Here is a 72,089-nt window from a genome sequence, read left to right on the forward strand (position 1 = left end):
TAATTGTGTTATCCGGAAATCGTAATACATGTGTGAATACATAGACCACAACACGTCCCTAGTGAGCCTCTATTTGACTAGCTCGTTGATCAAAGGATAGTCATGGTTTCCTGACTATGGACATTAGATGTCATTGATAACGGGATCACATCATTAGGAGAATGATGTGATGGACAAGACCCAATCCTAAGCTTAGCTCAAAGATCATGTAGTTCGTTTGTTGTAGCTTTTCTGAATGTCAAGTATCATTTCCTTAGACCATGAGATTGTGCAACTCCCGGATACCGTAGGAGTACCTTGGGTGTGCCAAACGTCACAACGTAACTGGGTGACTATAAAGGTACATTACAGGTATCTCCGAAAGTGTCTGTTGGGTTGGCACGAATCGAGACTGGGATTTGTCACTCCGTATGACGGAGAGGTATCTCTGGGCCCACTCGGTAATGCATCATCATAATGAGCTCAATGTGATCAAGTGGCTGATCACGGGATCATGCATTACGGTACGAGTAAAGTGACTTGCCGGTAACGAGACCGAACAAGGTATTGGGATACCGACGATCGAGTCTCGGGCAAGTAACGTACCGATTGACAAAGGGAATTGTATACGGATTGATTGAATCCTTGACATCGTGGTTCATCCGATGAGATCATCGTGGAGCATGTGGGAGCCAACATGGGTATCCAGATCCCGCTGTTGGTTATTGACTGGAGAGGCTTCTCGGTCATGTCTGCATGTCTCCCGAACCCGTAGGGTCTACACACTTAAGGTTCGGTGACGCTAGGGTTGTAGAGATATTAGCACACGGTAACCCGAAAGTTGTTCGGAGTCCCGGATGTCATGAGGAGTTCCGGAATGGTCCGGAGGTAAAGATTCATATATAGGAAGTCTAGTTTCGGCCATCGGGAAGGTTTCTAGGGTCATCGGTATTGTACCGGGACCACCAGAAGGGTCCCGGGGGTCCACCGGGTGGGGCCACCTATCCCAGACGGCCCCATGGGCTGAAGTGGGAGGGGAACCAGCCCCTAGTGGGAGGGGAACCAGCCCCTAGTGGGCTGGTGCGCCCCCCCTTGGGCCTCCCCCTACGCCTAGGGTTGGAAACCCTAGGGATGGGGGGCGCCACCCTTGCCTTGGGGGGCAAGCCACCCCCTTTGGCCGCCGCCCCCCCTAGGAGATTGGATCTCCTAGGGCCGGCGCCCCCCCTAGGCACCCTATATATATTGGGGGGAGGGAGGGCTGCACACCCAAGCCCCTGGCCTCTCCCTCTCCCTCCCGTGACACTCCTCCGTCTCCCAGCGGTTGGCGAAGCCCTGCCGAGATCACCGTTGCTTCCACCACCACGCCGTCGTGCTGCTGGATCTTCATCAACCTCTCCTTCCCCCTTGCTGGATCAAGTTGGAGGAAACGTCTTCCCAACCGTACGTGTGTTGAATGCGGAGGTGTTGTCCGTTCGGCACTTGGTCATCGCTGATTTGAATCACGTCGAGTACGACTCCATCAACCCCGTTCTCTTGAACGCTTCCGCTCGTGATCTACAAGGGTATGTAGATGCACTCCTCTTTCCCTCGTTGATAGATGACTCCATAGATTGATCTTGGTGATGCATAGAAAATTTTAACATTCTGCTACGTTCCCCAACACATCATACTTGTTTGCACTTCGTGCCATGCTTATGTGGTGGTTATTTACTATGTTGTGTGCTTTTTCCGGTGTTGCTGCTTCGGGTTGGTTCCGATAACGTCGTGTTTGTGAGGATCCGTTCGACTACGTCCTTTTGTCATCTTCATGGACTCTTTCTTACTCCTTGCGGGATCTCAGGCAAGATGATCATACCCTCGAAATCACTTCTATCTTTGCTTGCTAGTTGCTCGCTCTTTGCTATGCCTATGATGCGATACCTACCACTTGCTTATCATGCCTCCCATATTGTTGAACCAAGCCTCTAACCCACCTTGTCCTAGCAAACCGTTGTTTGGCTATGTTACCGCTTTGCTCAGCCCCTCTTATAGCGTTGTTAGTTGCAGGTGAAGATTGAAGTTTGTTCCTTGTTGGAACATGGAGATGTTGTTCCTTGTTGGGACATGTTTACTTGTTGGTATATCACAATATATCTTATTTAATTAATGCATCTATATACTTGGTAAAGGGTGGAAGGCTCGGCCTTATGCCTGGTGTTTTGTTCCACTCTTGCCGCCCTAGTTTCCGTCATATCGGTGTTATGTTCCCGGATTTTGCGTTCCTTACGCGGTTGGGCTATAATGGGAACCCCTTGATAGTTCGCCTTGAGTAAAACTCCTCCAGCAATGCCCAACATTGGTTTTACCATTCGCCTCCTAGCCTTTTCCTTCCCTTGGGTTCTGCAGACTCAAGGGTCATCTTTATTTTAACCCCCCCGGGCCAGTGCTCCTCTGAGTGTTGGTCCGAACTGAGCTGCCTGCGGGGCCACCTCGGGGCAACTTGAGGTTTGGTTTTACTCGTAGCTAGTCTCATCTGAGTGTGCCTTGAGAACGAGATATGTGCAGCTCCTATCGGGATTTGTCGGCACATTCGGGCAGTGTTGCTGGTTTAGTTTTACCTTGTCGAAATGTCTTGTAACCGGGATTCCGAGTCTGATCGGGTCTTCCCGCTAGAAGGAATATCCTTCGTTGACCGTGAGAGCTTGTGGTGGGCTAAGTTGGGACACCCCTGCAGGGATTTGAACTTTTGAAAGCCGTGCCCGTGGTTATGGGCAGATGGGAATTTGTTAATGTCCGGTTGTAGAAAACCTGAAGTTGACCTTAATTAAAATGCATCAACCGCGTGTGTAACCGTGATGGTCTCTTTCCGGCGGAGTCCGGGAAGTGAACACGGTGTTGGAGTTATGTTTGACGTAGGTTGTTCTAGGATCACTTCTTGATCATACTTTTATCGACCGTGCTTTTCCTTCTCTTCTCGCTCTCATTTGCGTATGTTAGCCACCATATATGCTAGTCGCTTGCTGCATCTCTACCTCATACCTTTACCTTACACATAAGCTTAAATAGTCTTGATCGCGAGGGTGCGAGATTGCTGAGTCCCCGTGGCTCACAGATACTTCCAAACCAGTTTGCAGGTGCCGTTGAACCGTGCAGATGACGCAACCAAGCTCAAGGAGGAGCTCGATGAAGATCTTGTCCTTTGTGTTGTTCCGTTCTAGTTGATCAGTAGTGGAGCCCAGTTGGGGTCGATCGGGGATCTGTGTAGCATTTGGGGTAGTCTTCTTTTATTTTGGCTCCGTAGTCGGGCCCTGATTGTATTTGGTTGATGTAATGCTTTATTCATGTAATTGTGTGAAGTGGCGATTGTAAGCCAACTATGTATCTCTTTCCCTTATGTATTACATGGGTTGTGTGAAGATTACCTCACTTGCGACATTGCTTTCAATGCGGTTATGCCTCTAAGTCGTGCTTCGACACGTAGGAGATATAGCCGCATCGAGGGCATTACAATCAGCCATTTGCAAAGATATTTCAGTAGGTGTCAACTTATTCAAATCAAGTCTACGATATAGAGAGAGGCATAACACTAACACCGGCTCCAAGATCACATAAAGCAGTTTTAACATAGTCTCTTTTAATGGAGCATGGTATAGTTGGTACTCCGGGATCTCCTAGTTTCTTAGGTATTCCACCCTTAAATGTATAATTAGCGAGCATGGTGGAAATTCCAGCTTCCGGTATCTTTCTTTTATTAGAAACAATATCTTTCATGTACTTAGCATAAGGATTCATTTTAAGCATATCAGTCAAACGCATACGCAAGAAGATAGGTCTAATCATTTCAGCAAAGCGCTCAAAATCCTCATCATCCTTTTTCTTGGATGGTTTAGGAGGAAAAGGCATGGGTTTCTAAACCCATGGTTCTCTTTCTTTATCGTGCTTCCTAGCAACAAAGTCTCTCTTATCATAACGTTGATTCTTTGATTGTGGGTTATCAAGATCAACAACAGGTTCAATCTCTACTTCATTGTCATTACTAGGTTGAGCATCAACATGAACATCATTATTAACATTATCACTAGGTTCATGATCATTACCAGATTGTGTTTCAGCATCAGAAATAGAAATATCATTGGGATTCTCAGGTGTATCATCAACAGGTTCACTAGAAGCATGCAAAGTCCTATCATTTTTCTTTTTCTTCCTCTTAGAAGGACTAGGTGCATCGATATTATTTCTCTGAGAATCTTGCTCAATTCTCTTAGGATGGCCTCAGGATACAAAGGTTCCTGAGTCATTTTACCACCTCTAGTCATAACTCTAACATCATTATCAATGATTTTTGTATTCGTGCTCAATTAGCGAGCATGGGATTTTTGTATTCGTGCCCCTAGTTGGGTCACGCTCGACGGATTTGCCCCTATTTTTTCAACAATTGCGGTTTTTCCCAGCTCACTTCACTCGCCTTGTGTTTTTGCCCTTCCGGGGCGGTTCCAACCAGTGAGTAGTCGCCACGTGGCGGACCGTGATTGGTCGGAACCACCCCGGAAGGGCAAAAACACAAGGCGAGTGAAGTGAGCTGGGCAAAACCGCAATTGTTGAAAAAATAGGGGCAAATTAGTCAAGCATGACCCAACTAGGGGCACGAATACAATTGTTCCTTAATTCATTGAGCAAATCATTCTGAGCTTTAAGTACTTGTTCTACTTGAGTGGTAACCATAGAAGCATGTTTACTAATAAGTTTTAGTTCACCTTTAACATTATCCATATAATCACTCAAGTGTTTAATCATATAAGCATTATGTTTCAATTGTCTACTAACATAAGCATTAAAATCTTCTTGCTTAACCATGAAGTTATCAAACTCATCTAAGCATTGGCTAGCAAACTTAGTAGGGGGGATTTCAGCTTTATCATATCTATAGAGAGAATTTACCTTTACTACCTGTGTCGGGTTATCAAGACCATGTATTTCTTCAACAGACGGCAAATTAAGACCATGTATTTCTTCAATAGGAGCTAAATTCTTAACATCTTCAGCTTTAATACCCTTTTCTTTCATAGATTTCTTTGCCTCTTGCATATCTTCAGGACTAAGAAATAGAATACCCCTTTTCTTCGGAATTGGCTCAGGAGTTGGTTCAGGAATTGGATCAGGAAGTGTCAATTATTTTCATTAGTCAACATATTATTCAATAGAATTTCAGCTTCATCAATAGTTCTTTCCCTAAAAACACAACCAGCACAACTATCCAGGTGGTCTCTGGAAGCATTAGTTAGTCCATTATAAAAGATATCAAGTATCTCATTTTCTTGAGAGGATGATCAGGCAAAGCATTAAGTAATTGGAGAAGCCTCCCCCAAGCTTGTGGGAGACTCTCTTCTTCAATTTACACAAAATTATATATTTCCCTTAAAGCAGCTTGTTTCTTATGAGCGGGGAAATATTTAGCAGAGAAGTAATAAATAATATCCTTGGGACTACGCACACAACCAGGATCAAGAGAATTAAACCATATCTTAGCATCACCCTTTAATGAGAATGGAAATAATCTAAGGATATAATAATAGCGAGTTTTCTCATCATTAGTGAATAGGGTGGCTATATCATTTAATTTAGTAAGATGTGCCAGAACAGTTTCAGATTCATAGCCATAGAAAGGATCAGATTCAACCAAAGTAATTATATCAGGATCAATAGAGAAATCATAATCCTTATCAGTAATAAAGATAAGTGAAGTAGCATAAGCAGGATCATATTTCATTCTAGCATTCAGAGATTTTTCTTTCAGCTTAGCTAATAGTTTCTTAAGATCACTTCTATCATTGCAGGAAAGAAAGTCACTAGCAGTTTCTTCATCCATAACATAACCCTCAGGCACAACAGGCAATTCAGATCTAGGGGGAGAATCTTCATCATCACTTTCATCAATATTATCGGTTTCAATAATTTCATTCTCTCTAGCCCTAGCAAATTGTTCATCAAGAAATTCACCAAGTGGCACAGTAGTATCAAGCATAGAAGTAGTTTCATCATAAGTATCATGCATAGTAGAAGTGGCATCATCAATAACATGCGACATATCAGAATTAATAGCAGAAGCAGGTTTAGGTGTCGCAAGCTTACTCAAAACAGAAGGTGAAACAAGTGCAGAGCTAGATGGCAGTTCCTTACCCCCCCCTCCCTCGTAGTTGAGGGAAAAATCTTGGTTCTTTGATCTTTCAAGTTCTTCATAGTGACCAGCAGATATAAATCCCAAGTGACTCAAAGAATAGAGCTATGCTCCCCGACAACGGCGCCATAAAATAGTCTTGATAACCCACAAGTATAGGGGATCGTAACAATTTTCGAGGGTAGAGTATTTAACCCAAATTTATTGATTCGACACAAGGGGAGCCAAAGAATATTCTCAAGTATTAGCAGCTGAGTTGTCAATTAAACCACACCTGGAAACTTAATATCTGCAGCAAGGTATTTAGTACCAAAGTAATATGATAATAATGGTAACGGTAAAGTAAATAAACGAAGAACAATATGTGAAAAGCTCATAGGCATTGGATCGGTGATGGAGAATTATGCTGGATGCGATCGATCATGTAACAATCATAACCTAGGGTGATACAGAACTAGCTCCAGTTCATCAATGTAATGTAGGCATGTATTCCGAACATAGTCATATGTGCTTATGGAAAAGAACTTGCATGACATCTTTTGTCCTACCCTCCCGTGGCAGCGGGGTCCTATCGGAAACTAAGGGATATTAAGGCCTCCTTTTAATAGAGAACCGGACCAAAGCATTAACACATGTGAATACATGAACTCCTCAAACTACGGTCATCACCGGGAGTGGTCCCGACTATTGTCACTTCGGGGTTGCCGGATCATAACACATAGTAGGTGACTATAGACTTGCAAGATAGGATCAAGAACTCTCATATATTGATGAAAACATAATAGTTTCAGATCTGAAATCATGGCACTCGGGCCCTAGTGACAAGCATTAAGCATAGCAAAGTCATAGCAACATCAATCTGAGAACATAGTGGATACTAGGGATCAAACACTAACAAAACTAACTCAATTACATGATAAATCTCATCCAACCCATCACCGTCTAGCAATCCTACGATGGAATTACTCACGCACGGTGGTGAGCATCATGAAATTGGTGATGGAGGAAGGTTGATGATGACGATGGCGATGGATTCCCCTCTCCGGAGCCCCGAACGGACTCCAGATCTGCCCTCCCGAGAGAGTTTAGGGCTTGGCGGCGGCTCCCTATCGTAAAACACGATGAATCCTTCTCCCTGGATTTTTTCTCCTGGAAGTCAATATATGGAGTCAGGGTTGAGGTCGGTGGAGCGTCAGGGGGGCCCACGAGGCAGGGGCGCGCCCAGGGGGGCAGGCGCGCCCCCACCCTCGTGGACAGGTGGAGGCCCCCTGACGTGGATCTTCCTTCCAGTATTTTTATATATTCCAAAATAATTCTCCGTTGATTTTTAGGTCATTCCGAGAACTTTTATTTCTGCACAAAAATAACACCATGGCAATTCTACTAAAAACAACGTCAGTCTGGGTTAGTTCCATTCAAATCATGCAAGTTAGAGTCCAAAACAAGGGCAAAAGTGTTTGGAAAAGTAGATACGACGGAGACGTATCAAACCTCGCTGAACTAAATACAACTTTCATTGCTCTGCTGCCAAAAAAGAATGGAGCCACGGAGATGAGCCACTTTAGGCCGACCAGCCTGATACACTCCATTGCAAAGTTGATCGCAAAAGTCCTATCCATGAGGCTGGCTACTCGGCTTCAAGACCTGATCTCCCCCGCGCATACTGCGTTTCAGAAAGGAAAATGTTTACACGAAAGCTACCAATACGTACAGGGTTGTGTGAGGGTGCTGCACCGGCAAAGAAAGCGGGATCTGCTATTCAAATTGGATATAGCAAAAGTTTTCGATTCAATCTCTTGGGAATATTTGCTGGAACTGATGGAGAGACTGGGTTTCCCTGCAAGATGGCGAGATTGGATCGCAGTGATGCTCTCGTCAGCCTCCTCATTGGTGTTGCTAAATGGGGAGCCGGGCGACCACTTCTAGCACCTGCAAGGATTAAGACAGGGAGACCCCCTCTCCCCCCTACTCTTTATCCTTGCAATCGACCCGCTTCATCATCTGCTTGCTGCTGCTTTAGACCTTGGGATTTTGGCGCCTTTGCCAGGCTAAGGCCCAAGCTTGCGGGTGAGTCTGTATACAGATGACGCGGTCATCTTTGCAAACCCATCAACGCAGGAAGTGGGCAAGCTGATGGAACTGTTGGATAGATTCGGAGAAGCCACTGGGCCAAAACTAAATCAAAGAAAATCCTCCGTTGCCGCAATTCACTGTGAAGGACTGCATTTTCCGGATGTGCTACAGGGCTTTGGTGATCAATTTGTCAACTTTCCAATAATCTACCTGGGTCTACCAATCACGCCAACTAGGCTCAAAATGGTGCACTTCCAATTCCTCATCGATCGGGTGAAGGCGAGGTTGGTCGGGTGGAAAGGCAAACTGCTTAATCTGGCAGGGAGAAGGGTTCTCGTCAGAAGCATCCTCTCTTCTCTCCCAACATTTGCGATGACAACTCTAAACGTTCCAAAGAAAATCCTGAAAGAAGTGGACAAATCACGACGGCGCTTCCTCTGGGCTCAAGACGAAGAACTCTCTAGAGGCAAATGTGAAGTAGCTTGGGAGAAGGTATGCACCCCACTAGCTCAAGGAGGCCTTGGACTCCTGGATCTGAACAAATTCAGCCGGGCTCTGAGAATAAGATGGCAATGTCTAGCTTGGGTACAGCCGGACAAACCTTGGGTTGGCATGCATCCACCTCCTGACGACCAAGACTGGGCGCTATTCGGCAAAGCGACAAGGATCCATATAGGCAACGGAAACAAGACGAGCTTCTAGAAGGATAACTGGATCGGCGAAGCGCCGCTAGGCGTGACCTTCCCTGCTCTATTCAGTCACGCTCATCGCAAAAACAGGTCAGTTGGGGCCACCATCACCCACGATCAATGGATTATGGACCTGCAACATGGAGACACATCTGCAATAGCACCACAATACCTACGGATGTGGCGGCTGATTGATGAGGCACACATAGCCCTAGTCCCTGGCCAAGAAGATGCGATCACTTGGAAGCTCACGCCCGACACCAGATACACTTCTAAATCGGCTTACCAGATGCAATGCCTGCAAGATCCCAACACAAACTTCAAATGTTTCATCTGAAAGGTCTGGGCTCCCAACAAGCTCAAGATGTTCATGTGGCTTCTCGTCATGAACCGCCTATGGTGCAACGATAGATTGCAAAGAAGAGGATGGCCCAACGGCTACTCCTGTCCCTTGTGCATCAGCAATTTGGAGACATCTACACATCTGATCTGGAGCTGCAGCTTCTCCCAAGAAGACTGGAGGAAATGTGCCAGCTTGTTTGGATGCTCTTCGCTCGCGCCAAGGGTGAGACCTCAGCTAAGCTTAGCCCAGAACTGCCAACTCATCATCAGCAAGACTGCAGCTACCAATAGGCGCGGAGTCAGATCAATGATCATCATGATCGCCTAGGAATTATGGAAGGAAAGGAATCACTGCGTCTTCCAGGCAAAAACACCTCCCGCCGAAGATGTCATCTCAGCAATCAGGAATAACATCGAGCAGTGGAGATTAGCCGGAGGTAAATGCATGGACCCCCCTTTCGGGGACACAATTAGTGAAAATTATCCGTAAGAAAGGGAGAGCTAGTTGTACTTTTCTTTTTTCATCCATTTGATCACTTGATCTACATGTTTCCACTGCTTTTTGCTAAATCAATGAAGCCGGTGATCAGCCGGGTCTTTCAAAAAAAATCTGTGAGGATGGATTATACCATTCAAGGAAATTATCAACTCTATACTCCATGAAACATTTTCTTTATCATGTGCACTTAAATTTTACCACAATTTTAACAGTATTATTCACAAATATACCTGCATGTCCTATCTCTTAACGTGGAGATTTGTATTTTCTATTTTCTGAAATATCTATTAAGGACCCTCTTGCATATTACCTTCCAAAAGTATTTATCTAAAATGGTACAACTTTTTATACATGGAAAATACTACTCCCTCTGTAAACTTTTATAAGATAATTTAGATCACTAAACTTTTATAAGATCTCTTAGATCCATAAAGTAGTGATCTAAATTATATTATAAAATTTTACAGAGGGGGTACATTATATAGTTTATGTATTAAGCTAGGAATTTTGTTTGATAATATTTAGGTATTAAACGATTTTCTGGCTTTTTAGTCAAGATAACACAAATTTGAACTACATGCATATGTCAAAAAAAACTACATGTATCTTTTTTCTATAATTTTAAAAAATACATTTATATAATATTGTACATATTTTTCGCTTCTATCTATAAAATGTACTCCCTCCGTTTGAAAATACTTGTCGGAGAAATAGGCCATTTCTTTGATAAGTATTTCTGGACCGGGGGAGTATAAAACAATTCAAATTTATGGCGGCCTTATTTGAACAATATTTGGAACCTTGAATTACACTTATTTATTAACAATAAATTATGTCCTCCTGTCAACATGCATGACAATAACATAAATATATAGATGGAAATGTTATTAATATTCGTATATGTTATCCATATTTTTGCTAGTTTGCATGAATTAGCTATTATTATTGTACAAGCCTAAGGTGTTGCTTTTTTAAATGAGAGGGTTGCTTGGGCTGGTCTCAGCTTGATTATTGGGCCACATGGCCCATTACATGGTACTTAATAATTAACGATCTTCAATCTGTGGCACATTTACTGCTAAAAAAATTTGTGGCACATTTCATTTCTCAAAAAAAAGGTGGAACATTTCATGATAGAAAACATTACTCATTTGGGCATGTTGGGCTCACTTTTGATCGGTGCCGAAATTTTCAAAACTGACACAGAATTAGGCCGATCTATTGCCGCCATAAATCTACAGATGTCTTGTGGTAGTTGGGGCCCTTCTAGCCAATCAGCGACATGTTTCCTTTTCTGACATTAAAATATAGTGATATAGTGATCTAAACGCTCTTATATTTCTCTAGGGAGGGATATTTTTTTTCATTAACCAAAGCGCAGAGCAGATAACTAGCCACCAAGTCATGCACGAACATAGGTGCGCTGTGTAGCCATATAGCTTGGGGACCAATGACCATCTTCGAGCTATGTTACGCTAGGGCATCGCTACCTTATTACACTGCCTCGACAAGTACTTCATTAACCAACCCGCAACAAAAAATACTTCATTAACCAATGACATGTTGATCCTCAAAGATGCAAATTTTGCATGTCATCAGGGAGTAAGAACTTTGTTTACAACCCTTTTCCCCCGCAAAAAAAGGAAGTAAGAACTTTGTCTACATATGTATATCTCATTTTTAAAATTAATAAAAATATATGCAGCAGAGTCCGATTGCTACCCTAAAAAAACTTTGTTTACATATCGTCTACAGAAATAACATTTTGTGTGCATAAAATAATTTCCAACATTACCAACTGCTTGAGAATGAATAGAATTTTTGATCTATTCATCAACTGTCAAGATAGTACAAAAGAACATCAAAAATAAAAAAATACATTCAAGTCAATAGAACATCTAGCGGCGACTACAAACACTAAAGCGGGCCGAACAAACTTTGTTCTAGAAAAGAGACGGGAAGTCGTCATGTTAAGACTCCATAGGACCAGCGCACCAAAACATCAACTACCGCTGATATAAAGAAGTTTAGATAGAAAGGATCCAATCTGTAGACACACAGACACACACGAACGAAGACCAGATCCACATGGATCCACCGAAGATAGACGCCACCCAAATCCTACGAGATCCACCGGAGACGAACCCCCTCATGCCCTCCAACGGTGCTAGAAACACCACCTAAACAGGGCCTAGGCGGAGAGGAGCTTATTTCTGATGGGTTACGTAGTAATTTCAAAAAAAATCCTACGCACACGCAAGATCATGCTGATGCATAGCAACGAGAGGGAAGAGTGTGATCTACGTACCCTTGTAGATCGACAACGGAAGCGTTAGCACAACGTGGTTGATGTAGTCATACGTCTTCACGGCCCGACCGATCAAGGCACCGAAACTACGGCACCTCCGAGTTCTAGCACACGTTCAGCTCGATGACGATCCCCGGACTCCGATCCAGCAAAGTGTCGGGGAAGAGTTCCGTCAGCACGACGGCGTGGTGACGATCTTGATGTACTACCGTCGCAGGGCTTCGCCTAAGCACCGCTACAATATTATCGGACTATGGTGGAAGGGGGCACCGCACACGGCTAAGAATATGATCACGTGGATCAACTTGTGTGTGTCTAGGGGTGCCCCCTGCCTCCGTATATAAAGGATCAAAGGGGGGGTGCGGCCGGCCAGGAGAGGGCGTGCCAGGAGGAGTCCTACTCCCTCCGGGAGTAGGATTCCCCCCCTTTCCTAGTTGAAATAGGATTCGGGAGGGGGGAAAGAGGAGGGAGAGAAGGAAGGGGGGGCGCCGGCCCCCTCTCCTTGTCCTATTCGGACTAGGGAGGAGGGGCGCGCGGCCCAGCCCTGGCCACCTCTCCTCTTTTCCACTAAAGCCCACTAAGGCCCATATACCTCCCGGGGGGTTCCGGTAACCTCCCGGTACTCCGGTAAAATCTCGATTTCACCCGAAACACTTCCGATATCCAAATATAGGCTTCCAATATATCAATCTTTATGTCTCGACCATTTCAAGACTCCTCGTCATGTCCGTGATCACATCTGGGACTCCGAACAAACTTCGGTACATCAAAACTCATAAACTCATAATATAACTATCATCGAAACCTTAAGCGTGCGGACCCTACGGGTTCGAGAACAATGTAGACATGACCGAGACACGTCTCCGGTCAATAACCAATAGCGGAACCTGGATGCTCATATTGGCTCCTACATATTCTACGAAGATCTTTTATCGGTCAGACCGCATAACAACATACGTTGTTCCCTTTGTCATCGGTATGTTACTTGCCCGAGATTCGATCGTCGGTATCTCAATACCTAGTTCAATCTCGTTACCGGCAAGTCTCTTTACTCGTTCCGTAATACATCATCTCACAACTAACTCATTAGTTGCAATGCTTGCAAGGCTTATGTGATGTGCATTACCGAGAGGGCCCAGAGATACCTCTCCGACAATCGGAGTGACAAATCCTAATCTCGAAATACGCCAACCCAACATCTACCTTTGGAGACACCTGTAGAGCACCTTTATAATCACCCAGTTACGTTGTGACGTTTGGTAGCACACAAAGTGTTCCTCCGGCAAATGGGAGTTGCATAATCTCATAGTCATAGGAACATGTATAAGTCATGAAGAAAACAATAGCAACATACTAAACGATCGGGTGCTAAGCTAATGGAATGGGTCATGTCAATCAGATCATTCACCTAATGATGTGATCCCGTTAATCAAATAACAACTCTTTGTCCATGGTTAGGAAATATAACCATCTTTGATTAACGAGCTAGTCTAGTAGAGGCATACTAGTGACACTCTGTTTGTCTATGTATTCACACATGTATTATGTTTCCGGTTAATACAATTCTAGCATGAATAATAAACATTTATCATGATATAAGGAAATAAATAATAACTTTATTATTGCATCTAGGGCATATTTCCTTCAGTCTTCCACTTGCACTAGAGTCAATAATCTAGATTACACAGTAATGATTCTAACACCCATGGAGCCTTGGTGCTGATCATGTTTTACCCGTGGAAGTGGCTTAGTCAATGGGTCAGCTACATTCAGATCCGTATGTATCTTGCAAATCTCTATGTCTCCCACCTGGACTAGATCCCGGATGGAATTGAAGCTTCTCTTGATGTGCTTGGTTCTCTTGTGAAATCTGGATTCCTTTGCCAAGGCAATTGCACCAGTATTGTCACAAAAGATTTTCATTGGACCCGATGCACTAGGTATGACACCTAGATCGGATATGAACTCCTTCATCCAGACTCCTTCATTTGCTGCTTCCGAAGCAGCTATGTATTCTGCTTCACACGTAGATCCCGCCACGACGCTTTGTTTAGAACTGCACCAACTGACAGCTCCACCGTTTAATGTAAACACGTATCCGGATTGCGATTTAGAATCGTCCGGATCAGTGTCAAAGCTTGCATCGACATAACCATTTACGATTAGTTCTTTGTCACCTCCATAAACGAGAAACATATCCTTAGTCCTTTTCAGGTATTTTCAGGATGTTCTTGACCGCTGTCCAGTGATCCACTCCTGGATTACTTTGGTACCTCCCTGCTAGACTTATAGCAAGGCACACATCAGGTCTGGTACACAGCATTGCATACATGATAGAGCCTATGGCTGAAGCATAGGGAACATCTTTCATTTTCTCTCTATCTTCTGTAGTGGTCGGGCATTGAGTCTGACTCAACTTCACACCTTGTAACACAGGCAAGAACCCTTTCTTTGCTTGATCCATTTTGAACTTCTTCAAAACTTTGTCAAGGTATGTGCTTTGTGAAAGTCCAATTAAGCATCTTGATCTATCTCTATAGATTTTAATGCCTGATATGTAAGCAGCTTCACCGAGGTCTTTCATTGAAAAACTCTTATTCAAGTATCCCTTTATGCTATCCAGAAATTCTATATCATTTCCAATTAGTAATATGTCATCCACATATAATATCAGAAATGCTACAGAGCTCCCACTCACTTTCTTGTAAATACAGGCTTCTCCAAAAGTCTGTATAAAACCAAATGCTTTGATCACACTATCAAAGTGTTTATTCCAACTCCGAGAGGCTTGCACCAGTCCATATATGGATCGCTGGAGCTTGCACACTTTGTTAGCTCCCTTTGGATCGACAAAACCTTCTGGTTGCATCATATACAACTCTTCTTCCAGAAATCCATTCAGGAATGCAGTTTTGACGTCCATCTGCCAAATTTCATAATCATAAAATGCGGCAATTGCTAACATGATTTGGACAGACTTAAGCATCGCTACGGGTGAGAAGGTCTCATCGTAGTCAATCCCTTGAACTTGCCGAAAACCTTTTGCGACAAGTCGAGCTTTGTAGACAGTAATATTACCGTCAGCGTCAGTCTTCTTCTTGAAGATCTATTTATTCTCAATCGCTTGCCGATCATCGGGCAAGTCAACCAAAGTCCATACTTTGTTCTCATACATGGATCCCATCTCAGATTTCATGGCTTCAAGCCATTTTGCAGAATCTGGGCTCACCATCGCTTCTTCATAGTTCGTAGGTTCATCATGATCTAGTAGCATGACTTCCAGAACAGGGTTACCGTACCACTCTGGTGCGGATCTCACTCTGGTTGATCTACGAGGTTCAGTAGTATCTTGTTTTGAAGTTTCATGATCATTATCATTAGCTTCCTCACTAATTGGTGTAGGTGTCACAGAAATAGGTTTCTGTGATGTACTACTTTCCAATAAGGGAGTAGGTACAGTTACCTCGTCAAGTTCTACTTTCCTCCCACTCACTTCTTTTGAGAGATACTCCTTCTCCAGAAAGTTTCCGAATTTAGCAACAAAAGTCTTGCCTTCGGATCTGTGATAGAAGGTGTATCCAATAGTTTCCTTTGGATATCCTATGAAGACACATTTCTCCGATTTGGGTTCGAGCTTATCAGGTTGAAGCTTTTTCACATAAGCATCGCAGCCCCAAACTTTCAGAAACGACAACTTTGGTTTCTTGCCAAACCACAGTTCATAAGGCATCGTCTCAACGGATTTTGATGGTGTGTCCGAACGTCGTAATCGCTGTGGTGTTCCGGGTGGCGTGAGTTGCGAAACTATTCCACATTGTTTCAAATGTACACCAAACTCGTAACTCAAATATTCTCCTCCACGATCAGATCGTAGGAATTTTATTTTCTTGTTACGATGATTTTCAACTTCACTCTGAAATTCTTTGAACTTTTCAAACGTTTCAGACTTGTGTTTCATTAAGTAGATATACCCATATCTGCTTAAGTCATCTGTGAAGGTGAGAAAATAACGATATCCGCCACGAGCCTCAACATTCATCGGTCCACATACATCTGTATGTATGATTTCCAACAAATCTGTTGCTCTCTCCATAGTACCGGAGAACGGTGTTTTTGTCATCTTACCCATAAGGCACGGTTCGCAAGTACCAAGTGATTCATAATCAAGTGGTTCCAAAAGCCCATCAGTATGGAGTTTCTTCATGCGCTTTATACCGATATGACCTAAATGGCAGTGCCACAAATAAGTTGCACTATCATTATCAACTCTGCATCTTTTGGTTTCAACACTATGAATATGTGCATCACTACTATCGAGATTTAATAAGAATAGACCACTCTTTAAAGGTGCATGACCATAAAAGATATTACTCATGTAAATAGAACAACCATTATTCTCTGATTTAAATGAATAACCGTCTCGCATCAAACAAGATCCAGATATAATGTTCATGCTTAACGCTGGCACCAAATAACAATTATTTAGGTCTAATATTAATCCCGAAGGTAGATGTAGAGGTAGCGTGCCGACTGCGATCACATCGACTTTGGAACCATTTCCCACGCGCATCGTCACCTCGTCCTTAGCCAATCTTCGCTTAATCTGTAGTCCCTATTTCGAGTTGCAAATATTAGCAACAGAACCAGTATCAAATACCCAGGTGCTACTGCGAGCATTAGTAAGGTACACATCAATAACATGTATATCACATATACCTTTGTTCACCTTGCCATCCTTCTTATCCGCCAAATACTTGAGGCAGTTCCGCTTCCAGTGACCAGTCTGCTTGCAGTAGAAGCACTCAGTTTCAGGCTTAGGTCCGGGTTTGGGTTTCTTCTCTTGAGTAGCAACTTGCTTGCTGTTCTTTTTGAAGTTCCCCTTCTTCTTCCCTTTGCCCTTTTTCTTGAAACTAGTGGTCTTGTTGACCATCAACACTTGATGCTCCTTCTTGATTTCTACCTCCGCAGCTTTCAGCATTGCGAAGAGCTCGGGAATAGTCTTATTCATCCCTTGCATATTATAGTTCATCACGAAGCTCTTGTAGCTTGGTGGCAGTGATTGGAGAATTCTATCAATGACGCAATCATCTGGAAGATTAACTCCCAATTGAATCAAGTGATTATTATACCCAGACATTTTGAGTATATGCTCACTGACAGAACTGTTCTCCTCCATCTTACAGCTATAGAACTTATTGGAGACTTCATATCTCTCAATCCGGGCATTTGCTTGAAATATTAACTTCAACTCCTGGAACATCTCATATGCTCCATGACGTTCAAAACGTCATTGAAGTCCCGATTCTAAGCCGTAAAGCATGGCACACTGAACTATCGAGTAGTCATCAGCTTTGCTCTGCCAGACGTTCATAACATCTGGTGTTGCTCCAGTAGCAGGCCTGGCACCCAGCGGTGCTTCCAGGACGTAATTCTTCTGTGCAGCAATGAGGATAATCCTCAAGTTACGGACCCAGTCCGTGTAATTGCTACCATCATCTTTCAACTTTGCTTTCTCAAGGAACCCATTAAAATTCAATGGAACAACAGCATGGGCCATCTATCTACAATCAAACATGAATAAGCAAGATACTATCAGGTACTAAGTTCATGATAAATTTAGGTTCAATTAATCATATTACTTAAAGAACTCCCACTTAGATAGACATACCTCTAATCCTCTAAGTGATTACGTGATCCAAATCAACTAAACCATGTCCGATCATCACGTGAGATGGAGTAGTTTCATTGGTGAACATCGCTATGTTGATCATATCTACTATATGATGCATGCTCGACCTTTCGGTCTCCGTGTTCCGAGGCCATATCTGTATATGCTTGGCTCGTCAAGTATAACCTGAGTATTCCGCGTGTGCAACTGTTTTGCACCCGTTGTATTTGAACATAGAGCCTATCACACCCGATCATCACGTGGTGTCTCAGCACGAAGAACTTTCTCAATGGTGCATATTCAGGGAGAACACTTCTTGATAATTAGTGAGAGATCATCTTATAATGCTACCGTCAATCAAAGCAAGATAAGATGCATAAAAGATAAACATCACATGCAATCAATATAAGTGATATGATATGGCCATCATCATCTTGTGCTTGTGATCTCCATCTTCGAAGCACCGTCGTGATCACCATCGTCACCAGCGCGACACCTTGATCTCCATCGTAGCATCGTTGTCGTCTCGCCAATCTTATGCTTCTACGACTATCGCTACCGCTTAGTGATAAAGTAAAGCATTACAGCGCGATTGCATTGCATACAATAAAGCGACAACCATATGGCTCCTGCCAGTTGCCGATAACTCGGTTACAAAACATGATCATCTCATACAATAAAATTTAGCATCATGTCTTGACCATATCACATCACAACATGCCCTGCAAAAACAAGTTAGACGTCCTCTACTTTGTTGTTGCCAGTTTTACGTGGCTGCTACGGGCTTAAGCAAGAACCAATCTTACCTACGCATCAAAACCACAATGATAGTTTGTCAAGTTGGTGCTGTTTTAACCTTCGCAAGGACCGGGCGTAGCCACACTCGGTTCAACTAAAGTTGGAGAAACTGTCACCCGCAGCCACCTTTGTGCAAAGCACGTCGGGAGAACCGGTCTCGCGTAAGCGTACGCGTAATGTCGGTCCGGGCCGCTTCGTCCAACAATACCGCCGAACCAAAAGTATGACATGCTGGTAAGCAGTATGACTTATATCGCCCACAACTCACTTGTGTTCTACTCGTGCAGATAACATCAACACATAAAACCTAGGCTCGGATGCCACTGTTGGGAAACGTAGTAATTTCAAAAATTTCCTACGCACACGCAAGATCATGGTGATGCATAGCAACGAGAGGGGAGAGTGTGATCTACGTACCCTTGTAGACCGACAGCGGAAGCGTTAGCACAACGCGGTTGATGTAGTCATACGTCTTCACGGCCCGACCGATCAAGCACCGAAACTACGGCACCTCCGAGTTCTAGCACACGTTCAGCTCGATGATGATCCCCGGACTCCGATCCAGCAAAGTGTCGGGGAAGAGTTCCGTCAGCACGACGGCGTGGTGATGATCTTGATGTACTACCGTCGCAGGGCTTCGCCTAAGCACCGCTACAATATTATCGAGGACTATGGTGGAAGGGGGCACCGCACACGGCTAAGAATATGATCACGTGGATCAACTTGTGTGTCTAGGGGTGCCCCCTGCCTCCATATATAAAGGATCAAAGGGGGGGTGCGGCCGGCCAGGAGAGGGCGTGCCAGGAGGAGTCCTACTCCCTCTGGGAGTAGGATTCCCCCCCTTTCCTAGTTGGAATAGGATTCGGGAGGGGGGAAAGAGGAGAGAGAGAGGGAAGGGGGGGGGCGCCGGCCCCCTCTCCTTGTCCTATTCGGACTAGGGGGAGGGAGGGGCGCGCGGCCCAGCCCTGGCCACCTCTCCTCTCTTCCACTAAAGCCCACTAAGGCCCATATACCTCCCGGGGGTTCCGGTAACCTCCCGGTACTCCGGTAAAATCCCGATTTCACCCGGAACACTTCCGATATCCAAATATAGGCTTCCAATATATCAATCTTTATGTCTCGACCATTTCGAGACTCCTCGTCATGTCCGTGATCACATTCGGGACTCCGAACAAACTTCGGTACATCAAAAGTCATAAACTCATAATATAACTGTCATCGAAACCTTAAGCGTGCAGACCCTACGGGTTCGAGAACAATGTAGACATGACCGAGACACGTCTCCAGTCAATAACCAATAGCGGAACCTGGATGCTCATATTGGCTCCTACATATTCTATGAAGATCTTTTATCGGTCAGACCGCATAACAACATACGTTGTTCCCTTTGTCATCGGTATGTTACTTGCCCGAGATTCGATCATCGGTATCTCAATACCTAGTTCAATCTCGTTACCGGCAAGTCTCTTTAATCGTTCCGTAATACATCATCTCACAACTAACTCATTAGTTGCAATGCTTGCAAGGCTTATGTGATGTGCATTACCGAGAGGGCCCAGAGATACCTCTCCGACAATCGGAGTGACAATTCCTAATCTCGAAATACACCAACCCAACATCTACCTTTGGAGACACCTGTAGAGCACCTTTATAATCACCCAATTACGTTGTGACGTTTGGTAGCACACAAAGTGTTCCTCCGGAAAACGGGAGTTGCATAATCTCATAGTCATAGGAACATGTATAAGTCATGAAGAAAGCAATAGCAACATACTAAACGATCGGGTGCTAAGCTAATGGAATGGGTCATGTCAATCAGATCATTCACCTAATGATGTGATCCCGTTAATCAAATAACAACTCTTTGTCCATGGTTAGGAAACATAACCATCTTTGATTAACGAGCTAGTCTAGTAGAGGCGTACTAGTGACACTCTGTTTGTCTATGTATTCACACATGTATTATGTTTCCGGTTAATACAATTCTAGCATGAACAATAAACATTTATCATGATATAAGGAAATAAATAATAACTTTATTATTGCCTCTAGGGCATATTTCCTTCAATTTCATCTACAGAGTCGCTGCAGCCTCACATATCTAAGCAGGACACAAACCATAACAAAATTCAAAAAAACATCAAAAAAGGAGCCGTCGGCAAGGGTCGGAATTTGCCACGTCTTTATGGTCATAAGACCAAAGAGATGTGGTAGACTGCCGACGGGACGCAGAAGAAACCCGCTGGCTGGGTAGAGCGGCCGCCGCTAGGTACTAGTCGCGTGCGTACAATAAACCGATCGATGATGAGAATGAATAGTTGGAGGTACATATTCAATCCGTCAAATTACCAAGCTACTAGCTAATTAGCAGTAATAATAGTTTTTTCGAGTGGGAAAGCCTCTCGGTGATTTATTGCTTTATCAATAGGGTTACATCGTGTAAAACATAAGGCAATAAAAAGGATGGTGGATCACCCTCCCAACTAAACTCTAACTGATTATCATAAGCGTGTTTTGCAAGTTGATGGGCCACCTGATTAGCTTCCCTAGGACAAAACTCAAAAGAGATACCATCAATCGTCTGGGCTTTCACAAAGCATTCCACCAAGGTTGCAGTATATGGACTGAACATATCGACCTCACCCTTGCATGCATTTATCAATTCCAGTGAGTCAGATTCAATGATAATATTTGTGCACCCCAACCTCTCGAGAAGCTCCAACCCCTTCAACATTTCGAAAGCTTCTGTTGAGGTAGCATCAAGAGTAGAGTTAAATAGACAAGCTGTACCAGCAACCGCTTCACCAATGCTATTTCGCAGGACAATCCCTATTGCACCTGTACCATTATCATGAAATGCACATCCGTATTTAGTTTGTAGCATCCGGGTCTAGGTTTTGTCCAAGATATTTCATGTGGTGCACTGGTGTGAGATGAAACTTCATAATTCGCAGTCAAAGCTTCGATTGCAAAAGCAGTTCTAGGGGGGCCTGCCACCGATTCCCCCTTAACCATCTCACGTCTTTGCCACCATGTGTACCAGCATGCAATGAGAATCGATTCCTGAAGTCCGACCCCCCCCCAGATGGGAGATCTCCAGGTAGGATGATACAAAATATACTCCAGAATTACCGAATCCAATCTATCCACAACCAGAGCATTATCAATTAATTCCTCGAGGCCAAGAGCATGCCAAACTTCCCGAGCACGATTACATGTGAATAGAAGGTGGCGAATATCTTCCGGGCCTCCTTTGCAAATCGGACAAATAGGCGCTACAGGAATGTGGCATGCAGCAAGAATAGCCTTTCCTGGGACAGTGCCATGTAGGGCTTTCCAAACAAAAAATCTAGATTTTACTAGGGACTGAAAGCTTCCATAAAATATCCCATACATGATTCGGGTTTGATCCTCCTGTTCCATTTTCTCCTCTTGTTCTGGTGCCAAACTGGTGCTCTCGTTCTGTGTAATAAGCAGACCGTACCGAGAAAGAGAAAGGACTTTGTTTTATGCCAAACCACAAAGTCCTCCTGCAAGTGTTCACTCAAAGGAATCATGAGAATATTCCGAGCATCAATAGGCATGAAGATCTCTCGAATAAGTGGTTCATCCCAGCAATGAGTATCTTGATCAATTAACTCATCGACATTCCAAAGAAGACACTGACCCCTTCTGGTAATTACTTTCATGGATGGACATTTTGGAATCTAATGGTCCCCCCAAATATTGATATTACTCCCAGACCCAACTCTCCAAATATGTCCCCTCCTGAAAGTTTGTAAACCTGCAATTATGCTTTGCCAAGTATAAGAGGAACCCTTCTTAGGGCCAGCATTTAAGAGCTTTCCGCCCAGATAGTATTTTGCTCTTAACACTTTAGCACACAACGAGTATGGTTTGTTCAAAAGCCGCCATGACTGTTTTGCGAGCTTGGCCATGTTAGAAGAATACAAATCACGGAATCCCATACCACCTAGCTTCTTCGGGATGCACATTTTCCACCAAGAAAACCAATGCATCTTTTTGTGATCATCTGAATCACCCCACCAGATGGCAGACATGGCATCATTGATTTCTTTACATAGTTTTTTGGGATCTTGAAAACAACCATGGCAAATATCGGGGTTGACTGAATTACTGATTTCAGAAGAATTTCCTTTGCCCCCATAGACAACAACTTCTCCTTCCATCCTTTAAGTCTCTCAATGATTCTTTCTAGCACATACACAAAACTCCCACTCTTATCTAGCCCAACCATAGAAGGTAAACCAAGGTACCTCTCAGAAATAGCTTCAGTGTAAATATTCAGTTCAGTGCAAATCTGTGCTTTCACATCGACATCTACATTAGGGCTGAAAAAACACTGCACTTCGCTTCACTAATTAGTTGGCCCGAATTTGCACAGTAATCTCTAGTACTTGTCTCAATGAGGTTGCATTAGTCATGCCAGCTTTCATGAGTATAAGGGAATCAGCAACAAAAAGTAAATGAGACACTGATGGTGCATTTCTGCACACCCGAATACCTTCAATGCCACGAACCTCCTCCTTTTGAGCCAAAGCACTAGATAAACCCTCTGCACATAGAAGAAACAAATAAGGTGAAACAGGATCCCCTGCCGAAGTCCCTTGCTTGGCACAAACATATATGTCTCTTGGTCATTAAACCTGGCCCTATATTTTACTGATTTTACACAAGCCATCAAAAGCTCAATGAACTCTTCATGAAAACTAAGTCTACTCATTGTTTTCTCCAGAAAGACCCATTCCACACGGTCATAGGCCTTGTGCATATCTACCTTCACTGCACAATACCCCACTTTTCCTTTCTTCTTATTCTTCATTGTATACATGTTACATGGACTCATAGGCAATAAGAATATTATCCGTGATTGATCTCCCAGGAACAAAAGTGCTTTGAACAGGTGCAATAATTTCATACTCTTCGGTCGAAAGGCAATCATCTTTGAGATGATTTTATACAAAACATTGCATAAATTGATGGGCTTATATTGGGATATATTTTCCAGATTATCCGCCTTAGGTATGAGCACTATAGTTGTATCATTCCATCCAGCTGGAATATTCTTTTCATTTGTTGCCTTTAAAACTTCAGACGTAAGAATATCACCTACAATATGCCAACATTTCTTGGAAAAAATAGCATGCGCCTTAGTGTCCCCAATGGAGAACAGAGCCTTTTTAACAGAGCAGTAATAATAGTTATTGGAGTACTATTCCATAAAAATGGTAATTGGAGTACTAGTTAACCGATCAGCATGTGAAGCAGCATGTCGTTGCACGCGTCCATGGCGCCGGGCAGGCACCAGTGTAGGCAGTCACGGGACACCCAGAACTTCTCCGGCTCCCACAGCCGGTACTTGCTCGGGTGGGCGTCCGGCCGCAGCGCCATGGCCTCCGTCGCGTCCATCAGCAGCATCCTCACCCCTTTGCCTCTCGCCGCAGCCTCTGCCGCCGCGAACTCCTCCACCTGTATCCGGCGCATCTCCTTCTGCTCCTCGTCCATCTCCCACTGACCACGCCGGAGAGGCCGCGTCCGGACGCAGTCGCCGTCCTCGCTCCGCGTCCCGTTCTCGTAGTGCGACGGTGAGATCGTCCGCACGATGACCGTCCTGGAGCGGCCGCCCGGCGCGCCCACGGCCGCGCGGAGCGCGCTCCGGAACGCCAGCCGCATGGAGTACCGGAGCGTGAGGTCGGTGACGTTGGGCGCGAGGCAGCCGCTGCACCCGACGAGGCGGCCGCGCTCGTAGAACACGGACGGCCGGTAGAACCAGCTGCCGGCGGAGACGACGACGTAGTCGAACATGCCGGCGTGGGCCGCCCATCCAGCGTCCGGCTCGTCCAGGTGGAGGCTCCACAGGCCCGCCCCGCTACGCGCCGGGCCGTCCCGGTCCGTCTCGACGGCGCGGACGAGGAACGGCGACCAGAAGTCGGCGACGGCGAAGCCGTGGCGCTCGTAGCGGTAGACGTAGCCCGCTTTGGTCCACGGCACGGGCCGCTCGGCCCGCGCCAGGAGGCACACGAGCGAGTGCATCTGGTTCCTGGCGAGCGAGTCGCCGACGAACGCCACGGATTTGCCCCTCATGGCGCCGAGGAAGCGCGCCGCGTCGAAGCGGGGCAGCTCGCACCCGTCCGGCCGCCACCGCCACCGCACGAACCCGAGGTCCGGCTTGCCGTACCGCATGCAGTCGTAGTGGCCGTGGATCACGGGGCACGTCTCGTTGGTGTATCGCGGCGCGCCCGGGTCGGGCACCCACTCGCCCTTGAATATGTCGCAGGACCCGTTGACGCCTCGTCCATGGCCGGTCATGCTCGGGAGCAACGGCGGCATCAGCGGCACGCGGCCGGGCAGGCTCATCGCCGCGAGGACCACAAGGCACGTCGTGAGGACGGCGGCGGGGAGCACACAGTGCCAGTGGCGGCTGTGATGGGCAATCGCCGGGAGCTTGACTCCATGAAACTCCATCGGTGTTAACACACGAACTACGAATCATGAGCGTTATGTTTATGATGTGTAGTATGAATCAGTATATTTATACGGATTCTTCTTTTGTGCTGCTTCATGAACATTCATCAGTGTCAGGTGGAAGTGGCACGTCGATGCGATACCATTGACAACGAAGACGGTGGTGACTAGTTAGCGCTGCACGGTACGTAATTGGCATGCAGCTTACACTTGTGATGGTGGATTCCACGTGACCTCGAGTGCTAAACAGGTGCGCCTGTACGAGGCCATGAGCACTGGCCGAACTGTAAACTGAGCTAGCGGTAGAGCTCCATTCTTTTTGACTGGCGTGTCGAGATGTAGGAACGGAAGTCGCCCACCATTCCAGACATTCGAGAATGAGCATTTTATTTCCAGATCTGTCACGCATATTCGTCTCCTACCTATCTTTAGGAGACGCCTCTGGTCCTCCAAACCTTGTATTTAATATATACTTGCCCTGAAGATCCCTCTCTCTTTCTTCTAACAGTATCAGGCTAACCGATCCAACCATAGCCGTCGCCCGCTGCTTTGGCTCCACGCAGCCCTCAGGATGGTCGACTTCCATGACTGTTGCCGGGGGTTGCGCCGCCCGTACCTAGGGTTCGTCCGCCGGTCATGTTGACCGGCTGTTCTAGAGAGTCTTTTTTTTCCGAGCCCTTGCTTCGGATTTTTTCGCTCTTTCGCCGGTCGTTTTCATCGCGTTTTCTTTTTGCTTTTTCAATCTATGCTTGATCGGTTTGCGTCGCCCACCGCCGCCGTCGACCCCCGCGCCTCTACTCCGACATTAGCATCGACTACACCGGCCGCTTCATCATCAACCGCACGGCAATGCTGGACGCGCCGCCCAAGGGACACCTTCATGCCTCACTGCCGGCCGCCCGCCCGCACGTTCTTCATCGCCTGTCCGTCTTCGCGCCATCACCCGGGACATCACCGACAACGTCGCCATCGACTTTGATATGTGCGTCGTCCCAGCCATGGCACATACAGCGGCGCCGTCGGTCTGATCAGCCGATCACGCACCTGTCTTCGCCAAGCCCGTCCCCGAGCACGCGCCTACTGTCGATCGAGCCACAGGTTGATGTCGCGTCGTCCCTTCCGACTACCGCGTCGCCGCTTGTGGTCGTCCCGTCGGCTGCCCCGACCCGCGCATCGCCCCGCCGACGCCCCTTTGGGCTGTCGCGTCGCAGCCCGCGGTCCACGCCGCCGCCCCGAGATCCTCTCGCTGGCTACCTCTATAGCCCGCCGCCGCCTCTGCGTTATCCCTTAGGGCTATCGCGCCGCGGCACATGGTCCACGCCGCCTCCCCTCGGGCCATCACCCCGGCTAGTGGTTCTCCATGCATGGCTGCCCCGATCTGTGGGCCGCCGCTACACCACCAATTCGGGCTGTAGCGCTGCGGCATGCAGTCACCGCTGCCGCCCGAGTCCGTCCCCGCGGTTGCACCGACCTGCGAGCCGCCGCTACACCACCTCTTCGGGCTATAGCGCTGCGCAACGCGGTCCCCGCCGACGCCTCGAGGTCTTCCCACCGTCGCCCCGACCTGCCAGCTGCCGCTGCGTCGCCCCTTCGGGCCGTAGTGTCACGGCCCGCGGTCCACACCGTCGTCCGCGCGCGTCGACTTCCCATGGTATGCGCCGCGCCGCCTCCCTTGGCGCGGGAACGCCACCGTCCGCGCCATTCTTCGTCACACTGTTGGGTTCCTCACCTACTTCGAGCACCGCCACCGTCGCCTTCAGGCCGCTGTCGCTGCTCTTCTTTGGCCGCCGCCGCTGCTACCCCTGTAGCCGCCCCCCGTCCACCCTCTTCGTCTTCGTCCAAGCACCAGCCCATCGCCAGTCGTCGTCGTCATCTACTCCGACAACCGCATGGGACATCGGCACCGCGTCGATTGGCGCCGCAACTTTTGTCGAGTCCTTCTTTCCTGGCCCCTCCGACTTCTCCGACATGGCGTACATCTCATGCAGGTCCCTCATCTACACATGCCCGGTGCTGGCAACACCGATGCGTGCCTTCGTCCACGACGTGTCCCCGGGCCTGGCAAGCTTGGTGCAACGCTTCATCAACTTCGACTTCGTCCGTCTACGCATGCCTGATGCCGGCAACACCAATGCGTGCATTCGTCGACGATGTGTTCCCGGGCTTGGCAAACCCGGCGCGACGCGTCGTCAACACCATTCTCCTTCCTGGCGCACCACTTCTTCGATACCACCGCGCCCATGAATAACTCGGCGTCTCCTTGCGCCCGCGGCTCCACTGTGACTCCCTCGACACCGGCTACCCCGACTCGATATCGACCATGGCGTTCTTCGCACGGATACCTTAACCATGGCTACACCACCCTACGCTCTCGGCTACATCGACATCGGTACAAAGGGTTATCATTCGCTTGAGCAACTCGTCGGCTTCCTCTACAGTCAACGCGTCCCGGACGCGACACCGTCCACGACGACGTTCCCGCTAGGATTGCGGGGGGATGTCAGTCCGTCGGCTGCTATTCTCTCCAGTCAGACCGTCTGCGTCGCTCCTGTTGTTCGCAACGCTACCTCTATGACTGTGGGGGGATGTTAGAGATATATTCGGGTTACATATGTTTGGTAGTCTAGGATTTGTAATTCATCTCCTACCTTATCTCTGGGAGAGGCGTCTTACGCTCCAAGCCTTGTACTCAATATATACTCGCCCTCGAGGCTCAATAATACATCCATCTGTTGGGGAACATAGTAATTTCAAAAAAATTCCTACGCACATGCAAGATCATGGTGATGCATAGCAACGAGAGGGGAGAGTGTTGTCCATGTACCCTCGTAGACCGAAAGCGGAAGCGTTATCACAACACGGTTGATGTAGTCGTACGTCTTCACGATCCGACCGATCAAGTACCGAACGCACGGCACCTCCGAGTTCAACACACGTTCAGCCCGATGACGTCCCTCGAACTCCGATCCAGCCGAGTGTTGAGGGAGAGTTTCGTCAGCACGACGGCGTGGTGACGATGTTGATGTTCTACCGACGTAGGGCTTCACCTAAGCACCACTACAATATTATCGAGGTGGACTATGGTGGAGGGGGGCACCGCACACGGCTAAGAGATCAAACAGATCAATTGTTGTCTCTTTGGGGTGCCCCCTGCCCCCGTATATAAAGGAGTGGAGGCGGGGGAGGGCCGGCCCTCTCTATGGCACGCCCTAGGGGAGTCCTACTCCCACCGGGAGTAGGATTCCCCCTTTCCTAGTAGAACTAGGAGCCCTTCCAAGTAGTAGGAGTAGGAGGGAAGGAAAGGGAAGGGAAAAGGAGAAGGAAGGAAGGGGGCGCCCCCCCTCCCTAGTCCAATTCGGACCAGCCCATGGGGAGGGGTGCGACCACCCTTTGAGGCCTTTCTCTCCTTTCCCGTATGGCCCATTAAGGCCCAATACAAATTCCCGTAACTCCCCGGTACTCCCGTAAATACCCGAATCACTCGGAACCTTTCCGATGTCCGAATATAGTTGTCCAATTTATCGATCTTTATGTCTCGACCATTTTGAGACTCCTCGTCATGTCCCTGATCTCATCCGGGACTCCGAACTCCTTCGGTACATCAAAACACATAAACTCATAATATAATCGTCATCGAAACTTTAAGCGTGCGGACCCTATGGGTTCGAGAACTATGTAGACATGACCGAGACATGTCTCCGGTCAATAACCAATAGCGGAACCTGGATGCTCATATTGGCTCCCACATATTCTACGAAGATCTTTATCGGTCAGACCGCATAACAACATACGTTGTTCCCTTTGTCATTGGTATGTTACTTGCCCGAGATTCGATCGTTGGTATCTTAATACCTAGTTTAATACCTAGTTCAATCTCGTTACCGGCAAGTCTCTTTACTTGTTCCGTAATACATCATCCCGCAACTAACTCATTAGTTGCAATGCTTGCAAGGCTTATAGTGATGTGCATTACCCAGTGGGCCCAGAGATACCTCTCCGACAATCAGAGTGACAAATCCTAATCTCGAAATACGCCAACCCAACAAGTACCATTGGAGACACCTGTAGAGCACCTTTATAATCACCCAGTTACGTTGTGACGTTTGGTGGTACACAAAGTGTTCCTCTGGTAAACGGGAGTTGCATAATCTCATAGTCATAGGAACATGTATAAGTCATGAAGAAAGCAATAGCAACAAACTAAACGATCAAGTGATAGCTAACGGAATGGGTCAAGTCAATCACATCATTCTCCTAATGATGTGATCCCGTTAATCAAATGAAAACTCATGTCTATGGTTAGGAAACATAACCATCTTTGATCAACGATCTAGTAAAGTAGAGGCATACTATTGACACTCTGTTTGTCTATGTATTCACACATGTATTATGTTTCCGGTTAATACAATTCTAGCATGAATAATAAACATTTATCATGAAATAAGGAAATAAATAATAACTTTATTATTGCCTCTAGGGCATATTTCCTTCAGTCTCCCACTTGCATTAGAGTCAATAATCTAGATCACATCGCCATGTGATTTAACATCAATAGTTCACATCACAATGTGATTAACACCCATAGTTCACATTGTCATGTGACTAACACCCAAAGGGTTTACTAGAGTCAATAATCTAGTTCACATCGCTATGTGATTAACACCCAAAGAGTACTAAGGTGTGATCATGTTTTGCTTGTGAGAGAAGTTTAGTCAACGGGTCTGCAACATTCAGATCCGTATGTATCTTGCAAATTTCTATGTCAACAATGCTCTGCACGGAGCTACTCTAGCTAATTGCTCCCACTTTCAATATGTATCCAGATTGAGACTTAGAGTCATCTGGATCAGTGTCAAAACTTGCATCGACGTAACCCTTTACGACGAACCTTTTGTCACCTCCATAATCGAGAAACATATCCTTATTCCACTAAGGATAATTTTGACCAATGTCCAGTGATCTACTCCTAGATCACTATTGTACTCCCTTGCCAAACAGGCAGGGTATACAATAGTCTGGTATACAGCATGGCATATTTATAGAACCTATGGCTGAGGCATAGGGAATGACTTTCATTCTCTCTCTATCTTCTGCCGTGGTCGGGTTTTGAGTCTTACTCAACTTCACACCTTTGTAACACAGGCAAGAACTCCTTCTTTGACTGTTCCATTTTGAACTACTTCAAAATCTTATCAAGGTATGTACTCATTGAAAAACTTATCAGCGTCTTGATCTATCTCTATAGATCTTGATGCTCAATATGTAAGCAGCTTCACCGAGGTCTTTCTTTTGAAAAACTCCTTTCAAACACTTCCTCTATGCTTTGCATAATAATTCTACATTATCTCCGATCAACATATGTCATTCACATATACTTATCAGAAATGTTGTAGTGCCCCCACTCACTTTCTTGTAAATACAGGCTTCACCGCAAGTCTGTATAAAACTATATGCTTTGATCAACTTATCGAAGCGTATATTCCAACTCCGAGATGCTTGCACCAGTCCATAGATGGATCGCTGGAGCTTGCATATTGTTACCACCTTTAGGATTGACAAAACTTTCTGGTTGCATCATATACCAACTCTTCTTTAATAAATCCATTAAGGAATGTAGTTTTGTTTATCCATTTGCCAGATTTCATAAAATGCGGCAATTGCTAACATGATTCGACAGACTTAAGCATAGATACGAGTGAGAAACTCTCATCGTAGTCAACACCTTGAACTTGTCGAAAACCTTTTTATGACAATTCCAGCTTTGTAGATAGTAACACTACTATCAGCGTCCGTCTTCCTCTTGAAGATCCATTTAATCTCAATGGCTCGCCGATCATTGGGCAAGTCAATCAAAGTCCATACTTTGTTCTCATACATGGATCTCATCTCAGATTTCATGGCCTCAAGCCATTTCGTGGAATCTGGGCTCATCATCGCTTCCTCATAGTTCGTAGGCTCGTCATGGTCAAGTAACATGACCTCCAGAACAGGATTATCGTACCACTCTGGTGTGGATCTCACTCTGGTTTACCTACGAGGTTCGGTAGTAACTTGATCTAAAGTTACATGATCATCATCATTAGCTTCCTCACTAATTGGTGTAGTAGTAACAGGAACAGATTTCTGTGATGAACTACTTTCCAATAAGGGAGAAGGTACAATTACCTATCAAGTTCTACTTTCCTCCCACTCACTTCTTTTGAGAAAACTCCTTCTCTAGAAAGATCCATTCTCAGCAACGAATGTCTTGCCTTTGGATCTGTGATAGAAGGTGTACCCAACTGTCTCCTTTGGGTATCCTATGAAGACACATTTCTCCGATTTTGGTTTGAGCTTATCATGATGAAACTTTTCCTTATAAGCATCGCAACCCCAAACTTTAAGAAACGAAAACTTTGGTTTCTTGCCAAACCACAGTTCATTTTGTGTCGTCTCAACGGACTTAGATGGTGCCCCTTTTAACGTGAATGCAGCTGTCTCTAATGCATGACCCCAAAACGATAGTGGTAAATCAGTAAGAAACATCATAGATTGCACTATATCCAATAAAGTATGGTTATGACGTTCGGACACACCATTACACTATGGTGTTCCAGGTGGCACGAATTTGTGAAACTATTCCACATTGTTTTAATTGAAGACCAAACTCGTAACTCAAATATTTGTCTCCGAGATCAGATCGTAGAAACCTTATTTTCTTGTCACGATGATTTTCCACTTCACTCTGAAATTCTTTAAACTTTTCAAATGTTTCAGACTTATGTTTCATCAAGTAGATATACCCATATCTGATCAAATCATCGTGAAGGTCAAAAAAATAACGATCCCTGCCGCGAGCTTCAACACTCATCAGATCGCATACATCAGTATGTATTATTTCCATTAAGTCAGTTGCTCGCTCCATTGTTCCGGAGAACGGAGTCTTTAGTCATCTTGCCCATAAGGCATGGTTCGCAAGCATCAAGTGATTCATAATCAAGTGATTCCAAAATCCCATCAGTCATGGAGTTTCTTCATGCGCTTTACACCAATATGACCTAAATGGAAGTGCCACAAATAAGTTGCACTATCATTATTAACTTTGCATCTTTTGGCTTCAATATTATGAATATGTGTATTACTACGATCGAGATCCAACAAACCATTTTCGTTGGTGTGTATGACCATAGAAGGTTTTATTCATGTAAACAGAACAACAATCATTCTCTAATTTAAATGAATAACTTATTGCAATAAACATGATCAAATCATATTCATGCTCAACGCAAACACCAAATAACACTTATTTAGGTTCAACATTAATCCCGAAAGTATAGGGAGTGTGCGATGATGATCATATCAATCTTGGAACCACTTCCAACACACATCGTCACTTCACCCTTAACTAGTCTCTGTTCATTCTGCAACTCCCGTTTCGAGTTACTACTCTTAGCAACTGAACTAGTATCGAATACCGAGGGGTTGCTACGAACACTAGTAAAATACACATCAATAATTTGTATATCAAATATACCTTTGTTCACTTTTCCATCCTTCTTATCCGCCAAATACTTGGGGCAGTTCCGCTTCCAGTGACCAGTCCCTTTGCAGTAGAAGCACTTAGTCTCAGGCTTAGGACCAGACTTGGGCTTCTTCACTTGAGCAGCAACTTGCTTGCCGTTCTTCTTGAAGTTCCCTTTCTTTCCCTTTGCCCTTTTCTTGAAACTAGTGGTCTTGTCTACCATCAACACTTGATATTTTTCTTGATTTCTACCTTCGTCGATTTCAGCATTACGAAGAGCTTGGGAATCGTTTCCGTTATCCCTTGCATATCATAGTTCATCACGAAGTTCTACTAACTTGGTGATGGTGACTAGAGAATTCTGTCAATCACTATTTTATCTGGAAGATTAACTCCCACTTGATTCAAGCGATTGTAGTACCCAGACAATCTGAGCACATGCTCACTGCTTGAGCTATTCTCCTCCATCTTTTAGCTATAGAACTTGTTGGAGACTTCATATCTCTCAACTCGGGTATTTGCTTGAAATATTAACTTCAACTCCTGGAACATCTCATATGGTCCATGACGTTCAAAACGTCTTTGAAGTCCCGATTCTAAGCCGTTAAGCATGGTGCACTAAACTATCAAGTAGTCATCATATTGAGCTAGCCAAACGTTCATGACGTCTGCATCTGCTCCTACAATAGGCACCTAGCGGTGCATTAAGGACATAATTCTTCTGTGCAGCAATGAGGATAATCCTCAAATCAAGGATCTGATCCGCATCATTGCTACTAACATCTTTCAACTTAATTTTCTCTAGGAACATATCAAAAATAAAACAGGGGAGCTAAACACGAGCTATTGATCTACAACATAGATATGCTAATACTACCAGGACTAAGTTCATGATAAATTTAAGTTCAATTAATCATATTACTTAAGAACTCCCACTTAGATAGACATCCCTCTAATCCTCTAAGTGATCACGTGATCCAAATCAACTAAACCATGTCCGATCATCACGTGAGATGGAGTAGTTTCAATAGTGAACATCACTATGTTGATCATATCTACTATATTATTCACGCTCAACCTTTCAGTCTCAGTGTTCCCAGGCCATATCTGTTATATGCTAGGCTCGTCAAGTTTAACCTAAGTATTCCGCATGCGCAACTGTTTTGCACCCGTTGTATTTGAACATAGAGCCTATCACACCCGATCATCACGTGGTGTCTCAGCACGAAGAACTTTCGCGACGGTGCATACTCAGGGAGAACACTTATACTTTGATAATTTAGTGAGGGATCATCTTATAATGCTACCGTCAATCAAAGCAAAATAAGATGTATAAAAGATAAACATCACATGCAATCAAAATATGTGACATGATATGGCCATCATCATCTTGTGCCTTTGATCTCCATCTCCAAAGTATCGTCATGATCTCCATCGTCACCGGCATGACACCATGATCTCCATCATCTTGATATATATCAATGTGTCGTCACATGGTCGTCTCGCCAACTATTGCTCTTGCAACTATTGCTATCGCATAGCGATAAAGTAAAGCAATTATTTGGCGCTTGCATCTTATGCAATAAAGAGACAACCATAAGGCTTCTGCCAGTTGCTGATAACTTCAATAAAACATGATCATCTTATACAAAAACTTATAACTCATCACGTCTTGACCATATCACATCACAACATGCCCTGCAAAAACAAGTTAGACGTCCTCTACTTTGTTGTTGCAAGTTTTACGTGGCTGCTACGGGCTGAGCAAGAACCGTTCTTACCTACGCATCAAAACCACAACGATAGTTTGTCAAGTTGGTGTTGTTTTAACCTTCACAAGGACCGGGCGTAGCCACACTCGGTTCAACTAAAGTTGGAGAAACTGACACCCGCCAGCCACCTGTGTGCATAGCACGTCGGTAGAACCATTCTCGCGTAAGCGTACGCGTAATGTCGGTCCGGGCCGCTTCATCCAACAATACCGCCGAACCAAAGTATGACATGCTGGTAAGCAGTATGACTTATATCGCCCACAACTCACTTGTGTTCTACTCGTGCAGATGACATCTATGCATAAAACCTGGCTCGGATGCCACTGTTGGGGAACGTAGTAATTTCAAAAAAATTCCTACGCACACGCAAGATCATGGTGATGCATAGCAACGAGAGGGGAGAGTGTTGTCCACATACCCTCGTAGACCAAAAGCGGAAGTGTTATCACAACGCGGTTGATGTAGTCGTACGTCTTCACGATCCGACCGATCGAGTACCGAACGCACGACACCTCCGAGTTCAGCACACGTTCAGCCCGATGACATCCCTCGAACTCCGATCCAGCTGAGTGTTGAGGGAGAGTTTCATCAGCACGACGACGTGGTGACGATGTTGATATTCTACCGATGCAGGGCTTCGCCTAAGCACCGCTATAATATTATCGAGCGGGACTATGGTGGAGGGGGCATCGCACACGGCTAAGAGATCAAACAGATCAATTGTTGTCTCTTTGGGGTGCGCCCTGCCCCCGTATATAAAGGAGTGGAGGAGGGGGAGGGTCGGCCCTCTCTATGGCGCGCCCTAGGGGAGTCCTACTCCCACCGGGAGTAGGATTCCCCCTTTCCTAGTAGAACTAGGAGCCCTTCCAAGTAGTAGGAGTAGGAGGGAAGGAAAGGGAAGGGAAAAGGAGAAGGAAGGAAGGGGGCGCCCCCCTCCCTAGTCCAATTCGGACCAGCCCATGGGGAGGGGTGCGGCCTCCCTTTGAGGCCTTTCTCTCCTTTCCCGTATGGCCCATTAAGGCCCAATACAAATTCCCGTAACTCCCCGGTACTCCCGAAAATACCCGAATCACTCGGAACCTTTCCGATGTCCGAATATAGTCGTCCAATATATCAATCTTTATGTCTCGACCATTTTGAGACTCCTCGTCATGTCCTCGATCTCATCCGGGACTCCGAACTCCTTCGGTACATCAAAACACATAAACTCATAATATAACCGTCATCGAAACTTTAAGCGTGCGGACCCTACGGGTTCGAGAACTATGTAGACATGACCGAGACACGTCTCCGGTCAATAACCAATAGCGGAACCTGGATGCTCATATTGGCTCCCACATATTCTACGAAGATCTTTATCGGTCGGACCGCATAACAACATACGTTGTTCCCTTTGTCATCGGTATGTTACTTGCCCGAGATTCGATCGTCGGTATCTTAATACCTAGTTCAATCTCGTTACCGGCAAGTCTCTTTACTCGTTCCGTAATACATCATTCCGCAACTAACTCATTAGTTGCAATGTTTGCAAGGCTTTAAGTGATGTGCATTACCGAGAGGGCCCAGAGATACCTCTCCGACAATCGGAGTGACAAATCCTAATCTCGAAATACGCCAACCCAACAAGTACCTTCGGAGACACCTGTAGAGCACCTTTATAATCACCCAGTTACGTTGTGACATTTGGTAGCACACAAAGTGTTCCTCCGGTAAACGGGAGTTGCATAATCTCACAGTCATAGGAACATGTATAAGTCATGAAGAAAGCAATAGCAACATATTAAACGATCAAGTGCTAAGCTAACGAAATGGGTCAAGTCAATAACATCATTCTCTTAATGATGTGATCCCGTTAATCAAATGGCAACTCGTGTCTATGGCTAGGAAACATAACCATCTTTGATCTACAAGCTAGTCAAGTAGAGGCATACTAGTGACACTCTGTTTGTCTATGTATTCACACATGTATCATGTTTTCAGTTAATACAATTCTAGCATGAATAATAAACATTTACCATGAAATAAGGAAATAAATAATAACTTTATTATTGCCTCTTGGGCATATTTCCTTCACATCATATTCCGCAACAATCCCTCTCTCTTCCTTCTAACATTTTCCAACGCTGTCTCAATCTAGGCTAATTGCGTAGGCTACTTCATGCTAGACTCCTTTTTTCTTGGATGAAATATGTATTACTTGACTCAAAATTTAGATTTCCAAAGATTCATACAATCAACCATAGCTAGCTCCACTACTTCTAAAGGTACAAACCAATCCAAAGTCATATTTCTACCTTCTCTACGGGCAAACTTAGCTAGACTATCACTATATTTATTTTGAGTAGGGTTGATATGAATAATACATGATTCACGAATACCCATAAGATGTTTAATTTCCTTAATGATTGAAGAGTAGACCGACTTGTCCATATCCTTAGCTTGAATCAACTTGACTGCAACAATAGAGTGCATCTGCAACTTCATGTTGAACTCCATTAGTGTAACTCGCCAACTCCCTTTGTCACTACTAAGAGTATCTATAATCGATCTCTTATAATTTAGAGAAGAAAACGGCCGAGTATCCTTTAGAAAAGTATATTTGCTCCTCTAAAAAACTGTCATTTCTAATCGAACCTCTAAATTTAACTCCTTAAATAAAATAAACATAAATTCGGTGCAAATTAGATTCAAACTTGATTCCTTCACTGTTCATGTGAGCTCAGGTGAACAGTAAAATAAAAGAAATCTTTAAAAAATAGCAAAGCATTGACAAATGTTTTAACTACTTGTAAAGTTTCAACATCGGACGCCATTCATGGAAAACGTAGCAAAAGATCGATGCTCCAAAAGTGTTATTTCTAAAAGCATTTTAGAACATTGTTTTTTTGCCATGTCTTCTATGAATTTCATTTCGTGATGAAACTTTGCAACCAATGAAAACATTTATCAAGGTTTGCTATAAAAATCATTATTCTTTATTAATTCTTTTGTTCTGTTTTACAGTTTACTTGAGCTCACCTTCATTGTTAAGGAAATAGGTAACTGGCAACTGCTCGGACGACTTTAATCGGTGAATCGGCCTATTAACTGGATTAATCGGTCGACCATTACTCGGTAGTTTAACTAGGAATTTCCAACATATATCAAGTTTTTTATGTATTATACCATACTCTCATGCTCTTAGCTATGTAATATACTAAAATATGCTACTATTTGGCCGTACCCTAGTTATTGAGGAGCGAGAGGGGGTGGTAGGGGTTACAGGGGAAAATTTTGGGCTCTGTTTGCCCACAAATTAATGGGTCAACAACAATTAATCGACCTAACAACTGATTAATCGGTCTAGTAGGCCAATTAATCGGCCTGACAAGTTAACACAACGAATATGTGTTATTCGATTCGGTCACCCTACGAGTCACCTTAGCATGAACGCACAAAAGCACTTTCAATAAAAATGAAGCAATCATAAGGCTCGATGGCATCGAACAGGAGAAACAAGCCTAGCCTATGAAATAAAAAGGAAAAAAGTCACCTTCTTTTTCTAGAATCTGTAAAAGGGCAACCGAGAAAGGCTGCTCTAGGCGCTCCCTACATGGGCCACTAGGCTGCATTGCCTACACGACACACGACATGAACAGCTGGAATGCTCAGAGCATCTCCAGCCGTTCGGCCCCCAGGAGCTGGAAATAGCGCTGCCCAGGGGGTGAACCGACAATAATTTGGGCATGGGGGCGATCGGGTTCCTAGCCGCCGCCCCAGGTCGCCCCCAGGCTATGTTTTCTAAAGGTTTTTAAAAACATAGTCGGGAAAAATTCGGGTAAACACGACACAAATTCGGCGATATGTAGGTGTTCCATCATATTTTTACATATTGAAAACATAACCTAAAAGAAAAAAGTACTACTGTCACGCCACCGCCGCCCGCGCGCGCCTATAGGCTGAAGAGCTTGCTGAAGGTGTCGTAGTCGCCGCAGTCATCGTCCTCCTTCTCCTTCTTGAGGGAGTCCTGGACTAAGGGGTCCTTGGGCGTCTGGCCTATTAGGCATGGGTCGGACTGATGGGCTGTGAAGATACGAAGACTGAAGACTCTACCCGTGTCCGGATGGGACTCTCCTTGGCGTGGAAGGCAAGCTTGGCATCTGAATATGAAGAGTCCTTTCTCTGTAACCGACCATATGTAACCCTAGATCCTTCCGGTGTCTATATAAACTGGAGGGCTAGGTCCGTAGATACATCCTCATAATCATAGCCAGACAGGCTAGACTTTTAGAGTATAGCCATTACGATCTCGTGGTAGATCAACTCTTGTAATACTCATATTCATCAAGATCAATCAAGCAGGAAGTAGGTTATTACCTCCATAGAGAGGGCCCGAACCTGGGTAAACATTGTGTCCCCCGTCTCCTGTTACCATCGACCTTAGACGCACAGTTCGGGACCCCCTACCCGAGATCCGTCGGTTTTGACACCAACGTTGGTGCTTTCATTGGGAGTTCCGTCGTGACGTCGAAAGATAGGATCGATGGCTCGCCTTGTTCTCAAGGACAACGTCACCTCCGGAGGAACACTGGCCCCAGGCCAAACCCTCCGGCTGGGCGGCTTCATCATGACCGCCTGTTCGACCATTAAGCCGATGATGACTTCTCGGGTCATCAAAAATCCCCTCCATGTTGACCCCAAGTACTCCAAGCAGATGGATCTGGTGGAGCTGTCATCTTTAAACGAGATCCTAGATCGCATCGCCGCCCTGGGGGTCGCCATAGACTATGATTGGATTGGGCTTAGACCCGACCAGAGAGAAATTAAAACTCCGCAGATCACCCATCAAATAGCGGTAGTAGAGGAGCAAGATGACATCTCTTCCTCTATATTGAGGACGAACTATGTTCGGATCTCCGAACTTGAAGAGCCGGACACCTACCTGCAGAAAGACATGTCCTGTCCTCCGAACATAGAATCGGACGACAAGCCCAAAAAATTAGCTGACATCCCGGAGCTCGAACTACTATGTCCGGGGGTTCTTCAAACTCCGGATCCTAAATTGGGTCAGGGTTCAGATTTCAAACCACCCACCCACCTAGATATAAGCGCTCTCATGGGCATACGACAGCAGTATCAGGAAACGGTCCACCACTTCTAGGCCAGATTCCTCCTTGTCAAAGATAAGATTGAAGATTGCCACGACGAATACGCGATCTCAGCGTTCCGCAGCAATTGCACGGATGAAGGAATCCTCAACGCCATCAAACGTCGTCGCATATCACGCTTCACAGACTTGGCAACCATAGTATACAAGTAATGCGCAATGGAAAGCGCCTAGAAAACTCAGGCAGCTTGCTGGGAACCAATGGTTTCCACCCAATCCCTCGTTCAGGTGAAAAGGACGCACCCTAGTGGCACGCCCGGCCCAATGATAAAGAAATATAAGCCCATTACGGGACGCGGAACCGTTCTGGAGGGATGGCTCGATGGACCATGCATGTTACACACAACACCGGATACTATATGAACCCACAACCTTAGAGCATGTTGGATACTCCAGCAGGTGGCCAAGAGCGGCGAGGGTATCCTCACCAAAGATAACCCAGAGCAATATCCCTCAGAAGACGACGACCTCAGAGTACTGACTGTCTTCGAGACTTTCGCTTCAAATAATAAGCGTAAAAGGGCACTCTGCAACCTTGTCGAAGTGTGCCAAATCACAGCAACAAACCCTTGGAACGACACGGCCATAACTTTCAATGCCGATGACGAACCAAAATTCAGGACAATTCGGGCACCAGCCACATTGGTCCTCAGTCCGATCGTGGATGGCTTTCGGCTCACCAAGGTTCTCATGGACGGTGGCAGCGAACTAAACCTCATTTACGAGGATACACTCAGTAAAATGGAAATAGACAGGAGCCGCATCAAGCAAAGTAGCACGACCTTCCGGGAAATTATTCCTAGTCGGGGGGCACGATGCACGGGAAAAATCACATTCGACGTGGTATTCGGCACACCGAAGAACTAACCTTCCAAGTGGCCCCTTTCAACAGTGGATATCACGCCCTATTGGGGCGAGATGCATTTACACGCTTCCAGGCTATACCTCACTATGGGTATATGAACCTCAAGATGCCTGGGCCCAACGGCATAATCACTCTCGCTAGTGATCCGGACATAGCACTCAGCGCCGAAAATAAAACCGCATCCCTGGCCCTTGAGGCATTATCTGAAGCCCTCGCGGCCGAAGAATTAACCGCATTATGCTCCACGGTGGATAGGGACGACGTAATCCTGGACAAACGACCCAAATCCACCTCCTTCAAACCAGCAGAAGAAATAATCAAATTCCATGTCCATTTAACGGACCCTAAGAAGACAACATCTATTGGGTCACAATTAGACCCAACGGTCGACACCGCGCTACGAGAATTTCTTCGCGAGAACTAGGACATATTCGCCTGGCACCCTTCTAATATGCCAGGAATCCCACGCTGATTGGCCGAACGCAGTCTCAACATATTGAAGGGATATAAACCGGTCAAACAAACACTTCGGCGCTTTTTCGAACCGAAACGTCAAGCTATGGGGGAGGAGGTAGCCAAGCTAATCGAGGCCGGATTCATTAGAGAAATAAAACACCCAGACTGGCTAGCAAACTTGGTGATGGTGCCAAAGAAGGATAAATCCTGGCGCCTTTGCGTCGATTTCAAAGACCTCAATAAGGCCTGCCCTAAGGATCCCTTCCCCCTCCCCCGCATCGACCAGATTATCGATGCCACTACAGGACACGACTCACTATGCTTCCTCGACGCATATTCTGGATACCATCAAATCAAAATGAAGGAGTTCGATCAAGCCGCAACGACATTCATTACCCCATATGGGCCATTCTGCTTCAACACCATGCCCTTCGGGCTCAGAAATGTCGAGGCCTCCTACCAACGCATGATTCAAACATGCCTGGAGAAACAGATCGTCAAGACAGTTGAAGCATACATGGACGACGTCGTCATTGAAACTAGGCACATCGACTCACTAATAGACGATTTACGTCTCACATTTGACAACCACCGTACATATGACATCAAGCTCAATCCAGAAAAGTGTGTTTTCGGCGTCCCTACAGGAAAGCTGCTGGGCTTCATCGTTTCCAATAGAGGAATTGAAGCAAATCCAGCTAAAATCCGAGCCTTGTCACAATTGGCTACGCCAACGGACCTTAAACAGGTCCAAAAGCTCGCAGGATGCGTGGCTGCTTTAAGCCGCTTTATCTCCAGATTGGGAGAAAAGGCATTGCCACTGTATCGCCTCCTCTGGCGCACCGATCACTTCGAGTGGACGGATGCGGCTATAGCCGGATTGGAAGAAATAAAAACCCTTCTTGCGAGCAACCCAATCCTGGCCGCACCGAACGTCGGCGAACCCATGTTATTATACATATCAGCAACACACCAGGTGGTGAGCGCCGTGCTCGTCGTGGAGTGAGAGCAGGACGGACACAAATTCCCACTTCAGAAGATGATATATTACGTATCTACCATCCTCACACCATGCAAATCCCGATACCCTCATTATCAAAAGATAGCATACGCGGTCTTCATTGCATCCCGGAAGCAACGACACTACTTCCAAGAATATTCTATCATGGTGGCTTCTAAAGTACCACTCAATGATATAATAAACAACCACGATGCTACGGGCCGTATAGCCAAATGGGCCATTGAGCTCCTTCCATTCGACATAACATACAAACCGCGCCGAGCCATCAAATCCCAAGTACTGGCGGACTTCGTCGCCGAATGGACAGAGGCCGAACTCCCTAAAGAGTATGGCACATATTCCAACTGGGTTATGTATTTTGATGGTTCCAAAATGCTGGCAGGATTAGGAGCGGGCGTCGTTTTAGCGTCCCCCACTAGAGAGGTAGTCCAGTACGTGCTCCAAATATTATACACAGACTCCAATAACACAGCCAAATACGAGGCATTATTGCATGGTCTCTGGATGGCTGTCTCCATGGGCATACAACGCCTGGAAGTGCACGGGGACTCAAACCTTGCAATATCTCAAATAAATGGATATTTTGATGCCAAAGATCTGAAGATGGCAACTTATCGCAATGCCATCCTAAAAATGTTGGCTCGGTTCGAGGGGCTCGAGTTTCATCACGTGGCTCGAGAAAGCAATCAAGCGGCGGGCGTCCTTTCCCGCATCGTTGCTAAGCGCGACCTCATCCCACCTAACATCTTTCTGGAAAGGATTTTTAAGCCGTCCGTGGTGTGGCAAGGGGAGAACGGCAACACCATTCTGGATCCGAACACAATTCCAGATTCCGAACACAACGATATCATCGGCGGCTCAGCCACCGAAATAACACCGTCGGCCCATCTCATAATGGCAGTCGTTGCCCCATGGACCGGACCCTTCTTGGCCTACCTTAATAGGAGAGAACTCCCAGAGGATCATAATGAGGCTCGCCGCATTGTCCAGCATCCGAAGGCCTACAAGGTCCACGACGTAGAGTGATGTCTACTACACAACCTTCTTCCTGTAGACGTTGTTGGGCCTCCAAGTGCAAAGGTTTGTAGGACAGTAGCAAATTTTCCTCAAGTGGATGAGCTAAGGTTTATCAATATGTAGGAGGCGTAGGATGAAGATGGTCTCTCTCAAGTAACCCTGCAACCAAATAACAGAGAGTCTCTTGTGTCCCCAACACACCCAATACAATGGTAAATTGTATAGGTGCACTAGTTCGGCGAAGAGATGGTGATACAAGTGGTATATGGATAGTAGATAAAGGTTTTTGTAATCTGAAAATGTAAAAATAGCAAGGTAACTAATGATAAAAGTGAGCACAATCAGTATTGCAATGCGTTGAAACAAGGCCTAGGGTTCATACTTTCACTAGTGCAAGTTCTCTCAACAATAATAACATAATTGGATCATATAACTATCCCTCAACATGCAACCAAGAGTCACTCCAAAGTCACTAATAGCGGAGAACAAACGAAGAGATTATGGTAGGGTACGAAACCACCTCAAAGTTATTCTTTCCAATCAATCTGTTGGGCTATTCCTATAAGTGTCACAAACACCCCTAGAGTTCGTACTAGAATAACACCTTAAGACACAAATCAACCAAAACCCTAATGTGACCTAGATACTCCAATGTCACCTCAAATAACCGTGGGTATGATTATACGATATGCGTCACACAATCTCAGATTCATCTATTCAACCAACACATAGAACCTCAAAGAGTGCCCCAAAGTTTCTACCGGAGAATCACAACGAAAACGTGTGCCAACCCCTATGCATAGGTTCATGGGCAGAACCCGCAAGTTGATCACCAAAACATACATCAAGTGAATCACGTGATATCCCATTGTCACAACAGATACGCACGGCAAGACATACATCAAGTGTTCTCAAATCTTTAAAGACTCAGTCCGATAAGATAACTTCAAAGGGGAAACTCAATCCATTACAAGAGAGTAGAGGGGGAGAAGAAACATAAGATACAACTATAATAGCAAAGCTCGCGATACATCAAGATCGTGCCAAATCAAGAACACGAGAGAGAGATATCAAACACATAGCTACTGGTACATACCCTCAGCCCCGAGGGAGAACTACTCCCTCCTCGTCATGGAGAGTGCCGGGATGATGAAGATGGCCACCGGAGAAGGATTCCCCCTCCGGCAGGGTGCCGGAACGGGTCTAGATTGGCTTTCAATGGCTACAGAGGCTTCTGGCAGCGGAACTCCCGATCTATTGTGCTCTCCGATCGTTTTAGGGTATATGGACATATATAGGCGGAAGAAATACATCAGGGAGCCACGAGGGGCCCACGAGGGTGGAGGGCGCACCTAGGGGGGTGGGCGCGCCCCCCTGCCTCGTGGCTTCCTCGTTGCTTCCCTTACGTACACTCCAAGTCTTCTGGATTGCTTCCGTTCCAAAAATAAGTTCCGTGAAGTTTCAGGTCAATTGGACTCCGTTTGATTTTCCTTTTCTACGATACTCTAAGACAAGGTAAAAAACAGAAACTGGCACTGGGCTCTAGGTTAATAGGTTAGTCCCAAACATAATATAAAAGTGTTTAATAAAGCCCGTAAACATCCAAAAATAGATAATATAATAGCATGGAACAATCAAAAATTATAGATACGTTGGAGATGTATCAGCATCCCCAAGCTTAATTCCTGCTCGTCCTCGAGTAGGTAAATGATAAAAACAGAATTTTTGATGTGGAATGCTACCTAACATATTTCTCTAAGTAATTCTTTTCATTTTGGCATGAGTATTCAGATCCATAAGATTCAAGACAAAAGTTTAATATTGACATAAAAATAATAATACTTCAAGCATACTAACAAAGTAATCATGTCTTCTCAAAATAGCATGGCCAAAGAAAGCTATCCCTACAAAATCATATAGTCTGGCTATGCTCCATCTTCACCACACAACGTATTTAAATCATGCACAACCCCGATGACAAGCCAAGCAATTGTTTCATACTTTTCATGTTCTCAAACTTTTTCAATCTTCACGCAATACATGAGCGTGAGCCATTGACATAGCACTATAGGTGGAATAGAATGGTGGTTGTGGAGAAGACAAAAAGGAGAAGATAGTCTCACATCAACTAGGCGTATCAACGGGCTATGGAGATGCCCATCAATAGATATCAATGTGAGTGAGTAGGGATTTCCATGCAACGGATGCACTAGAGCTATAAATGTATGAAAGCTCAACAAAATAAACTAAGTGGGTGTGCATCCAACTTGCTTGCTCATGAAGACCTAGGGCACTTGAGGAGGCCCATTGTTGGAATATACAAGCCAAGTTATATAATGAAAATTTCCCACTAGTATATGAAAGTAACAAAACAAGAGACTCTCTATCATGAAGATCATGGTGCTACTTTGAAGCACAAGTGTGGTAAAAGGATAGTAGCATTGCCCCTTCTCTCTTTTTCTCTCATTTTTTTCTTTTTTTATTTGGGCCTTCTCTTTTTTATGGCCTCTTTTCTCTTTTTTTATTTGGGCTTCTTTGGCCTCTTTTATTTATTTATTTTCGTCCGGAGTCTCATCCCGACTTGTGGGGGAATCATAGTCTCCATCATCCTTTCCTCACTGGGACAATGCTCTAATAATGATGATCATCACACTTTTATTTACTTACAACTCAAGAATTACAACTCGATTCTTAGAAAAAGATATGACTCTATATGAATGCCTCCAGCGGTGTACCGGGATGTGCAATGACTCATGAGTGACATGTATGAAAGAATTGTGAACGGTGGCTTTGCCACAAATACGATGTCAACTACATGATCATGCAAAGCAATATGACAATGATGAAGTGTGTCATATTAACGGAACGGCGGAAAGTTGCATGGCAATATATCTCGGAATGGCTATGGAAATGCCATGATAGGTAGGTATGATGGCTGTTTTGAGGAAGGTATATGGTGGGCATATGATACCGGCGAAAGGTGTGCGGTATTAGAGAGGCTAGCAATGGTGGAAGGGTGAGAGTGCGTATAATCCATGGACTCAACATTAGTCATAAAGAACTCACATACTTATTGCAAAAATCTATTAGTTATCGAAGCAAAGTACTACGCGCATGCTCCTAGGGGGATAGATTGGTAGGAAAAGACCATCGCTCGTCCTCGGCCGCCACTCATAAGGAAGACAATCAATAAATAAATCATGCTCCGACTTCATCACATAATGGTTCACCATACGTGCATGCTACGGGAATCACAAACTTCAACACAAGTATTTATCAAATTCAAAACTACTCAACTAGCATGACTCTAATATCACCATCTTCATATCTCAAAACAATCATCAAGTATCAAACTTCTCATAGTATTGAATGCACTTTAAATGAAAGTTTTTATTATATCCCTCTTGGATGCCCATCATATTAGGACTAAATTCATAACCAAAGCAAATTACCATGCTGTTTAGGACTCTCAAAATAATATAAGTGTAGCATGAGAGTTCATATATTTCTATAAAATAAAACCACCACCGTGCTCTAAAAGGATATAAGTGAAGTACTAGAGCAAATGACAAACTACTCCGAAAGATATAAGTGAAAACCAATGAGTAGTCGAATAATTATGCAACTATATGAAGACTCTCTAACATTTATGAATTTCAGATCTTGGTATTTTATTCAAACAGCAAGCAAAACAAAAGAAAATAAAATGACGCTCCAAGCAAAACACATATCATGTGGTGAATAAAAATATAGCTCCAAGTAAAGTTACCGATGAAGAAAGACGAAAGAGGGGATGCCTTCCGGGGCATCCCCAAGCTTAGGATTTTGGTTGTCCTTGAATATTACGTTGGGGGTTCCTTGGGCATCCCCAAGCTTAGGCTCTTGCCACTCCTTATTCCGTAGTCCATCGAATATTTACCCAAAACTTGAAAACTTCACAACACAAAACTTAACAGAAAATCTCATGAGCTCCGTTAGCGAAAGAAAACGAAACTCTACTTCAAGGTACTGTAAGGAACTCATTATTTATTTATATTGGTGTTAAACCTACTGTATTACAACTTCTCTATGGTTTATAAACTCTTTTACTAGCCATATATTCATCAAAATAAGTAAACAACACATGAAAAACAGAATCTGTCAAAAACAGAACAGTCTGTAGGAATCTGTAACTAACGCAAACTTCTGGAATCCAAAAAATTCTGAAATAAATTGCTGGACGTGAGGAATTTATCTATTAATCATCTGCAAAAACAATTAACTAAATAGCACTCTCCAATAATAAATTTAAGGAATTCTCGCGAGGGCTAAAGTTTCTGTTTTTTACAGCAAGATCGCAAAGACTTTCCCCAAGTCTTCCCAAAGGTTCTACTTGGCACAAACACTAATTAAAAGCATAAAACCACATATAAAAAGAGGCTATATGAATTATTTATTACTAAACAGGAACAAAAGGCAAGGAACAAAAATAAAATTGGGTTGCCTCCCAACAAGCACTATCGTTTAACGCCCCTAGCTAGGCATGATGATTTCAATGATGCTCACATAAAAGATAAGAATTGTAACATAAAGAGAGCATCATGAAGAATATGACTAGGAAATTTAAGTCTAACCCACTTCCTATGCATAGGGATTTTGTGAGCAAACAACTTGTGGGAACAAGAATCAACTTACATAGGAAGGTAAAACAAGCATAACTTCAAAACTTTAAGCACATAGAGAGGAAACTTGATATTATTGCAATTCCTACAAGAATATATTCCTCCCTCATAATAATTTTCAGTAGCATCATGAATGAATTCAACAATATAACCAGCACCTAAATCATTCTTTTCATGATCTACAAGCATAGAAAATTTACTACTCTCCACATAAGCAAGACTCTTCTCATTCGGAATAATGGAAGTATCATAAGAAACTCGAATACTATAAATTGTTTCCACATTAAAAGAGTAATGTTCAGAAAAAGGGTAATCATAATCATGACAAGTTTTATAAATATAATCACTACTTTTTATAGCATAAGTATCATCACAATAATCATCATAAGTAAGAGGCATGCTATCATCATTATGAATTTGCATATCAAAACTTGGGAGACTAAAAATATCATCTTCATTAAACGTAGCATCCCCAAGCTTGGGACAAACATTAATTGCAGCAAATATATTCTCAAAAACATCATCTTCATCAAACATAGCATCCCCAAGCTTGGGCCTTTTTCATATCATAAGCATAATCACTCTCATCATTAATAGTATGGATAACACCAATAGTATAGCAATTATCATATTCTTCCGAGCAAGTGCCAAAAAGATTTTCAAGGTCATAAGAAGTATCATTATATTCCACAATTATATATTCATAAGGCACAATAGTAATAGGAGCAGCATTATTTGGGGGAGATATCTTTTTACCTCCCTTCCTTTTTCTTCTTTTCTTCTTCACCACATCATGTGTAGGTTCAATCCTCTTTTTGGAGCTCCTTACTAATGAGATTGGTTGAATAGGAGGCTCCTCCTCTTTACCTGATTCATCATAATAAATAATAGGAGGGTATTGGGAAGTCTCTTCCCTTTCATTAGTATTCTCTTCATCCTCTATTTCTTTTATTTTCTTTATGTAATTGGCAATATAAGGATTTTCAATGCAATTCACCGCACAATACATATAAATTTACTCTAGATCAAAACCAAGAAGTTTATAACGGGCAAATTCTGGAAGACGCTTAGTTATACGTTTCATTTCTTCGTTACCCATAAGCAAACTGAGTTCATTATAATGTGCAAGGGAAATCAAGTCATCACAACTTTTGGACACGATTAGATTATGAAACAATTTGCATCGGATAGCTAAATGACCCTGTTCATTGCAAAGTCCACAAGTACGGCCAAGAAAATTTAAATTTTCAGCACAATCATCTAGCCTTTCTTGCAACAATTTAGTTTCTAAGTACTTATGCCTCTTGCAATATCTATCTTCCCTATTTGGTGTGTACTTACAAACCCAATGCACTCCACAAAAATTGACATGTTTATAGGAGACATTTTCATCATAACTAGTGCAATCATCAATAGTACCATGGATATTCGAGGAGTTCATACTAACAACATTGCAATCATGCTCATAATTCAAAGATTTAGTGCCAAACATTTTAATGCATTCTTCTTCTAACACTTTGGCACAATTTTCCTTTCCATCATACTCAAGAAAGATATTAAAAAGGTGAAGCGTATGTGACAAACTCAATTCCATTTTTTATAGTTTTCTTTTATAAAATAAACAAGTGCTAAAACAAGAAACAAAAAGATTTGATTGCAAGATCTAAAGATATACCTTCAAGCACTCACCTCCCCGGCAACGGCGCCAGAAAAGAGCTTGATGTCTACTACACAACCTTCTTCTTGTAGACGTTGTTGGGCCTCCAAGTGCAGAGGTTTGTAGGACAGTAGCAAATTTCCCTCAAGTGGATGAACTAAGGTTTATCAATCCGTAGGAGGCGTAGGATGAAGATGGTCTCTCTCAAGCAACCCTGCAACCAAATAACAAAGAGTCTCTTGTGTCCCCAACACACCCAATACAATGGTAAATTGTATAGGTGCACTAGTTCAATGAAGAGATGGTGATACAAGTGGTATATGGATAATAGATAAAGGTTTTTGTAATCTGAAAATGTAAAAATAGCAAGGTAACTAATGATAAAAGTGAGCACAAGCGGTATTGCAATGCGTTGAAACAAGGCCTAGGGTTCATACTTTCACTAGTGCAAGTTCTCTCAACAATAATAACATAATTGGATCATATAACTATCCCTCAACATGCAACCAAGAGTCACTCCAAAGTCACTAATAGCGGAGAACAAACGAAGAGATTATGGTAGGGTACGAAACCACCTCAAAGTTATTCTTTCCAATCAATCTGTTGGGCTATTCCTATAAGTGTCACAAACACCCCTAGAGTTCGTACTAGAATAACACCTTAAGACACAAATCAACCAAAACCCTAATACAAATCAACCAAAACCCTCATGTCACCTACATACTCCAATGTCACCTCAAGTATCCGTGGGTATGATTATACGATATGCGTCACACAATCTCAGATTCTTCTATTCAACCAACACATAGAACCTCAAAGAGTGCCCCAAAGTTTCTACTGGAGAATCACGACGAAAACGTGTGCCAACCCCTATGCATAGGTTCATGGGCGGAACCCGCAAGTTGATCACCAAAACATACATCAAGTGAATCACGTGATATCCCATTGTCACCACAGATACACACGACAAGACATACATCAAGTGTTCTCAAATCTTTAAAGACTCAATCCGATAAGATAACTTCAAAGGGGAAACTCAATCCATTACAAGAGAGTAGAGGGGGAGAAGAAACATAAGATCCAACTATAATAGCAAAGCTCGCGATACATCAAGATCGTGCCAAATCAAGAACACGAGAGAGAGAGATCAAACATATAGCTATTGGTACATACCCTCTGCCCCGAGGGAGAACTACTCACTCCTCGTCATGGAGAGCGCCGGGATGATGAAGATGGCCACCGGAGAAGGATTCCCCCTACGGCAGGGTGCCGGAACGGGTCTAGATTGGCTTTCAGTGGCTACGGAGGCTTCTGGCGATGGAATTCCCAATATATTGTGCTCTCCGATCGTTTTAGGGTATATGGATATATATATAGGCGGAAGAAATACATCAGATGAGCCACGAGGGCCCCACGAGGGTGGAGGGCGCGCCCAGGGGGGTGGGCGCGGCCCCCTGCTTCGTGGCTTCCTCGTTGCTTCCCTTACGTACACTCCAAGTCTTCTGGATTGCTTCCGTTCCAAAAATAAGTTCCGTGAAGTTTCAGGTTAATTGGACTCCGTTTGATTTTCTTTTTCTGCGATACTCTAAAACAAGGTAAAAACAGAAACTAGCACTGGGCTCTGGGTTAATAGGTTAGTCCCAAAAATAATATAAAAGTGTTTAATAAAGCCCATAAACATCCAAAACAGATAATATAATAGCATGGAACAATCAAAAATTAGAGATACGTTGGAGACGTATCAGAGAGCTCTACAAGAAAAGTGCTACCGGAGTTCTTCAAAGATGTATCTCCAAGGAAGAGGGGCGGCAACTCTTGGCTGAAATTCATGCTGGTCTCGCGGGCACCACGCCGCAGCTCGGGCCCTTGTTAGCAAGGCCTTTCGTACAGGTTTTTATTGGCCGACGGCCCGAGCAGATGCACATGACTTGGTCCAATGATGCGTCGGATGCCAGCTCTTCGCCAACCAAAGCCATATGCCCCCACCGCTCTACAAACGATCCCCATCACTTGGCCTTTCGCGATCTGGGGGCTCAATATGGTCGGACCCCTTAAAGGAGGAAGCCATAAGAGGAAGTATCTGCTGGTCATGGTGGAAAAATCCACTAAGTGGATAGAGGCCAAACCAGTTAAAACGGCCGAGGCGGGGCCAGTGATAGAATCCATATCCGGCGTGGTGCACCGTTATGGTGTTCCACATAGCATCATCACCAATAACGGCTCCAACTTCACAGCCGATGAGGTGAAAACTTGGTGTGCTAAGTTGGGCATTAAGCTCGATTATGCCTCTGTCTATCACCCGCAAACAAACGGCCAAGTCGAACGGGCCAATGGTCTTATTATGAGTGGCATCAAACCCAGACTAGTGCGGTCTTTGAGAGAATCAGACAAGCACTGGGTTTAGGAGCTTGACTCCGTACTCTGGGGGCTGCAGACCACGCCCAACCATACTACTGGATATACACCATTCTTCATGGTGTACGGCGCAGAGGCTGTATTACCCTGCGATATTATCCATGACTCACCTCAAGTGCGCATGTACGAAGAAAGAGAGGCCGAGCTCGATCGGCAGGACAACCTAGATGCCCTGAAGGAGGAACGCGATGTTGCAAAGGCCCGTTCCGCATTTCATCAACAACAGGCCCGCAGATATCAAAGCAGAGAAGTACGGGCCAAGACTTATAATGTTGGCGAACTCGTTCTACGCTTGCTGGAGAAGAAAAAGGACAAACTCAAGCCCAAGTGGGAGGGTCCCTTCATCATTGACGAAGTTCTCACAGGAGGAGCGTACCGCCTGCGGGCTGCATCAGACAATCGCCTAGAACCGAACCCTTGGAACGCGACCAGACTCCGAAGATTCTATGCCTAGCGCCGAACTATTCATTTGTCTCCTTCTTCCTGTTGTTTCCTTTACTTTATCTTCTCTTTTAGTTCCTATTTTTCCTTTTTATAAGCCTTAGAGCTTTTGCACGGCTAAACCGTGCACCTGTGATGTACACATCCTTGAGCATGTACGTCCACTAACCTGGGGGCTTCCCGGACAGAAGCTTATTCTTATTTTCCAAGCATCAAGCTCATCACATATGCGTTTTTCCCATATGTACGTTTCTTCGCCATTATATGCATCGATATGACTTAAGTTTTGGCCAAGCTGGGTTGCGTAGCTCCTGTGCCTATGCCCTACATTCCCGTTAGTTCGGCTAAGGCATAAAGGGAGCACCTCTGCGATTGTTACTGCCGGTTCATCCGGATGTGTACCTCAGACTGGGTGAAGCCGAAAGCTAGCGTTCTTAAGAGAATATTCGGTCGGCGGGCTAAAGATGTTTTATATTCCTTCCATTATGAACCCCCAGATGATTACCTATACTGTGATGTTACCAATCACAGTTCGGACATGCATTTTAAAACATGCACACCCAGGGAAAGGAACCCTTAATGGAACTATTCTCTCTGGAAGATGTATTTTACAATCATGATGTAATATAACATAACTAGCCGGATACAAATTGTCTGTTCAAGCAACTATGACCCCTATGCCTGGTTTCCATGCATACCCCAGTCTATTTTACCGCTCAGGTATTCAGAAACACTCCGCACCTTCGGGTCCGGAGGTTGAAGCGAAAAGGTCTGCCATGACAATCGTTTTTACAATTCAGCTAGAGTCACATATATCAAGGAAAGTACATAGTCACTAGGACTCAAAAATTTCCTCCTCTATGCCGTCCAGTAGGCGGTCTAACTTACAATCCTGCTGGGAATACTTGGCGGCTACTTCTACTTGGTCATATACCAAATTAATGGGAACTTCTTTTCCATCTGACCCTAGAGGTCCGACCCGAGCCATATGATTCGGATCAAGCTTGGTATACCGTGTTTTGACCATGGCCCAGGCTTCCCGCGCACCTTCCCGACAGGCCAATATCTTCCACAGTCAAAAGCGCCGACGCGCTCCCTTGAATAGTTGTATCTCCTCCATCTTTCTTGGAGGGGAGGCGGATGGCCATAGGGCCTTGGCAACACTTCGCATCACCTGTCGAGATTGCTCATGCACCTGCGTTAGCTCTTGTAGCAGATCGCTCGAAGATCCGGTCATCTCCTCTTCGGGACGACCGGTCAGCATACCTGTAGAAATAACTCTATCAGTCCCTTCTATCTCCGAATTATTCGAAGGTAAGTTCGGCCACATACTGAATATGCTGCCTCGCAGCCTTTTATTCTCCTTTACGGAGTCCGCCAGCTGGGCCCGTACATCTTTCAGTTCCTTGCCCAGTTGGGTATTCGAATCCTAGAGCTTGTTTTTCTCCATCACGACTTTTGTTAGCACAAGCTCGCCCACGGCTAGCAGTTTTTTGGCTTCTCGTTCTCCGCTTTGAGCGGCTTTCAATTGCTCTTGCAGTTGATCTAATGATCCTAATAAGAGGTGAGCAACCATGTTAGCGTTATTGGTATACCATTATGTTTTCTCGATGGAGGGAAACATTACCAGGAGACGCCTTCTTGGATTTCTCCAGTTCGGCATTGGCAACAGTTAGCTGGGTCCGATACTTTTCTAGTTCCCGGGATAACATGCTGTTCTTCTATGTAAGCACCTGGTTATACAATGATCCTTAAATCAGTTGTATCAACTACTTTAAGTCTCAGGGCTACTGGTGTATGATTATTAAATCTACGCTTACCCGCATATCTTTCAGATGCTGGTCTGTGGCTCTAGCAAGCCCATCCCGAGCAGCTCGGATGTACGAATCAGCCGAGCTGAAGGCATCAAATGCATCCTTTGAAAAGCCGGGGTCACGAAGAACGGCCCTCCGACGACGATGATTCATAGCGCTCTCCACTTCAGAGTTCATGACGGACATATCGTCCGAATCCTTTGTGGAAGGACAGTTCGGTGCCACTCTCGTGTCAACCCCCGTCCTTTGGGCAGGGTCCGGAACCTGACTAGTGGAGGCATGTCCGGCCGGATCCCCAGACACAGTCCGGCGGATACTTTTCATGATAGAATGCGGCGAATGGCATCACAATTTGATGTGGCGATCAGAAGGTGTATTCTTGAAAATAAAAGCCTTACCTCTTTGACTAGGGTTCTACCGTATTATCATTTGCCTTCCTCTTAGAAGATGTGCTAGGCGCGGGCGCCCTTTCTCCTCAGAGACGCTTCTGGCGCACGTTGCGATGTCGAGCGCCTCCCCATTGGAGCACGGAATAGTGTGATGGGTGAGGCATAGTAAGGTAACTCTTTCGAAGAAAGTGCCTTTTAAATTACTTACATGCGAAGCAAGAAGGAGGCTAGGGTAATCGGCGATGATAGGTACTCCCGTACCATCATAGCTTGTTGATAGAATATTCCATCCTCGAGCTCCACAAATATGTCTGGATCTTGTTCAAACCCGAGGTCAAGATCCCGGTTGTGACCCCCCGGCTGAGGGGCGGGGTTATGGATCCCCTCGACAACCTTTCGCCATTCCTGTTATGAGTGGATAGGATACTGTCCATCAACAATAATTCAGGGAGAGGAGTAAAATGGTAGGGTCAGAGCTTACCCAGCTAGGGGAATTATACATGGAAAATCCGTCTGGACATTGGACACGGGTGAACTCCTCCTTCTCCCCTTTATACAGTTCGGCCAATATTTTGTCCAAAGCGACGGGGGTCTTCGGGCCCTTCCGACCGCAGCGTGAGGCGTCGTCTTCCCCATTATAGTGCCACATGGGAAGTCCTCTATATTGGAGTGGTTGGACCCCCACACTATGGAGATCGCCATTACCTCGACTATTGACAAGCCAGACTGGGCGAGCATCTTAATCTTGCCCAGCAGCTGACTGACCTCTGTGCTATCCTCTTCCTCGAGGCTCTGAGGACGCCAGCTATGGCGTTTCTTCAACAGAGCACTTGAAAATTCGGGGAGGCCCATTCGGAGTGGATCGGGAAGAGTGACGTCGTCAATATAGAACCATTTGGAAGGCCACTCTTCAAAAGCCTTCTTCGGCGTGCCGGACAGGTATGCGGTTTCGGCAATATGCCACACTTTGGATCCCCCACTTCGAATATTGACCCTCCTTGATTACGAGGGACGAGGCAGAACATTCTTCTCCATAAATCGAAATGGGCCTCGCAGCCCAGGAATAGCTCGCATAGAGCGACATAACCCGCAATATGCAGGATGGAGGCGGGAGTGAGACTGTGCAGTTGGAGGCCATAATACTCCAGTAGTCCTCGGAGGAAGGGATGGATTGGAAATCCGACACCTCTTAACAAGAAGGGGACGAAGCATACTTGTTCCCCCCTGGCCGGATTGGGGAAGTTCTCCGCTTGAGCCCCGCCATTGAAGGACGTCATCCCTACTCGTACGGGGACTAAATCAACGGGAGGAAGAAAGCCCTGTTTTTGCAGCTTCACCAGCCGACTGTGGGATACAGAACATCTCTCACAATCACCCTTTTCGGAGTCGTGGGGACGAGAGGAGGAGCTGGGAGCGCTAGCCATGTTGGGGTGGTTCTGCTCCGCAAGCTTTGAGGATTTTTTCCGTGAGATTTGGAATGGATCTGAGATCTATTCTCTTTAAATAGGCACCTTTCTGGTACGGTCAGGGTGGTATATGTAAAAATACCCCAACCTCTTGTATTCACTCGACACGTGGAAGCTAAAGTCAGGAAGGTGCGGAAGCCGAGGGGTACGACATTAAATGGAAAGCCGAATACATCGCTTTGAAGTCATCGAAGGAGGAACCCGCCTTGCAATGCCGAAGACTATCTGCATGCCGGACACCTTGTCATTGAAGTCTGGTTCGGGGGCTACTGAGGGAGTCCTAGACTAAGGGGTCCTCGGGCATCCGGCCTATTAGGCATGGGCCGGACTGATGGGCTGTGAAGATACAAAGACTGAAGACTCTACCTGTGTCCGGATGGGACTCTCCCTGGCGTGGAAGGCAAGCTTGGCGTCCGAATATGAAGATTCCTTTCTCAGTAACCAACCTTATGTAACCCTAGATCCCTCCGGTGTCTATATAAACTGGAGGGCTAGGTCCGTAGATACATCCTCATAATCATAGTCAGACAGGCTAGACTTTTAGGGTTTAGCCATTACGATCTCATGGTAGATCAACTCTTGTAATACTCATATTCATCAAGATCAATCAAGCAGGAAGTAGGGTATTACCTCCATAGAGAGGGCCCGAACCTGGGTAAACACTGTGTCCCCCATCTCCTGTTACCATCGACCTTAGACGCACAGTTCGGGACCCCCTACCTGAGATCCACCGGTTTTGACACCGACACTTCTTCACACCGTGGCCATCCCTACTGGACCCTTGCCTAAGGTCGCCCTAGCGGACTAGTTTGGCTGGCGGCGGCGCCTTGTCGTCGCTGTCCTCGAGGACGATGACTCCTTCCTTGTCGCAGCCACATCACCGAGCGGCGATCTCCTCTAGGGCGTGACGCTGGCGCTTCATCTCCAGCCGGGCCCAGTCCTCACGCGCCCACTTGATGGCGGCCTCATCGTCCGCGGCCATGTCATCGTTATCGCTCTTCACGGCGGCGAGCCCCGGCTCCGTCTTTGGCTTGACGAGGCGGGAGGTAGGAGCAGAGGAGGCACGACCGCCCTCATTGATGATGAGGGCGGCGCCGCGGGTACGCCGGCCGAGCGGCGTCTCCACGGGCTCGGCCTTGATGCTGACAAGCGCTGGCGACCTGGAGGAGCGGGAGAGGGAACGGAAGGAGGAGGAGGACCCGCCCACCATGCGCCTCGGTAGCCATAGGAGGCCACTCCCGCGGGGGGGGGGGCGCCGGATACTCGAGCGGCGGATCGTTGCCGCCCTCGAGGTACTCAAGGACAAAGTGGAGCGTGTGGCCGGGGGTGCCCCACCACAGGTGGCGGTCGTTGTTGTTGTTGCACCCCCTTATCACCAGCGTGTGGTTGGTGGAGGCGAGATGCTCCTCTTGGCGGCGTTGGAAGTACGCCGCCCAATGCACGTGGTTGTTGGCTGTGTACTCTGAGAGGCCCCTCTCCTCCTCCGTCAAAGAGGCCCGAACACGCTCGATCTTGGTGTGGAAGGGGCCGGCCTCGATCGGCTGCGGGGGGACAGGGACGCCTCCAGCGCTGAGCCTCCACCCCCCAGCATGCGCATGTCAGGCGCCGCCAGGTAGTTCTCCTTGTGGAGGAGGTGGGCTTCCCACTCGTGTAGGTGGCGACGACCGAAGCCGTTGGTCGCCGCTCCGTCACCGGGGAACCGATCTCCCATCAGCGGGGGCGTACATGCGGTGGCTTTAGACGAGGAGAGAGGGACATGAGATGGGGGGCGGCGGCGAGAGAGAGAGAGAGAGAGGCTACGGGCGAGTGCGTCAACCGGCGAGGGAGGGGCGACTTTTACAGCGGCAGGGGGACGGCAAGCGTGTGTACGCATGGCAGGAGGGGGCGCGTCGCCGCACTGCACCGCTCGTGAGGAATCAATGGAAGGCTAACCAGCGGCAGCGTTGACATTGATTCCCCGTAGGAAACCGAGGCGATGAGGAAGACGAGACGAGACCAGTCGCTAACTCGGTGGCCTATCTAGGATTTTGTGCATTCCCCCGACGCCCTCGGGCGCCCTCAGCGCGTCGGGTTCGCCCCGGGGCCACCGGCGCCAAATTCGGGCCTAACCAGCGAAAAATGGGCTTCTAGGGGCATGACTGGACCGTTTTCTAGCGTCGGCGATAGAAAAGGGCCTTGGGGCCTGTTGGGGGGGGGCAAGTTGTAGTATCGAAAGTATGTCTAGAGGGGGGTGATTAGACTACTTGACCGAATAAAAATCTAGCCTTTTCCTAATTTTAAGTCTTGGCTTATTTTTAGCAACTTAGCACAAGTCAAGCAATCAACCTACACATGCAAGTATAAGAGTATAGCAGCGGAATGTAAATCATAGCACATTTAGATACATTACAACCGCGTACTATTCTAGCCCTCTCACACATTTGAAGATTTTGGCCGTCAGATTAAGAATCTGGGTCATCTTGGCCGTCCGATGCTCAGTTTCGCGCTAACTGGGCCGCTGTCCTAAGGGGCTCCTACTCCGATGGAAAAAATGGTGGCCTCTGGTTAATCGGGCTTGTTTACACTCGGAGCCCATTCAACCCCACGAAGCCCGCAAACACGTCCCCTCTCCTTTCGTCTATCTCTTTCCCCGACTTCCCCTCGCCGCCGCCGCCACTGCCACTGTCGACGCCAACCTCCAGCCACGGCGTTCCTCTCTCACCCAAGCGACGAAGGCACCCCCTTAACCTCGCCTCTGACCATACCCTAGTGCGTCGCCGCCGTCGCTGCCACTGTCGACGCCAACCTCGAGCCACGAGATCCCTCTCTCGACCGAGCGACAAAGGCACCACCGATGGCGGGTACACGTCGGACACGCACGAGGATCCGGAAGACCGCAAGCACAAGAAGGAGATGGTGGACGAGTTGCCGCTGCAGGCCTGGTCCAGCTTATTTCTAAGCCAGGTTTGAACTTCTCGGTTGCCCCGTTGCTGGATCCTACCTCGGTCGAGCACCCGGCAAGCAAGGTACGCTCGTACGTCATATGATCTTTGGGCACGATTGAAATAACATCGATCACTTGCTGATGGAGGCACGGCCGGTCAAGGTGTCCACAATGGCAGCATGTGGATGTGTATGCCCATTGCCCCGACCCCTCCTACACGTGCACCTCTGCAGCGATCTAAAGGTATGGACCTTGCTAACCTGCCGTGGCACTCTACAACTACCATATATCCAATTTCTTTCTGTTGAGGTGGCGCTTTAGCCTTTGCACTTGAACTGTTTGATGAATTGCCGATATGATGTGAAAAATATGATATCTTCGGGTATTTATCCTCCTAAATATTCAGATATTCTAACCATGTAATCCTCACTGCTCACAACTAGACGTAGCTTTCTGATGTATCTTGATGTCAATCAGATATCAGGACGTTTGTGAGGACATATATTTCCGATACCTGTATTTTGTAGCAAAAAGTCTGATGTTTCTGTTCTCCAAATAATTGATTACCAACTCACTATACAGTTGCAGATTGGTCAATAATTATGTAAGAGCTGGGTGTTTTGATTGAAAGTATACTGGGGATGTAGTGAAGTTTTTTTCTTTCCCTCTCCCCAGCGTTTTGATCTTCGATATATGCTATATCTCGCTCTAATTCTTTCATGCATTATAAGAAACATGTGGCAGTGGACATGTTTAAGAAAAAAAGAATACGGCAGTGGAGATCAGTAGATCTAATTTTCTATGCTGTGCAAAATGTGTCCATTCTCTAATGTAAGGCCAACTTTCGCTTCTAGGATGTTTTTCCTTGGCTGCTGTATCTATTTCTAATTTTTTTGCAAATTCAATATCTTCATACTAATTCACTGGTTTCATGATTGGCTCCTCACTAAGTTATCACCGGTTCTATGTTTTTTTCTCATGTATGTACATTGTGTTCATAACTGAAATCCCCTTTCCATGAGGGAAGCTGATTCCAGATTTTTTACTTCCTTCAAATTAAATGAAATATATTTTCTGTCAAGCTCAATCATTTATTTTGTGAGCTATTTAGGCCATCCTTCTTCTGATTAAGCCAGACATTTTGTGAGTTACTTCTATGTAATGGTACAGGAGCTTTTCTCTGAGCTGGATGACCTGAAGCGATGCTTGATTCGGTATAGTTGAAGCGGCACGTTTACAGGACATATGCAGCTCTTTTCACTTTACATATGTTAAATCATATTTGGATGGTGTGGTGTTGTTGCAGCTTTGAGGAAAAATAATAGGTTGTATCATATGAAAATAACCAATACTCCTAGAATTCCAGCTTATAGAGGCTATGGTAGAAACGTTGAGAGGTATGTCTGCTAGCTGCATTAGTTATTTTATAAATTGAGTGGGCAGAAATTTGGAGATTCCTGCGTTCTTTCTGTGGGCCATCCCTTCATTGGTCTGGCCTATTTTATCCAGGACTACCAAGTTAAGAGTATTTAGACATTGTTTTGTTTCGTTGAGTAAATTGGTCTTGTGAATCTAAATCTGTGTGTTTGTTTGACTAATGCAGGTGCATTTCCTCAAGCATATTGGCTGGTCACCCGAGCCTAATTGACAAATTATTCAACCTATTCATTGATCAGGCAAAATATTCCATTCATAATAAATGTATTTGGTTTGCTTTCAGTTTATTGATTTTAACAAGCTTCAGAATACAATAGTTACGTTACGTCAGTTGTTAGCTTGTTACATCTTCACAGATAGGTCAGTTATTAGCTTTTTACATATTCACAAATAACTGGTGATACCTTGCAGGCTATTTAAGCGAAAAAAACATGCATGCATCATGACCGGCTCGAGGTGGTTGGAGGTTATTTAATTTAGGTGAAACAGTTCCGACTTCAACTATTTGGTTTGGGAACTATATATATACTCTCGCTGCTAGGAATAGGAGGCACCATGATATTCTCAGTTTTCTTTATTCTTGCCGAGCTTTACATCACAGCGACAAAGACATGCATGCATCATGATCGGCTCAAGCTGGTTGGGCGATTAGATACAGTATTGTCACACTATTGTTGGGTATTTTTTCAATGCCTCATATTTGACGAAGGGGATTACATGTATTCTCTCAAAAAATGACAAGTTTATAGGTGTAGTTTTCAATATGTGCTGATGATGCTTATGAGACGGAAACCCATATTTGTATGTCTCCAACTCCGGACTATGGGAATCCTTCCGGGTAAAAGAGGTTTCACATCCGTTTGTTAGAATTGAATTTGTTTCATTTTAGTGCAAAAAACAGCCGGTAGCTCAACCTGGCTGCTGAATGACTTAGAAAATATGTCATTGTGTTATTTGATTATTTGTAATTCAGAGTCTGTCCTTAAATTTTTTGGGAATTAGTTGTGTGTGTTTCATGCCATCATATATTTATGGAATTCCTATTATTCTATCGAAAAAATGAACGGGCGCGGCAACGCGCGCCTATCATGATCTAGTGAAGGTAAAGGGAGGAGTTTAGAGGGAGCAAACACAATGTAGACACGGAGATTTTTGGCGTGGTTCCGATAGGTGGTACTATCGTACATCCACGTTGATGGAGACTTCAACCCACGAAGGGTAATGGTTGCGTGAGTCCATGAAGGGCTCCACCCACAAAGGGTCCATGAAGAAGCAACCTTGTCTATCCCAGCATGGCCATCGCCCACAAAGGACTAGCCTCACTTGGGTAGATCTTCACGAAGTAAGCGATCTCCTTGCCCGTACAAACTCCTTGGTTCAACTCCACGATCTTGACGGAGGCTCCCAAGTGACACCTAACCAATCTAGGAGACACCACTCTCCAAAAGGTAATAGATGGTGTGTTGATGATGAACTCCTTGCTCTTGTGCTTCAAATGATAGTCTCCCCAACACTCAACTCTCTCTCACTGATTTGGATTTGGTGGAAAGCAACTTGGGGAAGGCTAGAGATCAAGATTCTTGTGGTTGGATTGGAATATCTTGGTCTAAACACTTGAGTAGGTGGTTCTCTCTCAGAAAGTGTATGGTAGAAGTGTAGGCACGTTCTGATGGCTCTCTCCCCCTAATGGAGGTTGGGTGGAGGGGGTATATATAGCCTCCACACAAAATCTAACCATTACACACAATTTACCAAACTTGGTGGGACCAAATCATGAAACTTGGTCAGACTGATTTAGTTCAAAATATGAACGTTAGGCTTTTTCGGTGGGACCGACATGTCAACTCGGCGGGACTAATTTCATTAGGGTTAGGGCATAACGTAATCTCGGTGAGACCGATCACATAAACTCGGTGGGGCCGATTTCTGTAATAGGCAAAAAAAGAGTTGGTCAGGCAAACTCGGTGGGACCGATCACTCATTTCGGTGAGACCGAAACATTATGAAAAGGAAATAGAGAGTTTGCATTGCGAACTTGGTGGGACCGATCGCTCATCTCGGTTAGACCGAAACGTTACGAAGGGAAACAGAGAGTTTGCAATCCCATCTCGATGAGACCGAGATCCCTATTGGTGAGACCGAACTGATTAGGGTTTCTGGCAATGGCTATGTCAAATGAACTCGGTGGCGCCGGATAGATCAAATCGGTGGGGCCGAGTTTGAATTTTGGTTTGGGACATATGTGGATATGAGAAAGTGTTTGAGGGCTTTTGGAGCATATCACTAAGCATTTTGAGCAAGCAAGCCATTAAGCAACACCTCATCCCCTTTTAGTAGTATTGGCTTTTTCTATGGACTCAATATGATCTTGGATTACTGAAATGAAAAGGTAGAGTCTTGAGCTTGAGCCAATATGTGTCCATAGCATTTTGAGGGGTCCACATTCCTAGTCCATGCCATGCCAATCATTGAACTTGCTAAAATGATCATCTTGAAAGAGCATTAGTTCAATGAGCTATATGTTGTTAGGAATTACCGAAACCACCGAGGGATAGTTGCACTTTCAGTCTCCCCCTTTTTGGTAATTGATGACAACATATAGATCAAAGCTTCGACAAATGATGATAAGATTGAAGTACATCATCGCTTTGAGAAGTATGTGATAAGCAAGAGCTCCCCCTAAATTTGTGCATTATTTAAAATTTTCTTTTGAATGCAAATGCACAATTGATTAGGATCATGGGTTACTCTTCCATGTCACATACATCTTGGTGGAGCGCTCAAAATGATAGAGAGTAAAAATATGCACTCATCACGAAGGCAAAGTGAATGATCATATATGAGAGATAAACAATAACATCATTCAAGCAAGCACATTAATGTAGGATTTGATCAAACACATGATCATACAAGTATCTCACATACATAGACATAAAGTATCAACCAAGCGCACAAATAAGTATCAACCAAATAGCAAAGAAGGCAAAAACAAGCAAAGCTCTCTCTCTCTCGAAGCCTATGATCTATATACTTTCTCCCACTTTGGCAACAAGTTACCAAAAAGCTTGAAAATGCATAGTGCTATGCATCTCTCTAGGCTTGATCTTCGGGAGGAGGCTTTGAGAGGACTCCAAGGATGAATGCATCCGTTGAAGTTGTTGGAGCTGGTGGAGTGGCAACTAGAGGTGGAACTGATGTTGTGGCTGCAGGTGCTGATGTAGTTGTTCTTGTGTCAGCCATGGGCACTGTAGCAGATCTCTGCCCACTTGGCACTCTCTAAAAGGCATCTGTGGTAGCCTACCCTTTCCTCTCCTCGGCTTCTTCCTAGAGCTGCTCAACTGATGTATACATCTCTGTCACCTTCAGATCAAGATCATAAAATTTAGTCTTAATGATCCTCTCCAGGCTATCTTGGTGTTGGGAAACGTAGTAATTTCAAAAATTTCCTACGCACACGCAAGATCATGGTGATGCATAGCAACGAGAGGGGAGAGTGTTGTCTACGTACCCTCGTAGACCGACAGTGGAAGCGTTAGCACAACGCGGTTGATGTAGTCGTACGTCTTCACGGCCCGACCGATCAAGCACCAAAACTACGGCACCTCCGAGTTTTAGCACACGTTCGTAATACATCATCTCGCAACTAACTCATTAGTTGCAATGCTTGCAAGGCTTATGTGATGTGCATTACCGAGAGGGCCCAGAGATACCTCTCCGACAATCGGAGTGACAAATCCTAATCTCGAAATACGCCAACCCAACAAGTACCTTCGGAGACACCTGTAGAGCACCTTTATAATCACCCAGTTACGTTGTGACGTTTGGTAGCACACAAAGTGTTCCTCCGGTAAACGGGAGTTGCATAATCTCATAGTCATAGGAACATGTATAAGTCATGAAGAAAGCAATAGCAACATACTAAACGATCAAGTGCTAAGCGAACGAAATGGGTCAAGTAAATAACATCATTCTCCTAATGATGTGATCCCGTTAATCAAATAACAACTCGTGTCTATGGCTAGGAAACATAACCATCTTTGATCAACGAGCTAGTCAAGTAGAGGCATACTAGTGACACTCTATTTGTCTATGTATTCACACATGTATCATGTTTCCGGTTAATACAATTCTAGCATGAATAATAAACAATTATCATGAAATAAGGAAATAAATAATAACTTTATTATTGCCTCTAGGGAATATTTCCTTCAGTCTCCCACTTGCACTAGAGTCAATAATCTAGTTCACATCGCCATGTGATTTAGCACCAATGGTTCACATCATTATGTGACCAACACCCAAAGGGTTTACTAGAGTCAATAATCTAGTTCACATCGCTATGTGATTAACACCCAAAGAGTACTAAGATGTGATCATGTTTTGCCTGTGAGAGAAGTTTAGTCAACAAGTCTGCCACATACAGATCCGTATGTATTTTGCAAATTTCTATGTCAACAATGCTCTGCACAGAGCTACTATAGCTAATTGCTCCCACTTTCAATATGTATCCAGATTGAGACTTAGAGTCATCTAGATCAGTGTCAAAACTTGCATCGACGTAACCCTTTACGACAAACCTTTGTCTCACCTCCATAATCGAGAAATATATCCTTATTCCACTAAGGATAATTTTGCCCGCTGTCCAGTGATCTACTCCTAGATCACTATTGTACTCCCTTGCCAAAATCAGTGTAGGGTATACAATAGATCTGGTACACAACATGGCATACTTTATAGAACCTATGGCTGAGGCATAGGGAATGATTTTCATTCTCTTTCTATCTTCTACCGTGGTCGGGCTTTGAGTCTTACTCAATTTCACACCTTGTAACACAGCCAAGAACTCTTTCTTTGACTGTTCCATTTTGAACTACTTCAAAATCTTGTCAAGGTATGTACTCATTGAAAAACTTATCAACCGTCTTGATCTATCTCTATAGATCTTGATGCTCAATATGTAAGCAGCTTCACCGAGGCCTTTCTTTTGAAAAAATCCTTTGAAACACTCATTTATGCTTTGCAGAATAATTCTACATTATCTCCGATCAACAATATGTCATTCACATATACTTATCAGAAATGTTGTAGTGCTCCCACTCACTTTCTTGTAAATACAGGCTTCACCGCAAGCCTGTATAAAACTATATGCTTTGATCAACTTATCAAAGCGTATATTCCAACTCCGAGATGCTTGCACCAGTCCATAGATGGATCGCTAGAGCTTGCACACTTTGTTAGCACCTTTAGGATTGACAAAACCTTCTGGTTGCATCATATACAACTCTTCTTTAAATCCATTAAGGAATGTAGTTTTGTTTATCCATTTGCCAGATTTCATAAAAATGCGGCAATTGCTAACATGATTTGGACAGACTTAAGCATCGCTACGAGTGAGAAAATTTCATCGTAGTCAACACCTTGAACTTTGTCAAAAACCTTTTTCGACAAGTCTTGCTTTGTAGATAGTAACACTACTATCAGCGTCCGTCTTCCTCTTGAAGATCCATTTAATATCAATGGCTTGACGATCAATGGGCAAGTCAACCAAAGTCCATACTTTGTTCTCATACATGGATCCCATCTCAGATTTCATGGCCCCAAGCCATTTCGCGGAATCTGGGCTCATCATCGCTTCCTCATAGTTCGTAGGCTCATCATGATCAAGTAACATGACCCCCAGAACAGCATTACCATACCACTCTGGTGCGGATCTTACTCTGGTTGATCTACGAGGTTCAGTAGTATCTTGTTCTGAAGTTTCATGATCATTATCATTAGCTTCCTCACTAATTGGTGTAGGTGTCACAGAAACTGGTTTCTGTGATGTACTACTTTCCAATAAGGGAGCAGGTACAATTACCTCATCAAGTTCTACTTTCCTCCCACTCACTTCTTTCGAGAGAAACTCCTTCTCTAGAAAGGATCCAATTTAGCAACAAAAGTCTTGCCTTCGGATCTGTGATAGAAGGTGTACCCAACTTTCCTTTGGATATCCTATGAAGACACATTTCTCCAATTTGGGTTCGAGCTTATCAGGATAAAACTTTTTCACATAAGCATCACAACCCCAAACTTTAAGAAACGACAACTTTGGTTTCTTGCCAAACCACAGTTCATATGGCGTCGTCTCAACGGATTTTGATGGTGCCCTATTTAACGTGAATGCAGACGTCTCTAAAGCATAACCCCAAAACGATAGTGGTAAACCGGTAAGAAACATCATAGATCGCACTATATCAAATAAAGTACGGTTATGACGTTTGGACACACCATTATGATGTGGTGTTCCAGGTGGCGTGAGTAGAGAAACTATTTCACATTGTTTTTAACTGAAGGCCAAACTCGTAACTCAAATATTTTACTCCACGATCATATCATAGAAACTTTTTATTTTTGTTACGATGATTCTCCACTTCACTCTGAAATTCTTCGAACTTTTCAAATGTTTCAGACTTGTGTTTCATCAAGTAGATATACCCATATCTTCTCAAATCATCTGTGAAGGTCAGAAAATAACGATACCCGCCGCGAGCCTCAACACTCATCGGATCACATACATCAGTATGTATTATTTCCAATAAGTCAGTTGCACGCTCCATTGTTCCGGAGAACGGAGTCTTAGTCATCTTCCCCATAAGGCACGGTTCGCAAGCATCAAGTGATTCATAATCAAGTGATTCCAAAATCCCATCAGCATGGAGTTTCTTCATGCGCTTTACACCAATATGACCTAAACGGCAGTGCCACAAATAAGTTGCACTATCATTATTAACTTTTCATCTTTTGTCTTCAATATTATGAATATGTGTATCACTACGATCGAGATCCAATGAACCATTTTCATTGGGTGTGTAACCATATAAGGTTTTATTCATGTAAACAGAACAACAATTATTCTCTAACTTAAATGAATATCCGTATTGCAATAAACATGATCAAATCATATTCATGCTCAACGCAAACACCAAATAACACTTATTTAGGTTCAACACTAATCCCGAAAGTATAGGGAGTGTGCGATGATGATCATATCAATCTTGGAACTACTTCCAACACACATCGTCACTTCACCCTTAACTAGTTTCTGTTCATTCTGCAACTCCCGTTTCGAGTTACTACTCTTAGCAAATGAACCAGTATCGAATACCGAGGGGTTGCTACGAACACTAGTAAAATACACATTAATAATCTGTATATCAAATATACCTTTGTTCACTTTGCCATCCTTCTTATCCGCCAAATACTTGGGGCAGTTCCGCTTCCAGTGACCAGTCCCTTTGCAGTAGAAGCACTTAGTCTCAGGCTTAGGACCAGACTTGGGCTTCTTCACTTGAGCAGCAACTTGCTTGCCGTTCTTCTTAAAGTTCCCCTTCTTCCCTTTTCCCTTTTATTGAAACTAGTGGTCTTGTCTACCATCAACACTTGATGCTCTTTCTTGATTTCTACCTTCATCGATTTCATCATCATGAAAAGCTCGGGAGTCGTTTTCGTCATCCCTTGCATACTATAGTTCATCACGAAGTTCTACTAACTTGGTGATGGTGACTAGATAATTCTGTCAATCACTATCTTATCTGGAAGATTAACTCCCACTTGATTCAAGCGATTGTAGTACCCAGACAATTTGAGCACATGCTCACTAGCTGAGCGATTCTCCTCCATCTTTTGGCTATAGAACTTGTTGGAGATTTCATATCTCTCAACTCGGGTATTTGCTTGAAATATTAACTTCAACTCCTGGAACATCTCATATGGTCCATGACGTTCAAAACGTCTTTTGAAGTCCCGATTCTAAGCCGTTAAGCATGGTGCACTAAACTATTAAGTAGTCATCATATTGAGCTAGCCAAACGTTCATAACGTTTGCATCTGCTCCTGCAATAGGTCTATCACCTAGCGGTGCATCAAGGATATAATTCTTCTGTGCAGCAATGAGGATAAACCTCAGATCACGGATCCAATCTGCATCATTGCTACTAACATCTTTCAACACAATTTTCTCTAGGAACATATCAAAATAAACACAGGGAAGCAACAACGCGAGCTATTGATCTACAACATGATTTGCAAAATACTACCAGGACTAAGTTCATGATAAATTTAAGTTCAATTAATCATATTACTTAAGAACTCCCACTTAGATAGACATCCCTCTAATCCTCTAAGTGATCACGTGATCCAAATCAACTAAACCATGTCCGATCATCACGTGAGATGGAGTAGTTTCATTGGTGAACATCACTATGTTGATCATATCTACTATATGATTCATGCTCGACCTTTCGGTCTCCGTGTTCCGAGGCCATATCTGTATATGCTTGGCTCGTCAAGTATAACCTGAGTATTCCGTGTGTGCAACTGTTTTGCACCCGTTGTATTTGAACGTAGAGCCTATCACACCCGATCATCACGTGGTGTCTCAGCACGAAGAACTTTCGCAACGGTGCATACTCAGGGAGAACACTTCTTGATAATTAGTGAGAGATCATATTATAATGCTACCGTCAATCAAACCAAGATAAGATGCATAAAAGATAAACATCACATGAAATCAATATAAGTGATATGATATGGCCATCATCATCTTGTGCTTGTGATCTCCATCTTCGAAACACCGTCATGATCACCATCGTCACCGGCGCGACACCTTGATCACCATCGTAGCATCGTTGTCGTCTCGCCAATCTTATGCGTCCACGACTATCGCTACCGCTTAGTGATAAAGTAAAGCATTACAGCGCGATTGCATTGCATACAATAAAGCGACAACCATATGGCTCCTGCCAGTTGCCGATAACTCGGTTACAAAACATGATCATCTCATACAATAAAATTTAGCATCATGTCTTGACCATATCACATCACAACATGCCCTGCAAAAACAAGTTAGACGTCCTCTACTTTGTTGTTGCAAGTTTTACGTGGCTGCTACGGGCTTAAGCAAGAACCAATCTTACCTACGCATCAAAACCACAACGATAGTTTGTCAAGTTGGTGTTGTTTTAACCTTTGCAAGGACCGGGCGTAGCCACACTCGGTTCAACTAAAGTTGGAGAAACTGTCACCCGCTAGCCACCTTTGTGCAAAGCACGTCGGGAGAACCGGTCTCGCGTAAGCGTACGCGTAATGTCGGTCCGGGCCGCTTCGTCCAACAATACCGCCGAACCAAAGTATGACATGCTGGTAAGCAGTATGACTTATATCGCCCACAACTCACTTGTGTTCTACTCGTGCAGATAACATCAACACATAAAACCTAGGCTCGGATGCCACTGTTGGGAAACGTAGTAATTTCAAAAATTTCCTACGCACACACAAGATCATGGTGATGCATAGCAACGAGAGGGGAGAGTGTTGTCTACGTACCCTCGTAGACCGACAGCGGAAGCGTTAGCACAACTCGGTTGATGTAGTCGTACGTCTTCACGGCCCGACCGATCAAGCACCGAAACTACGGCACCTCTGAGTTTTAGCACACATTCAGCTCGATGACGATCCCCAGACTCCGATCCAGCAAAGTGTCGGGGAAGAGTTCCGTCAGCACGACGGCGTGGTGACGATCTTGATGTTCTACTGTTGCAGGGCTTCGCCTAAGCACCGCTACAATATTATCGAGGATTATGGTGGAAGGGGGCACCGCACACGGCTAAGAAAACGATCACGTGGATCAACTTGTGTGTCTCTGGGGTGCCCCCTGCCCCCGTATATAAAGGAGTGGAGGAGGGGAGGGCCGGCCCTCTCTATGGCGCGCCCTAGGGGAGTCCTACTCCAACCAGGAGTAGGATTCCCCCTTTCCTAGTCCAACTAGGAGTCCTTCCATGTAGTAGGAGTAGGAGACAAGGAAGGGGAAGAGGGAAGAAAAGGAAGGAGGGGGCGCAGCCCCTCCCCCTAGTCCAATTCGGACTAGGCCTTGGGGGGGGGGGCGCGGCCTGCCTCTCCCTCTCCCCTAAAGCCCAATAAGGCCCATATACTTCTTCTCCCGTATTCCCGTAACTCCCCGGTACTCCGAAAAATATCCGAACCACTCGGAACCTTTCCGATGTCCGAATATAGTCGTCCAATATATCGATCTTTACGTCTCGACCATTTCGAGACTCCTCGTCATGTCCCCGATCTCATCCGGGACTCCGAACTCCTTCGGTACATCAAAACTCATAAACTCATAATATAACTGTCATCGAAACCTTAAGCGTGCGGACCCTACGGGTTCGAGAACAATGTAGACATGACCGAGACACGTCTCCGGTCAATAACCAATAGCGGAACCTGGATGCTCATATTGGCTCCCACATATTCTACGAAATCTTTATCGGTCAGACCGCATAACAACATACGTTGTTCCCTTTGTCATCGGTATGTTACTTGCCCGAGATTCGATTGTCGGTATCTCAATACCTAGTTCAATCTCGTTACCGGCAAGTCTCTTTACTCGTTTCGTAATACATCATCTCGCAACTAACTCATTAGTTGCAATGCTTGCAAGGCTTATGTGATGTGCATTACCGAGAGGGCCCAGAGATACCTCTCCGACAATCGGAGTGACAAATCCTAATCTCGAAATATGCCAACCCAACATGTACCTTTGGAGACACCTGTAGAGCTCCTTTATAATCACCCAGTTAGGGTGTGACGTTTGGTAGCACACAAAGTGTTCCTCCGGTAAACGGGAGTTGCATAATCTCATAGTCATAGGAACATGTATAAGTCATGAAGAAAGCAATAGAAACATACTAAACGATCGAGTGCTAAGCTAACGGAATGGGTCAAGTCAATCACATCATTCTCCTAATGATGTGATCCCGTTAATCAAATAAGAAATCTTTGTCTATGGTTAGGAAACATAACCATCTTTGATTAACGAGCTAGTCAAGTAGAGGCATACTTGTGACACTCTGTTTGTCTATGTATTCACACATGTATTATGTTTCCGGTTAATACAATTCTAGCATGAATAATAAACATTTATCATGAAATAAGGAAATAAATAATAACTTTATTATTGCCTCTAGGGCATATTTCCTTCACTTGGTTCTGAGTCAGGGTGGCCAAGCCCTTCTCAATCCTCAAGGTGGCTTGAATCGGATATCCAAGTTGATCGTGCTTAGATTTGAGAAACACTTGGGATGCTTCTTCAGCACTTGGCATCTTTGCAGGTTTCTCAACCTTTGCTTTCTCTCTCTCTTTTCTTGAGCCTCAGCAGATGTGGGATCTTTAGCATTCATGACAACTGTGTTGCCCTCAAAATCTGGCCTCAAGGGAAAATTTTCCTTGTCCAAAAGATATGTGCTTGTGCCCATCTTGGAGTTGATGAACACCTGGATGTGTGGAGCATACCCACTTGACCTCTTCTGATCTGCAGCTGTCCTATTGATTTTCTCAATAATCAGACTCATGACTTTGAACTTTTGGGGCAGATCAAACAATTGAAACAAGTTGATGGAATGAACTCTGATCATTCTATGATCTCCTGACTTGGACAATAGAGTATGCCTCAATATAGTGTTGATTGTGGTCAAACTGGACAACAAATAGTAGACAGAGCCCATCTTGTGAGTTTCCAAGGCTTTATCAGGAATTTCCTTATACATATTAGCCATGGAGTTGTGATCCGTATTCTTCTTGGCATACACATCTATGTCATCCTCTTGCTCTTCAGGGACATTGATCAGTTTGGCCCACTCAGCAACTGTTGATTGGTACCTAGTACCTTTAGACATCTAGACAATTCTGCCATCAGGATAGAAATGTGTTATGGAGTAGAATTGCATAATAAGTTCATAATTCCACTTAGTGAGTTTCTGACCCACAAAGGCATCTACTCCATACAGCCTGAAGCTCTCATCCACTCATGGAAAATGATCTTCATATTTGTCAATATATTTCCAATCTTCCCACTTCATATCACAAACGATTGGCTTCTTATTAAGCAAAACAGTTTCATAGAAGTCCTGTTGATCCTTGGTGTGGAACCTATAATCCATAGCAGTCCTCCTCAGAGCATATGGGCCAGATTTACTCCAAAGTACGAGACATGCATCCTTTCTGATTTTCATGTTTTTTGCCACTGGATGGCTATCATCATGGTTAGGCATCTTGGGCTTGAGCTTCCTAA

General features: G+C 44.9%; 1 protein-coding gene across 1 annotated transcript; it reads right to left on the bottom strand.

The window, feature by feature from the left end:
- Positions 1-23,775: 23,775 nt before the first annotated feature.
- Positions 23,776-25,002, bottom strand: LOC125525616 (protein trichome birefringence-like 19). Its single transcript, XM_048690629.1, has one exon. The coding sequence runs from the start codon at positions 24,994-24,996 to the stop codon at positions 23,776-23,778; it is 1,221 nt and encodes a 406-aa protein (XP_048546586.1). The 5' UTR covers positions 24,997-25,002.
- Positions 25,003-72,089: the final 47,087 nt, after the last annotated feature.

Source organism: Triticum urartu, chromosome 7, assembly GCF_003073215.2.
Source record: "Triticum urartu cultivar G1812 chromosome 7, Tu2.1, whole genome shotgun sequence".
Lineage (NCBI taxonomy): Eukaryota > Viridiplantae > Streptophyta > Magnoliopsida > Poales > Poaceae > Triticum > Triticum urartu.

Bases quoted from the DNA above. Each gene is read 5' to 3' on its own strand.
- LOC125525616 (XM_048690629.1), bottom strand. From the start codon at position 24,996: ATGGAGTTTCATGGAGTCAAGCTCCCGGCGATTGCCCATCACAGCCGC.